A 72,089-nucleotide genomic window follows, 5' to 3' on the forward strand; every position below is an offset into this window, starting at 1 on the left:
TTTCTAACCTACAGCATTCCCAGACTTTTCCTAGATAGAGGACCAAAAATAATCCCTTTGTACTTTACCTTTTTTATGCTCATGGATGGGATCTCCACAAAAATATCTTGGTTAGAAATTGAATCCTGGAGTTGACGTTTAGGTTCTGGAATGAATTAAGGGGATATGGGGAATTTTAAGTGCACAGAAAAGGAAACTGTGGGATCAAGATGACCAAAAAAGAAAAAGTAAGCTAGGCACATGTAGGCTTTTTTTTTTTTAATACTTATCCTAAATATGAGAAGAAACTGAATAAGAGGAAGATATCAAAAAGTAAAAGAAAATTATAAGCTGTTTGGCTATGTGAGGAGTTACATAATCATAGGAACAAGGAATGGAAATAGATGATTTACTAAGAAAGAATTCTACAAAGACTGGGACTGGTGTTGAAAGAATTAGTACGAACCAACACAGTGGGGAGGAACTGGATGAAACATACACATGGAAATGCTAAACGTGAAAAGGAGGTAGGATAAATCTTCTATGAAGCCAGAATAAAACATTAGATATCAAAGAGAAGGGAAAGAGGAAAGAAAGTGGAATTTATGGAGGGCGTTCAAACCAACAGCCTTTCCCAACAAGGGCATTGAAAGTGTTTCCAAATCTAATACTCATCTTACCACTCAGGGCTGGTGGCCCCCAATCTGCCTGGTGCTCACCTAAGTGGGCTCCTAGGAAGATCCTTCTCTCAATGATGCACAGCTCTTCTAATTGCTCCACATGAGAAAACCTACTGGCTTTGCAGAGTTGATCTCCTGCTCATGGGAAAAGATGCAGCTTAAGAGCAGACTGCCCCTGCCATGCAATGGGGGCCGATATATTGAGGTCTTTAGGGGAACTGTAGATGAGAATAGCAAAGTGAGTGTGCCTACATTCTGATGGCATGTCAAGCGCTTTCACTAAGGAGCCAAAGGACAAGCTCCCTCACCAGGCCCTGGAGGACACTGGGACTCTCCAGTCTAGGGCCTGGCTCAGGGATGAACTTGAGAAGCCCAACAGCAGACAGATCTTCATTTCTGTGGGAACCCACTTGACCATAAGCACCATGAGTGAAGGGCCTGTCTCTCTTTTCACCTCTCAATTTCCCAAACCAGCACAGTTCTGGGAACCCATTGTGACAGTGAGAGTGTGTGGAGGAAGTGATAGGGCCAGACTTATGCACAAAGGCCAGGTTCCTATAGTTCACCAGCATCACATCTCTGAGCAGAGTCTAGAAACAGGCATTTCTCTGGTGTGAAGAGCACAGACACATCTGCGAAGGTGACTGGTTCCTAAAAGGCACAGCCACCCTTCCTGGTTCAGCAAGGGTCCACCCCCACCAATATTCGAGAGGATGGTGGGGGGCTTGCAGTTCTGAGGAAGTGAGACTCTCATGCAGAGGATTTCCAGACCTCAGCTCAGGCCTCAGAACTAGAACTCTTCTCCAACTGCTCTTTCCTCCCTAGATGACTACATCCCGAGGTATGGCTTCAAAGGACCTCAACTTCATGGCAGAGCTTAGCTATTATTGGCCATCCAGGAAGCCCATCCCCTCCAGCTCCAGGGTCCAGAAGATCTAAGCGTGTTTCAGGCAAGAGAAAACAATTTGGTCAACAACAACTGTCTGCTCTAGGGAGACCATAGAGATTATGACAGTTCATATCTCAGCCCTACTTTCCCTCCTGATGCTCAGCTGAGTACAGTCTGTTGTAGCCTGGGTAAGGTCTGAATGAGGGGGTGGGGTCACTTCCCACCCACTGCTAAAGGCTCATTGCCTATAAGCCTGACTATCATCCCTGTGGGGTCAAGAAGCTCCCAGACAGGGGATGAGGACAAGGAGACCAATCAAGAAGATCAAAGACTCCTTACTTACCTGTGGATAGGTTGTCACTCCCCCAGGTACCATGGATTCTTCCTTCGTGCTCTCCTCCTGGAGCCCAGTGGGGTCCTGAGTGGGCAGAGCTGAAGGAGAAGAGGGCTACAATGAGGGCCTGGGCCTAGCCAGATGAGCACAAGAGCTGCCCACCCTGACTGAGTGACCACACACACATGAATTTAACCAGGCCCCAAAAGAGGTCTAGCCTTCTGCCATAGTTGAGTGGGTGCTGATCTTTCCTCCTCTCCGAAAGATCTGAGACAAAATTCCTCTTCTATGCATTAATCCTATATCTATATGCTCAAATGCACAAAGACACACATATAAGGATGTTTGCCTTGTTTGAGACAAAAAAAAAATTTTGAATCAATTCATCAAGAGAGGATTGTTAAATAAATCATTTCCAAATTCAGTGCCATATAGCTCTTGAGAAGCATATAAAATAGATTTATACATACAATATGGGAAAATGTCCAAGATTTATCATTAAGGAAACAAAGCAAGTTGCAAGACAATATGAATAACAAATGCATTATACAAATAATGATGATATTTGCAGAAGCATGGAAAAAATGTTTGGACATGTGGACACTAAACTGTTAACAGTGATCATTTCTGGAGAATGGAATTACCCCTACTTTTCACTTTCTACTTTATAGATAGCTACAGTATTTAAAGTTTTATCTTTGTTGTACACCAGAAACTAACAGAAAGTTGTAAACTATACTTCAATTAAAAACAAATCTGGGGAGTTCCCATCATGGCTCAGTGCTTAAAGAACAATGAGGTTGTGGGTTCAACCCCTGGCCTTGCTCAGTGGGTTAAGGATCCAGCGTTGCCGTGAGCTGTGGTGTAGGTGGGAGATGTGGCTCAGATCCTGAGTTGCTGTGGCTCTGGTGTAGGCCAGCGGCTACAGCTCCGATTAGACCCCTAGCCTGGGAACCTCCATATGCCATGGGAGCAGCCCAAGAAAAGGCAAAAAGATAAAAAAAAATCTGGAAACTATATCTAGTCACTTAGATGGAGCATGATAATGTGAGAAAAAGAATTTGCATATGTATGTGTGACTGGGTAAACTTGCTGTACAGTAGAAATTGACATAACACTGTAAACCAGCTATTATGGAAAAAATAAAAATCATTAAAAAAACAAAAAATAAAAATGAATAAATAAATAAAAATAAAAACAAAAAAGAAAGACCTGAGACAAATATATATATATATATATATATACATCTATACCTCTATACCTCTATACAGCTATACATATATGATATATATATATATATCAGCCCACAATCCTTAGAAAGTGCCTTTCTCCTTGAATACATAAATAATGAGATGACTTTCTATGTTCTTTCTCCATGGTAATGACCACATTCAGAGGAAAAGAAGGCAGATGCAGATCCCCAAACACAACTACCAAGGGCCCAGACAGAATCAGCATGACTGTCCTTGCTTTGGGGAGCATACTGATAAAGGAGGGATAGGCCCTGTTGACCTCGCCCAGACTTGCAATTCTTCAATACAAGGCTAATCACTATCAGAACTTCAAGTTGCGACAGAGAGGGAGCCCAGGTAGGGGCAGCCTACTGTGAGCAGCCTCTGGTAGTGGGGGAAATGCTGGAGCAAAGGGGGATAGAGGATGGCCGGCAGATTGGGAGCAAGAGGGAGGACACAGAGGTGAATCCCTGCAAATGAGGGAACATTAGTAAATTATTCCCAAGGGGGAGTCCTGCTGTGGGAGAAAGGATCTGACTCTCTCCTATATCACTGGCCACTTGCTGGGAAGGTGTTTGACCTGACTTGCATTGTTTTTCTTTTTTTGGCCATGTCATGTGGATATTTCAGAAATGGGGATCAAACCCCCACCACTGAAGCAACCTGAGCCACTGCAGTGACAACACTGGATCCTTAACCTGCTTCATCACAAGGGAACCCCTGCTATGACTTGGATTTCTAAAGGATGCCTCTGGCATCTGGGTGATGCCCAGAGGCAGCAGGTGCCTGTCAGGAGCAGTTCCCAGGACTTCAGGAGAACTAACAGTGGCTCCTGGCAGGGTGGTGGCACTAGGGACAGGAGGAGCAGTCAGAGACAGGTTTGTATATTGAAAGAAAAATTCCAGATCTTGGTGGAAAGTGGGAAATAACAGTGTCAGGTCCCTCAGAGCAGCTAGTGGGTAGGGGCAGGTAGGAGGAGGTCCTTTCTCTTCAGAAGAAGAAATGCAAGACCCCAAGAGCTCAGTGACCAGTCTGGACACTCGTAGCCCAGCACTTAGGTCACAGGATCCACTCATTCCTATAGGTTTCTTGGCCATAGACAGGATGGGAATGAGGGTGGAAGGTCTGGAGGAAGAAAGGCTGGACAGGGAGAGGCAGGGCCAGGAGCCTGGGCGCTAGCCCCTCCCCTAGCAGTGTCCTAGGCCTGTCACCACACTGAGGATTTTTATATTCAGTACAGAAATGCCATGGCCTGTTCAGTAGTTCTTACTAAGCTAAGTCTGGGCTCCTAGCATGTTCCCAATTCCCCACAGTTGGCCTTAGATTCCTCCCTGCCTCCTGCCTCCTCACTTACAGAAATAACAAATCCTGGGCCCTCCTGGCAAACCACCTCAAAGGCTTACTGTGTAATCAGACCAAGGTGACTCCAACATAGGGCCTGATCTGCATCCTCAGGTTCAGTCCTGGCCCCTAGAAAAAGGCATAGAGGGTGCTAAGCAGGACAGAGGTAGTATCAAGGCTATTCTCATCCTCAGAGACCTTATGTTCTGGGGTAGCACCCTCAGAATTGGGGGAAATGGGTCTGTTTCAGACCTGGTGACTCCTACTCCACTGTGGCCACCAGCCACCATTGAGGTCCTCTAAGGAATGATTATGCCAGAGACTTGGAGACAGACCTGACCCCTCTCTGATTCTAAGGGTGTTGCAGCTGAAGGTTAGGCCACAAACCCTTAGTCGTACCACAAAGCATTTTACTAGAAAAGTTTTTATAAAAAGACTGGGAGGCCTTTGTTTTGAATATGAACATTCTTCTACGTTTTCTTAGATTCTGTACTTGTCTATTGCATCTGTTAATCATAAGGCCAAATTAGTGGCCATAGTTGTTTACACCTCCCCTGTGATCCACAGCCTGTACTCTAAACTATCTACCTCCTCTACCTAGTTCTCACACACCAAGCCAATATTCCCCCTGCCCTAAATGACCCAGACCAGGTACCAGACAACTGGGGACTGATCAATCCTGATGCTTCTTCCTGTGATCCTGTATGGTGTAGCAAGCACCCTCCTCTCAAGGAATGCAAGTCAGTGTCACTTTCCTCTCCCTGGCATCATTCAGTCACCTCCCTAAATTAAAATCCTGTGGGTACCATTTTGACAGAAGTGTTTTGACCAGAATAATTCTGACACAGATCATTCTTCTTTAAGGCTTTTAGGAGTTTGGCCTATCTGTTCAGCACATGCTTACTGAGCACCGCTGGTACAGGCACTGTGAAAAACAAAATATGTGAAACCACTGCATCAAGGAACTGGGTTCTAGGTATTGTCAAGGAGATGGGGTGTGGGGTAGTCCTGGGTCAGGAGGAAGGCTGAGTCTCGTAATGACTGCTTTTCAGTCTCCTTTGGGGCTATAAGGCCTTGGCCTGTCCCTGGCCACCAGAACTTATTTCCACAAGGCATGGAGGCCTCAGCGCTGTCACTTGCCTCCCTAGGGGTGCGGGACCCCTGACAACACTCCCGCATTATTTACAATCAGAGTGACCCTCTCTCCTATAGGATCTCTTGTTCAGATCCAAGTTACAGTTCCTTCAGGAGCATTTCCAGGTGCCTTCTCTCTGGGCAAGAGTTTGCTCCTGACAAGGGCTGGATGATGACGAAAAGCATATGCCCTGCCCAGAGATGCTCCCCATCAGGGGCACGTTTTTGGCATTTTCAGAGGTGTGCCATGATCTGACATGTTGAGTTCTTCAAGGTTCCATCACCAGGCTTTCTCCGTGATTGTCATGAGGTGTCTCTAACAGGCAGTGTGTTTCTGACCATTGTTGAAATGTAAATCATACTGCACACAATCAATGCCTGAATCTCAGTGATGGAAATGTTTATTTGGGGGAACCTTATAGAAAGGAAGAATCTTAAGGGATGGGGGTGTTGATCAAATTCAGGAGTCATGGATGCTCACTTCAGACACTTCACATCCTTTAGGAAACGCCCCGGTTCATATGTCTGCCTGGCCCTGCTGTGTGTTTCCAACACACATATTCCTCAACCTCTCTTATGAAAGGGAATGAAGAATCATCCCCCATGAATCTTACTATTTGCAAATCATGATGTGAAATTTCCTCCAAAATATCCTGCAGATGAGGATACACTTTGGGTTTAAGTTGAGATTCCTAGTCTAAAATGAATTGGAAAAAATAATTACCTTCTTTAAGAGAAAAGTAGTGGTGTGCAGTAGCCAAGTCATGGAAGCAACCTAAATGTCCACTGACAGATGAATGGATTAAGAATATGTGGTATAGGAGTTCCCGTCATGGCGCAGTGGTTAGTGAACCCGACTAGGAACCATGAGGTTGTGGGTTCGATCCCTGGCCTTGCTCAGTGGGTTAACGATCCGGTGTTGCCATGAGCTGTGGTGTAGGTTGCAGATGCGGCTCGGATCCAGTGTTGCTGTGGCTCTGGCGTAGGCTGGTGGCTACAGCTCCGATTCAACACCTAGCCTGGGAACCTCCATATGCCGCAGGAGTGGCCCAAGAAAATGGCAAAAAGACAAAAAAAAAAAAATAAGAATATGTGGTATATATATACAATAAAATGCCATTTGCAACAACATGGATGCAGCTAGAGACTCTCATACTAAGCAAAGTAAGTCAGAAAGAGAAAGACAAATATCATATGAATATCACTTATATGTAGAATCTAAAATATGGCACACATGAACCCATCTACAGAATAGAAAGAGACTCACAGATATAGCAAACAGACATGTGGTTGCCAAGGGGGAGGAGGAGGGAGTAGGATAGACTGGGATTTGGGGGTTAATAGATGCAAACTCTTACATTTATAGTGGATAAGCAATGAGGTCCTGCTGTACAGCACAGGGAACTATATCCAAACATGATGGAAGATAATATGAGACTAAGAGTGTGTACACAATTACTGTACAGCAGAAATTGACACAACACTATAAATCAACGAAAATTTTACTCGAAAAAAAGGTCAAAGTGATACAGCTATATATGTTACCTCCAAACAACAACAACAAAAAAGATGTGGTATATATATACACAATGGAATACTACTCAGCCATAAAAAACAACAAAATAATGCCATTTGCAGCAACATGGATGTAATCAGACATTCTCATATTAAGTGATGTCAGAAAGAGAAAGACAAAACCATATGCTATCAATTATATGTGAAATCTAAAATATGGTACACAGAATTCCTGTTGTGGCTCAGTGAGTTACTACCTTGACTAGTATCTATAAGGTTGTGGGTTCAATTCCTGGCCCCACTCAGTGAGTTGAGAATTTGGCCTTGCCTTGACTAACTTCCTCCTCAAGTTCTTGTCTTCTACTTTTCTATATTACCCTTGCCCTTATCAACTTAAAATCTGTCTTCCCAGCTAGAGCAAAACCACCACAGGGGCAAGCACTAATTCTACTTTGATCACACTGTTTCCCCTGTACAGGTTCAGGTTCACTGGGGGTACACTCAACGAAAATGTGCCAAACAATCAACACTCCTCAAGAATAATTCAGTATAGCTAGACTAAAAATGCTTGTTCCTGTGCACACTCACACACACACCACAAAAGTCAAAAATAAAAATGACTTAAAATGCCCATCTATATAACAAAAATCACATTAGATTACAGATGTCTCTAAGAAACATTTACTTTTTCTAAAAAGACAAAGTGGGACATGAATTCTCCTTGAAAACAAATATCTCACTCATTAAATTGAAATCTGATGCTTCACTTTCCTCCAGAATTAATTTTTTCCTCATTTCTCATTAGAAGTGAGTCTTAACAATTTTATTAAAAACAAACAAACAAACAAACAAACGAAAAAAACAAAAACACCAGGAGTTCCCGTCGTGGCACAGTGGTTAACAAATCCGACTAGGAACCATGAGCTTGGGGGTTTGATCCCTGGCCTTGCTCAGTGGGTTAAGGATCCGGTGTTGCTGTGAGCTGTGGTATAGGTCAAAGATGTGGCTCAGATCCGGTGTTGCTGTGGCTGTGGAGTAGGCTGGTGGCTTCAGCTCCAATTAGACCCCTACCCTGGGAACCTCCATATGCCACGGGAAGCAGCCCTAGAAAAGACAAAAAAAAAAAAAAACAAACAAACAAAAAAAAACACCATTTGCTACCAACCCAATTTCAATTCCCAGTACTAACAAAGCATATGTTATCTTTTTCCTGGAGTCACATGTTTTGAATCTTTATGATGATTTACAGGCTGTAGCCAACTTGAAAAGAAATGAATAGTCTTACCCTTCTTGTATGTTAGCCTTATGACATAAGTGAGAGCTTTTCTTCACACTCACTTGCTGTGAAGAAAACTGATACAAAGTAAAATTCACAAATTAAAACCTCCTTTAAAAGAAAGAAAACAAGGAAAAAAGAGAAAGGAAAAGGAAATGAAAGCTAACAGGTCCTAAGAAGCTGCAAAACGTCAGTCACCAAAACAAACACCCAAAAAACTCCAAAACACTCATCTGTTCATCCCTTGATAGAGGGTACACTGAATTTTTAAAATTCACATAAGTCACCCGAACCAATCTGCACATGTAGACTCAGACCTAGATTTCCATTTGCAAAGCTAAATAATCTGAAATACAATACGAAATAAAACGTGATTAATAAACAGTTATCTTTCATAAGGGAGGTAGGCTAGGCCTACAAATTGAGGACAGGTGAGTGCTGGGGCCGAGGTCAACACTCCTTTGCTACAGGACCTGGACTGTACTTCGCGATTGCTCTTTCAATAAGAGGATTGACCGTCCTGTCTGCCAGAATGAACAGTACCTGAGGGAGACAGACTGGGCAGGGGGAGCCTGGCAGCAGAGCCAAGCTGCGAGGGGCCCCATCCTGGCCCCCAGGTTACGACGGGAGAAAGCACGTCTGCCCTGGCGAACGTCCTAAGCCCTCCAGCTGCTCCCCACGACAGCCAAGCCCTCCCAGATTTGGGGAACTGCCAGGCACAACCTGCAGATCTGCCTTTGACATTCCCACAGCAGGACGTCGCGCGCCTCCACTCGGCCCCCACAGTCCGCTGCCTTGTGCACTTCCGCTTCTGGTCTCAGGGCCTCAGAGGTCGGAAGTGGCCCGCGCTCTGGCGTTCTGGGCCGGAGAAGTCTGCAGCGGTGGCGAAAGGTCGACTTCTTCTTCACCTATCCTTGGGAGAGAAATTCTAGTTTCCTTCCTGGGGAGAGGAGTAGGGTTAGGCTCTGGGGTAGGGTCACGCTGGACCCGGAAGGTGGGGTTAGCGACTAGGCTCAGGCTTGATGGAGTGAGTTTAGGGCCAGACTTAAGCTGGGAGTAGGGCTCGGTGGGCAGAGTGGGATGGGGTCCTCGCTGGCAGGTTGGGACGCTTAGTGTTTGACTTTTCGCTCTCCCTTCCTTTCCCCCTCCTCTGCCTTTCTCCTTTGGCTTCATCCATCCCCTGGCCACCCCACCCCCCGCCCCGATAAAAAAATTCCTATAGGTAAGATTTTTTTGTTGTTGAGAATATCTGATTTCTTCTAAACATAGGATTATATATTCTGTTTCTTCTACAACTTGCCTTTCTCAATAAAAATAAGATGTGAAAATCTATTCACAGGGAGCTATATCTAATCACTTGAGATAGAACATGATGAAAGGTAACATTAGAAAAAGAATGTATGTGTATGTGTGTATATATGTATGACTGTGTCATTTTGCTGTTAACTGCAGAAATTGACACGACATTGTAAATCAAGTATAATTTTAGTTTTTTTTTAAATCTACTCAAGACAGTGTAAGACCTGACTCTTCTTTATAAAATTATGTATTTGTTATGTAGTATAGATAATACATGCACGTAGGAAAAATGGGGGTGTCTCTCTCCATCCCTAAGTTTTCTTCCCCAGAAACAACCACTGTGACTGGTTCCCTGATATCCTTTATATTTCAAGCACTATGTGTGTTATTTCTCTCAAATAACCTATATTGGGCATTCCACGGTGGTCTAGTGGTTAGGACTTGACGCTGTCACGGCTGCAGCTCGGGTTCATTCCCAGGTCTGAGAACTGAGACAACACATCAAGCCACTGCATGCTGCAACCAAAAAATAATAATATAGAGCAATCAGTTGATTGCCACGTGCTAAGGTTACAAAGCCCTTTCCTGCACAGGCGCTACAAATGGAGTATTGAAGGGACGATATATATAGAGAGATGAAGTTGGTCCATTCCAATAAAATTAACTCAACACAATGTTCTATATGATATATTAGCAGAATATTTATTTAAAAAAAAACTGGTAAGGAGATATGGAAGATAAATCACAAAATTTGGCATAGTTGGTTGAAAGTAGAGCTTTAAAGGATGAGCTTTGATATTCATTAAAGGATGAATATCAAGTCATGGGGAATGGTTCGTGCAGTGTGTGAGAAATGTTGCAACTGAGCGGTATAGTGTGAGCAAAAACACCAAGGCAAGAAGGAGATACTTGTTCTGGGAACACTGAGTTATGAGTTATGCCTAAGTATTATGTGTAAGATAAAACTTTGAGGTTAGATTATTTCAGCCTGAGGATATGGGAAATAAGATATTCTTTTAGTAAAGTAACATAAAGTTTCTGGTTCCGTGACAAGTGACTTGAGCAAATATCTTGGGACTTTGAGCTTGTTATTCTTTTTTTTTCCTGTCTTTTTCTTTTTTTTTTAAATCTTTCTGTCATACGTAGAAGCAACCGACTGAGCTTGCAATTCTTGAATTCCTCACTTGCTCCTTGAACTTTTATGAGAGTGGCATAAGCCATTGATCCAAGGCACCTTCTGTTTGGGATCGCTTGCTCACACTTCAGCTATGTCTCCATCAGCAGCAGAGAAGCCTAACATGGCAGAGGGAAAGACACAAGACATACAAACATTGTGTACCCTAGCCCTGAGTGTGGTCTGCTCTCATGCCTAAGTGTTAATTTCCTCTCTATCTCTCCTCTTTTTTCTCACTGTGTCTTAAATTTATTTAGCAAACCATGTGATTTAAGCATTTCAGTTTGGCCTGTTGGCCTTTCTATTCTGTGACCTCCAGCATAGCTTGCCTGGTGATATAGTTGGAGGCTGTCATTGCATCGAGGTTATTTTGCATATGATAGGCAAAGACACCAAAATCCAGACACTGATGTGGCCAGCCCTGGGTCTAACTCTTGATCCTTTGGCAGTGATACACCCCCCAAAATCTTGTATAGCTACTACTACCCTCAACATGGGCCCCCTAAAATTCTTGCTTTATGCACTGCTAGATTAAGATTCAAGTGATGTTGCATCTGCTTCCAGGAACCTAGCCCTGTGCTACAAGGGATGCAAGAAAGGGTGGGATCTGACTTTTAGAATGAGAAGCATAAAAAGTGGTGAATTGAGTTGGCCAGTCAAAAAAGAATAACAAATATTCCCTACAGATGATCTGGCCTGCCATCCTTCTTTCTCCATATATGCAGACAGAGATAAATGGAAAGCTGGTAACAAATACTGATTCTCCAACTAATCTATGAAAAAGAAGGCGAGAATATACAATGGAGAAAGGACAGCTTGTTCAATAAGTGGTGCTGGGAAAACTGGACAGCCACATGGAAAAGAATGAAATTAGAACCCTCCCTAACACCAGACACAAAAATAAACTCAAAATGGATTAAAGACCTAGATATAAGACCAGACAATATAAAACTCTTAGAGGAAAACATAGGCCAAATACTCTCTGACATAAATGACAGCAACATCTTCTCAAATTCACCTATTAGAGTAATAACAGTAAAAAATAAACAAATGGGACTTAATTAAACTTAAAAATTTCTGCACAGCAAAGAAAACCCTAAACAAAATGAAAAGACAACACACAGAATGGGATAAAATCTTTGCAAATGAATCAACTGACAAGGGATTAATCTCCAAAATTTATAAATACCTTCCGCAGTGCAATACGAAAGGAAAAAAAAACAAACAACCTCATCAAAAAATGGGCAGAAGATCTAAACAGACAATTCTCCAAAGAAGATACACTGATGGCCAAAAAACACATGAAAAGATTATTAGAGAAATGCAAATCAGAGCCCCTATGAGGTACTACCTTACAAGAGCCAGAAAGGCCATCATCAAAAAGTCTACAAACAATAAGTCCTGCAGAGGGTGTGGAGAAAAAGGAACCCTATTACACTGTTGGTGGGATTGTAAATTGGTGCAACCGCTGTGGAAAACAGTATGGAGATTCCTCAGAAAACTAAAAATAGAATTACCATTTGATCCAGCAATCACTCCTGGGCATCTATGCGGAGAAAACCATGACTCGCAAAGACACATGTACTCCAATGTTCATCACAACACTATTTTCAATAGCCAAGACATTGAAACAACCTAAATGTCTATTGACAGAAGAGTGGATAAAGAAGAGGTAGTACATATACACAATGGAATATAACTCAGCCATTAAGTGGAATGAAATACCCACATTCTTAGTAACATGGATGGACCTAGAAATTAGCATGCTAAGTGAAGTCAGCCATACAATGAGACACCAACATCAAATGCTTTCACTGACATGTGGAATCTAAAAAAAGGACACAATAAACTTCTTTGCAGAACACAGACTTTGAAAAACTTATGGTCTCCAAAGGAGACTGTTTTGGGGGTGGGGGGATGCGCTGGGGTTGTAGGATGGAAATGCTATAAAATTGAATTGTAATGATCATTGTATAACTACAAATTTAATAAATTCATTGAGTAATTAAAAAAACAAAACAAAAAAGAAATACTGATTCTGGTTGTGCCTGGGAGGTGAGCTTTTGCATTGTTCATTTTTTTATCCTTTAGACTTGACTGTACTGTTTGGGAGGTGTAGGCCTAAAATTAAGGTCCAGGAATTCCCATTGTGGCTCAGCAAGTTAAGAACCTAACGTAGTCTCCATGAGGATTCTGGATTAGATCGCTGGCCTTGCTGTGTGGGTTAAGGATCCAGTGTTACCACAAACTGCACTGTAGTTTCAGATGTGGCTCAGATCCAGTGTTACCATGGCTGTGGCATAGGCCTGCAGCTGCAGCTCCAATTCAGCTCCTCGCTTGGGAACTTCCACATGCCACAGGTGTGGCCGTAAAAAGAAAAATAAAATTAAGGTCCACTGTGACGTGCTGCCTTGGCATCTGGGGAAAACTGGGATGGCCTCAAATGGTCTAACCATAAGTTCACCTTCTCAATTTACTCTTGCGGAAATGATCCCCTAGCCAAACAACCCTCCTTATCATGGGAACCTGGCAAAGTTCCTGCTGATCCCTGAGTGCCAGGCTTCAATGTCCTGCCAGCCTGCGAAATTATTCAAACAAACCACTCATATCCACCCATGGGAACCAGAGGGCACTTCATCCACTTGTTGCTACAAAGCCTGCCTCTGACAGTCCCTGGCTTTTCACTCTGTTGCTAAGTTTAGGTCCATGGGACCCTGCATTATGTGGTACCCTCCCATCCCCCAGGACTATGAGTATGTATAGCTAATAAAGCGCCATCAGCCCCTTCTGCCCAGTGTCAAATGTCATGTGTTGATTGATCTCCATGACCCTTGGGAAGATATTCTTTCTTTACCCAAGAGGTGAAGAGGAGACAATCAAACTGGAAGGATTATGATTCACAAATCTTTTTAAAGCATCATTTAGATGGAATAAATAAGAATTTCAAATGTGTTTACCCTTTAAGTCAGTTCCAGCAAATTACTCCATAGAAATATTTGCACAAAATCTTAGTGTTAAAACACATAAGCATGTTTGTTGCAGCCTTATTTGTTATAGGGTAAAAATGGAGGCAGCCTAAGTGTCTTGTCCATCAGTAGGGTATTGAATAAATAATTACATATAGTGCAATATGGTGAAGTCATAAATTTAAAGGGGTATCTATATTCAAAATATGTCAGTATTATGAATTAAGTACACAGCAGCATCTTTATTTTTCTCCCCTGGCATTTACCTATTCTCAAACTTGCTCTATGCTAACTATCTGGTTTTATTGCCTAGAAATGTTTGCATGGAAAATTATTTTTTTTAACAGATAAAGGAAAGAAAATCAAAGTTTGTTAGTGCCATGAACGTATTTCTTTCCCCCAAAGAGTAAATGGCTTGGCAAGATTAACCCCATTTGAAACATGAGAAAATTGAGATTGAATAAAATTAATCACCTTGACATAAAATCACAGAGCACAAAAAGGTATATCTTAAACAAGCAGATACATGATGGGTGGTTGGATGGTTGATGATGGATGGGTAGGTGGGGGGTATGAATTAATGTGAAGAACAAGTTCCTAACTCCCTTTGTATGCACTTGTTACAAAATATTAGCTTATGAACATAATGTGCATCTTTGGACCTGAATTTTCTAGTACAGTAAAAATATAGTATTAGATTTAAGGGGATACAGAAAGAAGCTGGTTATTATCTTTGTAGGATTTGCCTTAGTTCCCCATATCCCAAAGATTTAGATCTTTTATACCTTAGTCCTGCTTCATAAACCCAGAATTGGAAGGTACTTTGAATTTCTTATTTCTTAGCTTTCCCAGAAGGTGGTAGTGTTGTGTAAGGACTAAGTTCTGTAGGTCCAAATAAGAGTCAACCATCTTCATCAAGATAATATTGGAGTTTATGCTGTGTGCAGTGGGTTAAGAATCTGACTGCTTTGGAGGTGCAGGTTTGATCCCCAGCCAAGGGAAGTAGGTTAAACGGTCTGGTGCTGCCGCAGGTGCAGCATAGATTGAAGCTGAAGCTGGGATTCAATCCCTGGAGGATGAACTTCCATATGCCCTGGTAGCAGCCTTTAATAAAAAAGGTAATAATAGGGAGTTCCCATCATGGCTTAGTGATAACCAGCCAGATAAGTATCCATGAGGACCCAGGTTCCCATCCCTGGCTTACTAAGTGAGTTAAATGATCCCAGGTTGCCATGAGCTGTGATGTAGGTCAAAAATGCCCCTGGAATCTGGCATTGTGGTGGTTGTCCCATAGGCTGGCTTACAGCTCCCATTTGACCCCTAGCCTGGGAACTTCCATATGCTGCAGGTGTGGCCCTAAAAAGACAAAAAATAAAATAAAATAAAATAAAATAAAATAAAATAAAATAAAATAAAATAAAATAAAATAAAATAAAATAAAATAAAATAAAATATAAAATGAAATGAAATAAAATAAAAAATAAAATGATAAAGGGTTTTATTTCTGCTCTGCTATAATCCAAGTATTTCTCTTTTTTTACAGGCATAAATTTATATTTAAATTTTTACAGTAAATGAACAGTGGAATTTTCCCCTATTTCCAAATGAGATAATGTTGAACATATTTTACAATGAATTTTACATTTGATCTTATTCTTTTCTGTGTGTGTAAACACACTTGTGAAAATTGAGTCACAAACTTGTTCTTAAAAAAAATTATTGTATGTCTGGGTCATCTTGCTGTACAGCAGATATTGAAGGAATGTTGTAGATCAACTGCACATTAATTAAAAAAAATTTCCCCCATAACATCACCTTTTCTGAGGTTGGTCAAGACAATTAGGCCCTGTAAGGCAGCAACATCAAGAAGAAAACCACCTTCATTTTTTTCTTTAGTTTGAAGTTTTAATGTCAGAATAAGTTCTTAACCCTTTCACAACATAATGAAGCTTTATGCTGTATAAAACATTAGATCTTTGTCAAGGAGTTCCCATCATGGCACAGTGGTTAACGAATCCAACTATGAACCATGAGGTGGCGGGTTTGATCTCTGGCCTTGCTCAGTGGGTTAAGGATCCGGCATTGCTGTGAGCTGTGGTGTAGGTCACAGATGCAGCTCGGATCTGGCATTGCTGTGTCTGTGGCATAGGCCGGTGGCTACAGCTCTGATTCGACCCCTAGCCTGGGAACCTCCAGATGCCATGGGAAGTGGCCCTAGAAAAGGAAAAAAGACAAAAAAAAGGTCTTTGTCAAAGTTTATGTTCATCAGTCTTCTGCTTTCTCCACCTGTCAGCGTTTCTTTAAACATCAGTTTTTTTCAGAAATTCCCTTGTGACCCAGTGGGTTAAACATCCAGCATTGTCCCCACAGCCACCATGTTGCCCAGGAATTTTCACATGCCATAGAACAGCCAAAAAGAGTAAAATGAAAAATAAAGATCAGTTTTTTTCTTCCCAGCAACACCTACAGGCAGCTCGTTGACTGTCCAGGTATGATTTACAGGCTAAATGCATAACACTGTCAGACAAGAGCTCCACTGTGGTTTCAAGTGCCTGAATACATTGAGTTGGTTCTAGTGTTTTCTGCACATCTCAGCAAATCTTGGAGGGACAATACTGGAACTCCTCATTCCAGTCCTTGTTGCTTTTGCCACAGGTCTCATAGCACCCGTTGCTTGGTTGCAGCACTTTGTCAGGGATGGGATGCCAATATTCCAATGAACATCAAAGAGTAAAAAACCACATCCCTTAGGCAGGGAGGGTATATAATCCTAACGTGGGAAAGGCTTAGATCCATCACTGCATTGATACTAGCAGAGCCAATCCTGACCTGCCAAGACGTCTAAAATGGAGTTCAGGTATGTGTCTATATTCTGACTGCTGCTCTGGTTAGTCTGCAGGGTGGCCCTCCAGTCGATGGTCTGGGCTTGCTCCCAGCAACCAAAAGCTGTGGTTGAGGATGATGGCCAGCATGGGCTGTGGGGGCCCAGTCATCCACGAAGCACCAGACCCCACATGCCCGGAGAGCCCCTTGACAAACACATCTCCATGGAGGCATCTGGATGCCCTCGACAGTGGCATTGGTGCAACCCTGGGCTGAGAGGTTCTGACCAGCTCCATACCCATGTCTGCTTTGTGGTGGGCAGGCTGGTCCTCACAGCCTCCACTGGGCTCCCACCATGGAGGCAGTGCCATGTACAGGATTTATAAATCTTATCTCTAAAGAAAAACGTATTGCATTTGGAGTAGATATATGGAAAAATATATTGCAATTGGAGTGGATATACATTTGCTGTATAGCACAGGGAATTACATATAATCACTTGTGATGGAATCTGATAGAGGATAATATGAGAAAAAGAATGTATGTATATGTGTAATTGAGTCACTTTGTTGTACAGAAGAAATTGATAGAACATTGTAAATCAACTATAATAAAATGTTTTTTTAAAAAAAGAAAACCAAAAAGAGCTGGAAACCCTGAATTCTTTTTCTTTTTTCTTTTTCTGTTTTGGTGACATAATCAAAATAAGCAAGGCATTGTATTAAATCTGGTTCCATAGGTGGGGACTGGGTGCTGGCAGTTGTTGAGGCTACTATCAGGAGAGAGAGAGTAAAGAGAATGATGGAAAGTGGACGAAGGAGTTGAACAAAGAAGTAAGTTCAGCTGGAGTCAAGCATCACCCTGATTCCATAGGATGGCCTGCAGCATGAGTTGCTCCCACTTTGAGACAAAGGGCATCCCTTTAGTACCCCTGTTCTCACAAGGTCATTAGCTGTAAAAGACTCCCTAAGAAGGAGGGTCCTAGCCTCCCAAAGAAGCTCCTGTTTAGCTTAGACAATTCTTTGAAGGAAAGGGCAGATGTTCATGATAATGTAACTAATCAAGACCCTATATGGCATTCTGGGGACAGACACTCCCCCCATCCCTCCACCCCTCTCCCACACTCCCACCATGTCCTCTACATGCCTCTTATTTATAGAAAAGCTTTAGCCTGCTAGGCCTTCCCTGGGTTCCAAAGAATAAATATAATTAAAGAAGTGAGAAAATGCAGAAACAAAGAAAAACATTCAAGCAAAACCAAAGAATAATAGCTTAGCCATTAAACAATGTCAGGAACTTCCAGTTCCTCCTTAGGGGCTATAGATAGTATTCTCAGCCATACATTTCAAGCTGTTTTGCAGATGCAAAAACTGCCATAGGGTGGAAAGTGGTTAACTGAATGATGCCCATAAGCACGTAGAACCCCCAGACCAGTTGAAAACAGAAGGGTAATAATGTTAACTCCTGATTACCTCACCAGCAACCAATTTGAAGAATGTCCACAAGCTATGACAACCTGCAACAGCCTACCTTGTCCTATCTTTAAAAACTAAAATATACAAAGAACTTATGTAACTCAACAGCAAAAGAGTCAACAACCTAATTGAAAAATGGGCAAAAGACCTGAAGAGACATTTCTCTAAGGAAGATATACAGATGGCCAACAAGCACTTGAAAAAATGCTCCACATCCCTGATTATTAGAGAAATACTAATAAAAACTACCACAAGATACCATCTCACACCAGTCAGAATGGCCATCATTAATAAGTCCACAAATAACAAGTGCTGGAGGGGTATGGAGAAAAAGGAACACTCATACACTGTTGATGGGAGTGTAAGCTGGTACAACCATTATGGAGAACAGTATGGAGGTACCTTAGAAAACTACACATAGAACTACCATATGACCCAACAATCCCACTCTTGGGCATATATCCGGACAAAAATTTCCTTGAAAAAGACACAGGCACCCTCATGTTCATTGCAGCACTATTGAAGACAGCCAAGAAATGGACAAATTTCTAGAGACTTACAGCCTGCCAAAACTGAAAAAAGTATAAATAGATCAACTGAACAGACAGAACACTAGAAAGGAAGTTGAATGTCATAAAAGCACTTCCTACAAATAAAAGTCAGGACCAGATGGCTTCACAGATGAATTCTACCAAACATAAAAAGAAGAACTTATACCCATCCTCCTTAAACTTTTTCAAAAGGTTGAAGAATAAGGAACACTCCCAAAGACATTCTATCATGTCACAATCCCCTTAATTCCAATACCAGACAAAGATACCACCAAAAAAGAAAACTATCAGCCAATATCTTTGATGAATATGATGCAAAAATTCCTGAAAAAAACTTAGCCAACCGAATCCAACAACATACCAAAAAGCTCATACAACACAACCAGGTGGGATTAATCCCAGGTTCACAAGGATGGTTCGACATACGCAAATCCATCAACATCATACACCACATTAACAAAAGGAAAGTAAAAAACCACATGATCACCTCAATAGATGCAGAGAAAGCATTTGACAACATCCAACAGTCATTCATGATCAAGACCTTCGCCAAAGTGGGTATAGAGGGAACATTCCTTAACATAATAAAAGACATTTATGACAAACACACAGACAATATAATACTCAATGGAGAAAAACTGAAAGCCTTCTCACTCAAATATGGAACAAGACAGGGATGTCCACTCTCACCACTGTTATTCAACATAGTATTGGAAGTCCTAGCCACAGCAATTCGACAAACAAAAGAAATAAAAGGCATCCAAATATGAAGAGAAGAGGTAAAACTGTCACTGTATGCAGATGACATGATACTATATATAAAAAACCCTAAGGACTCAACTCAAAAACTACTTGAATTGGTCAGAAAATTCAGCAATGTATCAGGATAGAAGATTAACATTCAGAAGTCAGTCGCATTTCTGTATACTAACAGTGAAACTTTAGAAAAGGAATACAAAAATACAATACCCTTTAAAATTGCACCCACCCCCAAAATCAAATACCTGGTATACACTTGATCAAAGAGGTGAAAGACCGATATGGTGAGAACTAAAAAACCTTAATCAAAGAAATTAAAGAAGATGTAATGAAATGGAAAGATATTCCATTGATCCTGGGTTGGAAAAATTAATATTGTAAAAATGGCCATACTACCAAAGCAATCTACAGAGTCAATGCAATCCCTATGAAATTACCCATGACATTTTTCACAGAACTAGAACAAACAATCCAAAAATTTATATGGAACCACAAAAGACCTAGAATTGCCAAAGCAATCCTGAGAAACAAAAACCAAGCAGGAGGCATAACTCTCCCAGACCTCGAGCAATATTGCAAAGCCATGGTCATCATGACAGTGTGGTACTGGTACCAAAACAGACATACAGACCCATGGAAGAGAATAGAGAACCCGGAAATTAACCCAGACACCTATGATAAATTAATCTTTGACAAAGGAGGCAAGAACATCAAATGGGAAAAAGAAAGTCTATCCAGCAAAAATTGCTGGGAAACCTGGACAGCTACATGCAAGTCATTGAAACTAGGACACACCCTCATACCATGCACAAAAATAAACTCACAATGGCTGAAAGACTTGAATATAAGAGAAGACACCATCAAACTCCTGGAAGCAAACATAGGCAAAACTTTCTCTGACATCAACCTTACAAATGTTTTCTCAGGTCAGTCTCCCAAAGCAACAGAAAGAAAAGCAAAAATAAACCAATGGGACCTAATCAAACTGACAAGTTTTGCACAGCAAAGGAAACCAAAAAGAAAACAAAAAGACAGCTTACAGAATGGGAGAAAATAGTTACACATGATCCAACTGACAAGGGCTTAATCTCTAAAATAAGAAAACAAAAAGACAGTTTACAGAATGGGAGAAAATAGTTTCAAAAGATGTAACTGACAAGGGCTTAATTTCTAAAATATACAAACAATTTATACAACTCAACAGCAGAAAAGCCAACAACCCAATGCAAAAGTGGGCAAAAGACCTGAATAGACATTTCAGCAAGGAAGATTGACAGACTGCAAACAAGCACATGAAAAAATGCTCAACATCAGTGATTATTAGAGAAGTGCAAATCAAAACTAACCTGAAGAACCACCTCACACCAGTCAGAATGACCATCATTAACAAGCCAACAAATAACAAATGCTAGAGACGATATGCAGAAAAACGAACCCTCTTTCACAGTTGGTGGGAATGAAGTTGGTGTAAGCACTATGGAAAACTGTACTGAAGTTCCTTGGTAAAGTAAATATACAAGTACCATAAGATCCAGCAATTCCATCCCTGGGCATATATCCTGACACATCTATCATTCAGAAAGATACAGACACCCCTAGTTCATTGCAAAACTATTTACAATAGCCAAGACACTGAAACAGCCTAAATGTCCACCGATACATGAATGGATACAGAGGATGTGGATATACATACAGTGGAATGTTACTCAGCCATAAAGAAAATGAAATAATGACATTTGCAGCAACATGGATTCAAATAGAGAGTCCCATACTATTGAAGTGATGTCAGAAAAAGAAAGACAAATAACATATGCTATCATTTTATGTGAAATCTAAAATATGGAACAAATGAACATATCTATAAAACAGAAATGGAATCATAGACAGAGAATGACTTATGGTTTCCAAGAGGGAGGGAGGAGGGAATGTGATGGGCTGGGAGTTTGGAGTTGGTAGATGCAAAGTATTACATTTAGAATGGAAAATCAATGAGGTCCTACTGTACAACACAGTGAACTATAATCTCTTGAGATAGAACATAATGGAAGATATTATGAGAAAAATAATGTATGCATACAAAAGACTAGGTCACTATGCTGTACAGAAGTATCTGGCACAACATTGTAAATAAAATATATTTAGTTTAAAAAGTCTACAAACAGTAAAGACTGGAGATTATAGAGAAAAGGGAACACATTAATATTGTTGGTGGAAATGTAAGCTAGTGCAAACACTATGGAGAACAGTATGGCAGTTCCTTAACAAAACTCAACATAAAACCACCATATATTCCAACAATACAGCTCCTGGGCTATCCAGAGAAAAGCATAATTCTCTGATATACAGAAAAAAGCATAATTCAAAAAGATAATGCACCTCAGTATTCACCGCAGCACTATTTACAATAGCTAAGGGACATGGAAACAACCTAAATGTCCATTGACAGATGAATGGATAAAGTATGGTACATATGTACAATGGAATATTACTCAAGCATTAAAAAGAATGAAATAATGCCATTTGCAGCCACACCAATGGACAAGAGTTTATCATATTAATGAATTAATTCCCAGATAAAAAGACAAATAATGATATCAAAAGCTGTCACTTATATGTGTAATCTAATAAAATCATACAAAGCAACATACTTATAAAACAAATACAGACTCAAAATTTTAAAACTAAACTTAAGGTTACCAAAGAGAAAACTGTCAGCTGGAAGGATAAATTGGGAGGATGGGGTTTACACAAACATGCTATTATATGTAAAATAGATAACTAACTAGGAACTACTTACTGAAAACATAGGAAGGTTTACTCAATGTTCTGTAATAATTTATATGGGAAAAGGGATATATGTATATGTACAATTGATTCACTTTGATGTATACTCAAAGATAATACAAACTTTTTAATCATCTATACTCCAGTAAAATTAAAATCAAAAAAGAAAACTTTGTCCAAAAGCCACAGGGAGCTCAAGGCTTTTGAGCATTAGCTGCTCATTCTCCTTGCTTGAGGCCCTGCGAAGAAACATTGTGCTTTCCTTCACCACAACCTGGTTGTCAGTAAATTGCACTTGCTGCACATCAGGTGAGTAAACTTCGAGTTCAATCTAGGATATTTATATCACTCAGGCTCTCTGTGGTCTCCCAAGTCTTCTGGGGATATTAGAAGCTGTTGATCCGTTAAATAACAAACTACTTTGGAGGTCCACAGAAGTTAATCAAGACAGGTTCCTCTGCTGCAGACAGAAGAAAATATTAGCCCAAGATTAGGATAAACTGCAAAGAGGTTAGATCTCGGGAAGCCAGGCACGTTCATGTGAAGTGGTAAAAACAGGGGCCATCTTACTTCTAACCTGGTCTCCTGGCAACAGAGTATCAGCAGGAAATATTTTTTCTTTCCCATGTTCCACAGGGAAATTATGGGCTTAGAGGTGGATGTAACAATGGAAACAGTACCTAATTAACAGATAAGGAGATATATAAATGTATCCTCTACTGAAGTTCCTCAGACTATACAATCTTGAAATGGATGGGATGTTGTTTTTGCTTTTGGAGTCCTCTGTCTGGCTGGGGAACGAATGCTTCACCCCTTCCTTCTGACATGCCTGGGATCAGAGCTTCAGACTGCACCACAGAGGAAATCAGATATCCACACAGAGACTTTGTTCTCATAGACCCCATCCAGAGGGGTCTGAGAGTTCATTAGGAACTGCAGGAAAGATTCAGAGAGAATTGATTTGGCAAATCTTTATCCAAAGTCACCTGTGAGCCTGATCAGTCCACCCTAGAGTTGAGAACTGTCTGTTAAATTCAGCAACACAAGGGTCATTGTTGATAAGTAATGGTAATGGAAGTTCAGTTGGATGACAATGAGGAAAGAATTGGGAGTGTAAAGTGATTCCAGTAATATTAGAGCATATTAGAGTAATTTTGCAGTTAAGGGGAATAAGAAAATTATATGTTGATTCATATGCAGTGAAATAAACATATTTTTTCAACTTTTAAAAATGGGAAGGGTATTACTTTTGTATCCTGCAACTTCAATGAATTCATTGATGAACTCTAATAGTTTTCTGGTAGCACATTTAGGATTTTCTATGTACAGTATCATAACATCTGGAAACAGTGACAATTTTATGTTTTCTCTTTCAATTTGGGTAGATTTTATTTCTTTTTCTTCTCTGATTGCCATGACTGGGACTTCCAGAACTATGTTGAATAAAAGTGGTAAGAGTGGATGTTCTTATCTTGTTATTGATCTTAGCAGAAATACTTTCAGCCTTTCACTGTTCAGAATGATGTTAGTGTGGGTTTGTCATATATGGCCTTTATAAGATTAGAAAGATATATTATATTAAGGAAACCATCACATTTATCATCACATCAAGGAGAATAAAATACCTATGAATAAACCGGCCTAAAGAGGAAGAAGAGCTATACTCTAAAAACTGTAAGATGTTGATTAAAGAAATCAAAGATGACAGACACAGAGGGAAAGATATAGCATATTTTTGGCTAGAAGAATAAATATTGTCAAAATGGCTATACTAATCAAGGCAATCTATAGAGTCAATGCAATCCCTATCAAATTACGAATAGTATTTTTCACAGAACTATATATTTTTTAATTTGTAAGGAGACATAAAATAATCAATTAGACTTGTCAGACATGAATAGTCAAAGCAATCGTGAAAAAGATAAATGGAACTGGAGGAATCAGTTCCCTTACTTTTGAAAATACTACAAAGCTATGTCATCAAAACAGTATGGGACTGGCACAGAAAGAGAAATGGAATAGCATGGAAAGTCCAGAAATAAATCCATGCACATATGGTCAATAAATCTATGGCAAAGGAGGCAAGAACATACAATGGAGTAAAGACAATCCCTTCAATAAGCAATGCTGGGAAAATTGGATAGCCACATGTAAAAGAATGAAATTAGAGCATTATCAGGAGTTCCCATCATGGAGCAGCAGCAATGAATCTGACTAGGAACCATGAGGTTGCAGGTTCAACCCCTGGCCTCGCTTAGTGGGTTAAAGAGCTGGCCTTGCCATGAGCTGTGGTGTAGGTCACAGACATGGCTTGGATCTGGCATTTCTGTGGCTGTGATGTAGGTCGACAGCAACAGCTCTGATTAGACCTCTAGCCCAGGAACCTCCATATTCCGCAGATGCAGCCCTAAAAAGAGAAAAAAGACAAAAAAAAAAAAAGAAATTAGTGCATTCTGTAACACCATACACAAATATAAACTCAAAGTGAATAAAATAGCTAAATGTTAGACCAGATACTATAAAATTTCTAAAATAAAACTTAGAATACCTTTTGACATTAATCAAAGCAATGTATTTTGGATGCACCACTTAGAGTATTAAAAATAAACAAACAAGGGGTACCTAATTAAACTTAATAAATTTTGCACAAAAAAGTAAACAATTAACAAAATTAAAAGAAAACCCACAAATGGGACAAAATCTTTGCAAATAAAGCAAATAACAACAGATTAATCCCCAAAGTATGCAAACTTTTAATAGGGATTTTTATTAAAAATTCTAACTAAAAATGGTCAGAAGATCTAAACAGACATTTCTATGAAGAAGACAGATGACCAAAAAGCACACAAAAAGATGCTCAAAATAACTAATTATTAGAAAAATGTAAATCACAACTATAATGAGGTATCACCTCATGCCAGTCAGAATGGCTCTCATAAAAAAAATCTACAAATAATATATTCTGGGGAGGGTGTGGAGAAAAAGGAAACCTCCTATGATGTTGGTGGGAATGTAATCACTATGGAGAACAGAATGAAATTTCCTTAAAAAACTGAATATGGAAGTACTATATGACTCAGCAATTCCATTCCTGGGCATCTATCTGTAGAATACCATAATTTGAAAAGATACATGCACCCTCAATATTTGTCACAGCACTATTTACGATAGCTAAGACATAGAAGCAACAAAAATTTCCATGAACAGAAGATTGAATAAAGAATATGTGGTAAATATACCCAATAGAATAGTACTCAGTCACAAAGAGCATGAAATAATGCTATTTGCAGCATCATGGATGGGCATAGAAATTATCACACTAAGTAAAGTAAGTCAGATAAAGACAGACAAATATTATATTTGATCATTAATATGTGAAATCTAATAGAAATGACACAATGGAACTTATAGAGGGAAACAGACAAAAATTTCAAAACCAAACTTATGTTGGTCAAATGGGAAACATGGGGAAGAGGATAAATTATGGGGTTGGGATGGATATATATGCATATGTTTTGCTTTATATGGTATAGATATGTAATGGGGACATTCTGTATAGCACAGGGAATTTATTCAGTATTGTGTGGTAGTTTGTATGGGAAAATAATCTGAAAAAAATGGGTACACGTACATGTAAAACTGATTTACCTTGTTGTATGCCTGAAATTAACACAATTTTGTGAGAAGATTGTATTTCAATACAAATAAAAAATAAATATTGTTTAAAAATATATAAAGCAAAGAAATCATTAAAACTATTAAAATTAGAACTTGTATTTCAACTACAAAACTTGATTTATATGCATAATGAAGTTGGAGAAGTGCTGGTCTAGAATAGATTTTTCTTACCTTCTCAATGTTGAAATTTGGGGCAGAATAATTATGTTGGGTATGTCCTGTGGTTTATATGAAATCAGTAGCATCTCTTCAGGCATGGACAAATATTCCGGGGGAAACATCATCTCCATTTGAGAGAATCATTGCTCTAGATTCAAGCACTGGGAGCATCCTGATAGACTCCAATCAAGATCCCACCCTTACTGGATTAATACCTTACCACATTAAATACCTCTAAGTCTCATTTCTATAATAGAGAATGGAGTTCATAGAAGTACTACCTCCCTAAAAGAATTCTAAAGGAATGAATTCCTTTAAAAAATTAAATTTGTCAATCCCTTCCATATACTAATCTAGTTCATAGTGTATAACAATATATAATATGCCTCTTATAATTACAGACATTTTAAAAATAGAGACCAAATTACAGTCAACTTCTCTGTAAGGATGAAATCCCTAATTGGCTCAGAGAGAATATCATAAAACCAAGTAGTAAAGAACACAAAAATTTACATTAATGTAAGAGCAAATTATAAGAGAAAAGTTACCCTGCTTTTTGAAGAGGGGAGTATATTTTTTTAAAAAAAGAAATTTCAGGGGTTATGTCCCCCACAAACCAGAGTTTGAAGACCAAAAGGACCTATCCAAGATAAATACGCAATACACTTTTGAGAAAATTTGGACTCAAGGATGTGATAATGTGCTGGGAGGTAAAGCTTTGGGAACAGGAAGGTTTGTGGAGAAGGGGCAATAAAAGCTGAATTCACCTAGTTTATAATATAGTCTCCTAGGAATAGAGAAACAGCAGAAAAATTCCATTCTGTCCAGACCAGTGTCTCCAAGGGAAATCATATAGTTAGAGGTTGGAGTAATAAGATGAAAATAGGCCTAATGAGCAGACATAGGTTGTTGTAAATATTTCTGTAACTTCAGTCCCTCAGCCTTTGCAACTTTCGCTTGGACAGGACATGGCCCTGGCTGTTGCAATCAAAGTCTGAACAGGAACACCAATGCTTGATCTCCTCCTATTGTCTTGTTTTGAGATAAAACTTTGGTCTGCATCATCAGACCAAATTCCTCCAATTTTGACTTCTGCAAGAAAGGCTTCCTCTCAATGTCTACACATAGGTGAGTCCAATAGCTGAACAGACACTTTTGGAGAGGATCAGAGAGAATGGAAGCCAAGAATATGTACCTGAGGTCAACTAAACACCAATCTAGCACAGCTCAGATGGTGGAGATCACTCTAGTTGTTTTATGGCTTTCCTAAAAATGTATTTATTTGTGATGCTGAAAAAGTGAACACTGCACTTGGCTTTCCTAATAATGTATTTATTTGTGATGCTGAAAAAGTGAACAATGCAAGTGTCAACATTGACACTTAAATAGTATTTTTGGAAGCTAAATTTGAAAAAGGACTAGGAGAAAAACTGCTTCCAGTAAAAGTGGATCCTAATCCAAGGATCATATTAATTAACAGGAATAGAATAATAGGGAAATGCTGAGGAAGAAAGAAGACTTCAAACACATCAGCACATCTCTGAGTTCAAATTTTCTCAAAAGTATATTAAGAAAATATGCTTAATATTATTTTGTTGCATATTTTCATTATTGTACATTTCCATTTTGAGTTGTTAGTTTATGCCTTTGATTATTTTTCTCTTGGGATATTCAATCTGTAAAATCTTTTTTCTTCATTTTTTTAAAATCTGGGTGCCAAGAAGGTGTCGCTAGAGTTGGAATGTTGTCAGACTAAGGAAGCTTTTCTTCATCATACTGTGTCAGGGCTTATTGACTTTATTTAGATTATTATCTTTTCTCCCCTAAAGTCCATATATCCATTTTCTTTCTATCTCTCTCTCTCACACACAAACACACATAAATTTTTTTCTTTCTATCCTGAAAGTGGCCCTACCAAAAAGTAACTTCAAGCTTATTGCAAAATGTGAACATTGTGAACTAGAACTTTTAGATACCATTTATATATTTTTTAGTATAAAGGTATTCTGATATGACCAGCTTGAGCTCTAACCTCTCAAGACCTAAGGAGAATGTTTATGGATGAGAAATGAGTGGTAGTAACACAGCCCAGGGTGCATGGTGTGTGTTTATGTGCCTTGTGGATTTGGTGGCATAATACAGAGGCCAGAATTCAATCAACAGAGTGTACTAAAGGAAGGATATGCTTTAACTCATATGATGCCTTTGCATCAGAATTTATAAATTACAGGGGACAGAATATGAACAAAGAATTCTCTGTATACTGAAGTTGTAGCTGTAGCAGGGAGGTCACATTACCTCATCCTCTGACAGCATCTCTCATCATTCCTCCTCTTGCTCATTCCTCTGCTCCACTGACTTCCTTGCTTAGATTTGAACATATGAAATAAGAACCTTCCTCATGTCCTTCGCAGTGACCATTCCCTCTGTTAGGCACGCACTTCACCTGACATAACACTATCTTTTTCTCTTTCTTTATTGAAGTCTTTGCTCAAATAGAACCTTGTTTGTTAGCCTTACCTGAACAATCAGTACAAATCACATCTCCTACCACTCTCTCCTTTACACCTGGTTTTGTATTCTTCATAGTATATGTTACCTCTGACATAGTGCCTAATAGTTTTGTTTTTATTTATTTATTTATTTTTGCGTATTTCACCATCCTTGGATTGTGGGAGTTTGTTTTTCAGTACACTCTATTTAATACCTATATGTGCTCGGAACATGGTTTGTACTAAATATACATTTCTCAAGTGCATGAAAGAACTTCTCATTAAAGTTATAAACACATCAACCATTTGGGTATATGTTGAGAATGGGACAATACTTCAAGGAGAACTCCAAAATGGGGGATACTTCAAGGAGAACTTATCTGCATACAAAATATTAAAATCAAATTATTGATGGCAATGGGGAAATTGCTCTATTCAGCTATGTGGGTTATGCCAATTTGTGAAAAAATAAGTCATGTTATTTTCCTTTCTCCTGGTAGTCACCTGTACCCTTTGGAAGCACAGAATAATACACAAATTTCAGAATTTATTCTTCTGGGATTTTCAGAGGAACCAAAAGCACAGCCCCTAATATTTGGGTTTTTTCTCTCCATGTACTTAATTACTGTGTTTGGGAACCTGATCATCATCCAGGCTGTCAGCTCAGACTCCCACCTCCACACACCCATGTACTTCTTCCTCTCCAACTTGTCCTTTACAGACATCTGTTTCACCTCCACCACCATCCCAAAGATGCTGTGGAATATTCAGAACAAGAGCAAAGTCATAACCTTTGATGGTTGCATCACCCAGATATATTTTTACATATTGTTTGCAGGCTTAGATGATATACTCCTGAGTGTAATGGCCTATGACAGATTTGTGGCTATCTGCCACCCCCTGCACTATTCAGTCATCATGAACCCCCGACTCTGTGGACTGCTGGTTCTGATATCCTGGACACTGAGTGCCATGTATTCATTATTACACAGCTTAATGGTGTTGGGATTGTCCTTCTGTCCAGATTTGGAAATCCCACACTTTTTCTGTGAACTCAATCAGGTGGTGCAACTTGCCAGTTCTGACACATTTGTCAATAACATGGTGATGTATTTTTCAACCGTCCTGCTAGCTGGTGGTCCTTTTGCTGGCATTCTTTACTCCTACTCTAAAATAGTTTCCTGCATACGTAGAATCTCATCAGCTCAGGGTAAGTTCAAAGCCTTTTCTACATGTATGTCTCACCTCTCGGTTGTCTCCTTATTTTATTGTACAAGCCTAGGAGTATACCTCAGCTCTTCTGCTACTCACAGCTCACACTCAAGTGTAATTGCCTCAGTGATGTACACTGTGGTCATGCCCATGCTGAACCCCTTCATCTACAGTCTGAGGAATAAAGACATAAAGAGGGCTCTGAAGAGATTCTATTTGATGCCAGATTCAAAGGCCCAGTTATCCTGGGGATGATATAGTGCTCTTGTTGCATGGCTTAAGCCTTGGAACAAGTAATTGTGATTCTTTGATCACTGTGGAATAAAATTTGCTCCTTTTATTTATTTTTTGGACTATTCAGTTTTTTATTCAACTTGTCTATACAATTTCAATAACTCCCATATTAATTTTTTGCTGTTTGATATTTTAGACAGTTTGTAGTTTTTTCCATCTCAAAGTTTTCCTAAATTGGGTTAGAAGTGTTTCCAAATTCAATTTATTTGATAGGGCATCCTAGTTTATGTAGACTAATTACTTCTCAAATAAAATACAATCATCCCAAATAATGTTCTCTTATTTCTCTAAAAGAACAGGCATGTGTTTCATTACTCATATGAACAACTTACAGATGAAAACCATGATGATTTATATTATTTTTAATAGGGTTAGTTGTATCAGTGGATATGGAGAAGTGAGTATAAAGGTATGTGAGGATTTTTGATTATGCAGTGGGTTGATGTCCCAGTCCCTTGCGTTGTTTAAGGGTCAAGTTTTTATGTATGTATAATTGCATGTGTCATCATCATTCAAGAAATGCTCATGAGAGAGCATGAATGCCTGTCCCTTCATGTGGTTCAGGGTCACAGTTTATGCCAACAAACAGGTCTTCCAATCTCCTGCTTGCCTTGAAGGGAATCTCAGCAGAGCCACTTTTTAATTCAATTATCTAAAATAAACCATGCTGTACAGTAGAAAATTGACAGAACACTGTAAACCAACTATAATGAAGAAAATAATTATAAAAAATAAAATAAACTGGTTGGGGTTAATAGTTGAAAACTATTGAATTTGGAGTGTGTAAGCAATGAGATCCTACTGTATAGCACAGGGGATTATACCTAGCCACTTGTGATGGACCATGATGGAGGATGATATGAGAAAATATATGTGTGTATGTGTGTGTGTGTGTATGTGTGTATGGATAGGTCACTTTGTTGTACATCAGAAATTGACAGAACATTGTAACTCAATTATAATAAAAATTAAATGTTATGTAAACCCAGAGTAACTATGAATGCTTACTTTAAATATGAGCATAAATGCCTAGAATGAGTAGATTCTTGTAATTGCTTTCAGTTCTGTTAACTTTTATTTTGTAATAGTCAGCTATTGCTGCATTAGAACTCATCCTAATAATAAATATTTTAATATAATGCCTCTACTATCAAATAAGACTTTTCTGAGAGGAGTTGTTCTGATCTTGTTGGGTTGGGTGCCTCATTTATCTACATGCACCTGTAATTCTCTATGCTGTAATTCTAAAATTAATCTCTGATGTTGAATACAACTGTATTGTATTTCTTTCTTCACCACAATATGATAGTTGACCCCTCATATATGTTTGTTAACTTAGAGTTTATGGGAAAAAAAACCAGTTTGTAATTCCCGATGTCAGCTTCGTGGTTAATTAAAACCTCCCTTTGTCTCAGCCCTTCAATATACTATTAGTAAAACATACATGGCTAAGTAAAGGCTTCTCTACCCCATATCTAAGGACACCAGAAATTCATACAGTTATACATCTGAATGTAGATAGATTGTAAGACATAGAGGAAGTGGAATCAGGTGAACAACAGAAACAGTGTCCCTGATTCCAGCTTCATGGCTGAGGAAGTTGAGACTATAGCACCAGAGAACTTGGTAGCACCAATAGAAGTGGCACACATGACTCTGGCCTCTTGGATATAGCAATATTTCCCACCATCTTGGAGTCCCCTTCCCACCCCCAGAAGAGATGCCAGTAAAAGCATGGATTCTGACAGTGAGACAGCCTGAGACTTTGGACCTGGCACCCTTTTCTGCTGTGCATAAGTTTCCTCCAACAACAAAATACAAAGAAACAATAAGGGGGCTAAAAATAACTGAGCCCATGCACAGGTGGGATAAATTTGTAACAAGGTAGAAAAAGACCAAAAAACACACTGCCACTTCTGAACAGCTGAGAGTTAAAGCAGGGCACTGTGCCTGAACTTTGAATATCTACTACCAATGGGAATGTGAAGAATACCTAAGCCACCCTACGGGCCCAACCCCTTGATCTGTCGCTACCTTCACCCTTTATAAAGAACCAGTTCGTGTCCCCAAGTCAAACAGAAAGTGTGGAAGGGAACCTGTTACTTTATTTTCTCCCTCTTGATGTTGCAGGAACCCTAATAATTACTTGCCTGAATTTATTGTCTGTCCACTTCTCAGTTTCTATTTATTAAGGAGGCCAAGAACTCTGGTTGGTAACAGCAGTAGCAAGTGTCCAGTGAGCCTGGAGTCACAAACCATGATGAAAAAAGGTCATCGGCAACACATCTGGCAGAGGCCATGAAAAGCAAAAAAACATAGTTTCTCAAATAGAGCCAGCTGCAGCTCAGGTAAAAGGAAAACTAAACCTTGTGCTACAGAGTCATCTAACTGAATCCTAGAAAGGCCTCTAGTTATCAATATGTTGAATTGCTAGACTTAAAATAAACAAGGCTTTAAATAGAAAAGGTTGTTTTCTATTTCGAGTGTATTGGGAGAGGAACAACCCACTGATCTTTATGAAAAATATCAAAGTAACATGGAAGAACAAAAAGAAAAGGCCAATTATCCAGAAACACAATTTAAAGTCATGGAAACTTTTGATCAATTGTGTAGATAATTCAAAATAGTGTCACAATGAATCTCAGTGAGATGGAAGAGACATCGCAAAGGCAATTAAATAAGCTCAGGAATAAAAATAAAGAATGTAAGAAAAAATATTGAAAGAGATAAAAATCTCATTAAAGCAAAGAAACAGAAATTCTGGAGATGAATAACTCAATAAATTAGATGAAGAGTGCATTTAAAATCTCTGGACAGAATTCCCTTTGTGGCTTGGAGGGTTTAGAACCCAACTTATATTCAGGAGGATGCAGGTTCAATTTCTGGCTGTGCTCAGGGTGTTAAGGATCATAGGTTGTGGATCTGGCTTGGATCTGGCTTTGCTGTGGCTGTGGTGTAGGCCTGCAGCTATGGCTCCAGTTTGACCCCTAGCTTAGGAAAATACATATTCTGTGGGTGCAGCCCCTCACCCCCCAAAAAAGGAAAAAAAATATATGGAAGATAGAAATAATGAGATCATAGGATGAATTATTCAGCTAGAAATGAAGACAGAAGTAATTTTTTTTTTTAGTGGAGAGAATATACAAGAAATGTAAGACTCCATTAGAAAAGGTAACAAGGATAATGGGTATCCCAGAAGGAGAAAAGAGGGAGAAAGAACATAAAAGTTATTTGAAGAAATAATATCTGGGAGATTCCTAAACTGGGGAAAGAACTGGATCTATAAGTCTATGAGTTGTTTGTACATTTTGGACATTAAGCCCTTGTCTGTTGCATCATTGGCAGATTTTCTCCCATTCTGTGGGTTGTCTTTTTGTGTTTTTTAATGGTTTACTTTACAAAAGATTTGAGTTTGATTTGGTCCCATTTGTTTCTGTCTTTATTTTCATTATTCTAGGAGGTGGATCAAACGAGATGTTGTTTTGATTTATGTCAAAGAATGTTCTGCCTCTGTTATCCTCTAGGAGCCACACCTGAAGAATATGGAAGTTCCCAGGCTATGGGTCGATTCAGAGTGTAGCTACCAGCCTACATCGCAGTCACAGCACCACAGGATCCAAGCCACGTCTGCAACATACACAAGAGCTCACAGCTACACTGGATCCTTAACCAGCTGAACAAGGCTAGGGATCTAACCTGCATCCTCATGGATCCTAGTAAGATTTGTTTCCACTGAGCCATGATGGGAACTCCCTCCTCTAGGGGTTTTCTAGTGTCTGGTCTTATATTTAGGCCATTAATCCATTTTGAGTTTATTTTTGTGTATGATGTTAGACAGTGTTCTTCTTTCATTCTTTTAAATGTAGCTTTCCAGCTTTCCTAGCACCATTTATTGAAGAGGCTATCTTTCGTCCACTGTATGTTCTGTCCTCCTTTGCCACAGATTAGTTGATCATAGGTGTTTGGACTTATATCTGAATTTTCTATCTTGTTCCATTGATCTACATGTCTGTTTTTGTGCCAGGAACATGTCATTTTAAAAACTGTGGCTTTGCTTTTCAATTTGTATTCCTTTTACTTATTTTACTTCTCTAATTGCAATGGCTTGGACTTCCAAAACTATGTTGAATAGTAGTGGTGAGAGTAGACAACCTTGTCTTGTTCCTGATCTAACGGGAATTCTTTTAGCTTTTCACCATTGAGAATGATGTTAGCTCTGGGTTTGTCATATATTGCCTTTATTGTGTTGAGGTCTGTTCCCTCTATGCTGACTCTCTGAAGGGTTTTTATCAGAAATGGGTGTTGGATTTTGTCAAAGGCTTTCTCTGCATCTATCAAGGGGATCGTATGGTTTTTATTCTTCAGTTTGTCAATGTGGTGTATCACACTGATTGATTTGCAGATACTGAAGAATACATGCATGCCTGTGGTAAATACCACTTGATCATCATGTACAATCCTATTGATGTACTGCTGGATGCAGTTTGCTAGTATTTTGTTGAGGTTTTTTTCATCAATGTTCATCAGTGAAATTGGCCTGTGGTTTTCTTTTTTTGTGGTATCTTTGCCTGGTTTTGGTATCAGGGTGATGGTGGCCTCATACAATGAGTTTCGAGTGCTTCTTCCTCTGCAATTTTTTGGAGTAATTTCAGAAGGATTGGAGTTAGCTCTTCTCCAAATATTTGATAGAATTCACCTGTGATGCCATCTGGTCCTGGACTTTTGTTTGTTGGAAGCTTTTTAATCACAGTTTCAATTTCACTACTCGTGATTGGTTCATTCATCTTTTCTGATTCATCTTGGTTTAGTTTTGGAAGATTGTACTTTTCTAAGAATTTGTTCTTTTCCTCTAGGTTTTCCATTTTATTGGTGTATAGTTGCATGTAGTAGTCGCTTATGATCTTTTGTATTTCTGTGATGTCTGTTGTAACTTCTCCTTTTTCATTTCTGATTTTATTGATTTGGGTCCTCCCTCTTTTTTTTTCTTGATAAGTCTGGCTAAGGGTTTATCAATTTTGTTGGTCTTTTCAAACACCTAGCTTTTTTGTTTCATTGACCTTTTCTATGGTTTTCATTGCCTCTACTTCATTGATTTCTGCTCTGATCTTTATGATTTTTTTCCTCCTACTAAACTATCACTATTTGTAGATGACATGATACTATACCTAGAGAATCCTAAAGACTCTACCAGAAAACAGTTAGAGCTCATCAATGAATTTGGCGAAGTCTCAGGATACAAAATTAATACACAGAAATTGACTGCATTTCTATATACTAACAACAAAAGATCAGAAAGAGAAATTAGGGAAGCCATCCCATTTACCATTGAATCAAAAATAATAAGATACTTAGGAATAAGCTATCTTTAAGCTACCTAAAGATAAAAGAGTGTACTCTGTAAACTATAAGATGCTGCTGAAAGAAATCAAAGATGACACAAACAGATGGAAAGACATACCATGCTCTGGATTAGAAGGGTCAATATTATCAAAATGACTATACTCCCCAAGGCAATCTACAGATTCAATGCAATCCCTATCAAATTACCCAGGACATTTTTCACAGAACTCAAACAAAATATTTTAAGGTTTGTTTGGAAGCACAAAAGACACAGTATAGCCAAAGACACCCTGAAAAAGAAAAATGGAGCTGAAGGAATAAGACTCCCTGACTTATACTAGGAGATGGATCAAACAAGGTGTTGCTCTGATTTCTGCCAAAAAAGGATTTTACCTATTTTTTATCTAGGAGTTTTATAGTATCTTACCCTATATTTAGGTCATTCATTCACTTTGAATTTACTTTTGTGTATGGTGTTAGGAATGTACTAATTCCATTCTTTTACATGTAGCTGTCCAGTTTTTCCAGCAGCACTTATTGATGAGACTGTCCTTCCTCCACTGTATATTCTGGCCTCCTTTGTCATAGACTAGTTGACCATAGATTCTTGTGTTTCTTTCTGGGTTTTCTACCCTGTTCCATTGATCTATATTTCTGTTTTTGTTCAAGTACCATACCATTTTCACGACTTTAACTTTGTAGTATAGTCTGAAGCTAGGAATCCTGATTCTTCCATTTCCATTTTTTTTTTCTTTGCAATATTGCTTTGGCTATTTGGGGTCTTTGGTTTTTCCATACAAATTTTAAAATGTTTTATTCTAGTTCTGTCAAGTATGTCATTTGCAGTTTGATATAGATTGCATTAAAGTTTAGATTGGCTTGGGTAGTATAATCATTTTGTCAATATTGATTCTTCCAATGAAAAAGCCTGGTATATCTTGCCATCTATTTGTGCCATATTTGACTTCTTTAATTGGGGTTTTTTATTTTTCAGAGTACCATTCTTTGATCTATTTAGATAGGTTTATTCCCAGGGTGTTTTTTTTTTTTATGAGATGGTAAATGGGATTATTTTTTCTATAACTTCTCTTTCTGATCTTTCATTTTTATCTTATAGAAATGCAATCAAGCTGTTCAAAGAGAACAGCACAAAAGACCCATTGTTTATAACAATACCATCTTATCTTATGAAAGAAGACTGAATTTTCTCAAGCAACCTAACTTTACACCTATAATAACTAGAGAAAGAAAAACAGACAAAGGCCAAAACAAGTAGAAGAAAAGAAATCACAAGGTTTAGACCAGAAATTAATGGCATAGAGACAAAAACAAAATAGAGATCAATCAAAGCAGAAGTTGATTTGTTGAAAAGATCAACAAAATTAGTAAAGCTTCAGCCACACTCTTCTAGAAAAAAGGGAGAATGTTCAAATCAATAAAATTATAAATTAAAATGATAAATTACAACTGACACTACAGAAATACAAAGGATCATAAGGGACTACTATTATCAACTATATGCCAATATAGGACAACCTAGAAGAAACTGACAGATTCTTACAAAGGAACAGCTTACCAATACTGAACCAGGAAGAGACAGAAAATATGAATAGACAAATCACGAGCACTAAAACTGAAAACGTGATTTAAAAACGTCCAAAAAACAAAAGTCCAGGAATTGTTTCCTTCACAGGTGAAATCTACTAAACATTCCGAGAAGAGTTATCACTTATTCTTCTGAAACTCTTCCAAAAATTCACAGAGGAAGAGATACTCCCAAGCTCATTTATTAGGCCATCATCACCCTAATACCAAACAAATTTACCACTAAAAAAGAAAATTACAGGTCAATAACACTGATGAATATAGATGCAAAATTCTCAACAAAATACTTGCAAACATAATCCAAATATGTATTAAAGGGCTCATACACCATGATCAAGTGGGATTTCTCAAGGATGCAAGCATTCTTCAATATCCACAAATCAATCAACGTGGCACACCACATCAACAAACTGAAAAATAAAAACCATATGATCATCACAATAGATTCTGAAATGCTTTTGACAAAATTCAATACATAATTCTGATAAAAACTCTCCAGAAACTGGGCATAGAAGGGACCTACTTCAACATAGTAAAAGCCATATATGAAAACACACAATGAATATCATTCTCAGTGGTGAAAACCTGAAAGCATTTCCACTAAGATCAGGAACAAAACAAGGATGTCCACTCTAATGACTGTTATGCAACAGAGTTTTTGAAGTCCTAGCCATGGCAATCATTGAAGAAAAAGAAATAAAAGTAATCTAATGTGGAAAGAAGTAAATCTATCACCCTTCACTGATGATAAAATATTATACCGAGAAAATCCTTAAGACACTATCAGAAAACTGTTAGAGCTCATCAATGATTTTAGTAAAATTGCAGGATACAAATTAGTCCACAGAAATTGAATTTCCAATTTCTTATTCTGGGATTACCAGAGAAACCAGAACCGTATCCCCCATGTTTTTTTCTTTTCCTCCCCCCATACATAATTGCATGTGTTTGAAAACCTGCTTATTAATCAGCCACCATCTCTTACTCTGATCTCCATAAATTCATGTAATTCTGTTCCAATCTGTTCCTTTTAGATACGTTTTTTCTTCCACCACCTTGCCAAAGAAAGCAAAGTCATGACCTATGAGAGATTCATCAACCAGATATACATTTACCCATACTTTTCAGATTTAGACAACTTTTTCCTGATGGGAATGGCCTATAGTGGATTCATGGTCATACCCTCCATACTCCATCACCATATACTGCCAGCTCTTTGACCGAATACCCTGCATTCTGTGTTCCAAAATATTAAACACTTTGCTTTTGTCCTTCTGTACAGACTTGGAAATCATCCACTTTTTCTGTGAAATCAATAAGGTGGTTCAACTTACCTATTGTGACAACTTTCTTAATGACATGGGGATGTATTTGAAGCTGAGGTACTCCTGGATGGTGATCTTTTACTCTTTTTTTTTTCCACTGTACAGCATGGGGATCAAGTTACACATGTATGTATACATACTTTTTTCTCCCATTGTTGTGTTGTGATATAAGTATCTAGACATAGTCCTCAATGCCACACAGCAGGATCTCATTCCAAGGGCAAGAGTTTACATCTGTTAACCCCAAGCTCCCCATCCCTCCCACTCCCTCCCTCCCACACCTCTGGGGGCAGCTACAAGTTTATTCTCCATGTCCATGATCTTTTATTCTTAACTCTAAGATAGTTTCCTCCATCTGTGGAATTACATTAGCTCAGGGTCTCTTTATTTTTCTGTACTTTGTCTAGGAGTGTACCTTAGCTCTGCAGCTAGACATAGCTCACACTCAAGTGCAAAAAACTTGGTGATGCACACTGTGTTCTCACCAATGCTGAATCCTTCATTGACAGCTTAAAGTAGAAGGACATGAAGAGGGCTCTGAAAAGCTGCTAGAAGAGTAGATCATAAAAGTTCTCATCATAAAAATATGAAATACATTTTTCTTTAACTTTCATATCTATATGAGATAATGGCTATTAACTAAACTTATGGTAATCATTTCACCAAACATGTAAGTCAAGTCATTATGCAGTAAAACTTAAACTTATAGAGTGATTAATGTCAATTATATTTTTATAAAACTGAAAGAAGAAAAGTGGTGTCTTAAAACATTCTTAAGGATGGCAGCTAAAAGAGTCCATTTGGTTCCTTGTCATAGGACTGAAGATGTGCCCATTTTTGCAGCACACAAAGCATTAGAGCCAACATTTGATAGTCTTTGTTCAAAGCATGAAAGTAGAATTTGCCCCCTCTCTCTATTACCTAAAATTTTCATTTTTTGATTCAACTTTTCTGTATCATTGATGTGACTCACATTATGAAGTTTTTCCTTCCTCTGATATATAGACGGTTTTCTGCTTTGTCCATTTCCTACTTTGTCAGTTTTTTTCCTAAACTCGATTCAAAATTACATTGATTTCTTAAGAATAATTTCTTCACAAATTACATATATTTTCCCAAGAAATTTTTCTCTTGTGCTACTGTTAAGAACTGACATGAGCTCTAGTGTTGCTGTGGGGGAAAAAAATCCTTAAAGATAGTTTATGTAATTTTATAATAGTGGAAACTGAGACTAATGTTGTGTGTGTGTGTGTGTGTGTGTGTGTGTGTGTGTGTGTGTATGCAGTTCGCTTGTAAATCACTAAGTTTACTGCTCTTCTTGAAAATGGAAACTTTAAATAATTGCTTGTTTTATAGGTGGTTATTCAATTATTCTCATAAGAATCATATTTTCTTACTCACCACCATCCACAGCACTTGGCATATTCACTGACAAATTATTAAAAAAAAACTACGAGTTTCCAAGAGGAGTCTACACAGAAACACAAATTTGAATCCATTCACTTTATATGACATTTGAGTCTAGGAAAGTATTACAGATAATAAAATATTTAAAACAATGTTTTGTATTACTAAGCACAATAATTCATTTTCATGAACTATATTGATTCACTGAAGTGTAGATTTTGTTGTCCATGTGGAACAGTCCTATTTTCATGAGGATGAAGGATTAGTTAGTGTGTTTATGATGATAAATTTATACGTGTAACCATGTATAAAGTGAGTTAAAATTTTTCTTTTAAAATTACATACATAACAGTTTTTTAGTTCTTTTTTTGTTTTGTTTTTTTTTTTTTGTCTTTTTTTTGTCTTTTGTCTTTTGTCTTTTGTTGTTGTTGGGCCGCTATTTCTTGGGCCGCTCCCGCGGCATATGAAGGTTCCCAGGCTAGGGGTCCAATCAGAGCTGTAGCCACCGGCCTACGCCAGAGGCATAGCAATGTGGGATCCGAGCCACGTCTGCAACCTACACCACAGCTCACGGCAACGCCAGATCGTTAACCCACGGAGCAAGGGCAGGGACCGAACCCGCAACCTCATGGTTCCTAGTCGGATTCGTTAACCACTGCGCCACGACGGGAACTCCTTATTTCTTTATTTATTTTTAAAATTGTTATTTCCCTAATACAATTTTTTTTTTCTGCTGTACAGCATGGTGACCCAGTTACACATACATGTATACATTCTTTTTTCTCACATTATCATGCTCCATCATAAGTGACTAGACATAGTTCCCAGGGCTACGCAGCAGGATCTCATTGATTATCCTTTCTAAAGGCAATAGTTTGCATCTATTAACCCCAAGCTCCCAAGCCACTCCACTCCCTCCCCCTCCTCCTTGGCAACCACAAGTCTGTTCTCCAAGTCTATGATTTTCTTTTCTGTGGAAAGGTTCATTTGTGCCATATATTAGATTCCAGATATAAGTGAAATCGTATGGTATTTGTCTTTTTCTGACTTACTTCACTCAGGATGAGAGTCTCTAATTCCATCCATATTGCTGCAAATGGCATCATTTTGTTCTTTTTTATGGCTGGGTTGTATTGCATTGTGTGTATATACACCACATCTTCCTAATCTAATCACCTGACAGTGGACATTTGGGTTGATTCCATGTCTTGGCTATTGTGAGTAGTGCTGCAATGAATATGCAGGTGCATGCATATTTTTTATCATTTATTTATATATATATATATATATATATATATATATATATATATATATTTTTCTACTGTAAGCATGGTGACCCAGTTATATTACATGTATACATTCTTTTTTCTCACATTACTTGTTCCATCATAAGTGACTAGACAGAGTTCCCAGTGCTACACAGCAGGATCTCATTGCTAATCCCTCCTGAAGGCAACATTCTACATCTATATACCCCAAGCTCCCAGTCCCTCCCACTTCCTCTCCTTCCCGTTTGGCAACCTAAAGACTATTCTCCAAGTCCATGATTTTCATTTTTAAGGAGAGTTTTGTCTGAATATATGCCCAAGAGTGGGGTTGCTTGGTCATATTGTAGTTCTATGTATAGTTTTCTAAGGTACCTCGAAACTGTTCTCCAGAGTGGTTGTACCAGCTTACATTCCCACGAACAGTGCAGGAGGTTTCTCTTTTCTCCACACCGCCTCCAGCATTTGTTATTTGTGGCCTTACTTTTGATGGCCATTCTGGCTGGTGTGAAGTGGCATCTTGTGGTAGTTTTGATTTGGATTTCTCTAATAATCAATGACACTGAGCATTTTTTCCATGTGTTTGTTGTCTATCTTTATATCTTCCTTGGAAAGATGTCTATTCAGGTCCTTTGCCAATTTTTCAATTGGGTTTTGGCTTGTTTCTCTTGAGTTGTTTAAGTTACATTTGTCCACTTTTGTATCTTTCTTAGGAATACCTCAAGGGCTTGCTGAGGTAGATATACTATACTATTCTATTCACCTAGTACAATTCCGGTTCATTATTTCAATGTCTTTGTAATGTTTCATGCTATTTAGTAGTAGTAGTCTATCAAATTATTTATCAACCAATTCCAGATATGCCACTGCTACCAATATATTGGGGGACTGTTAATTTAAAACTATTCTTCTCCAACAAAGACGGTTTTGTCTCCAAGGGGACACTGAACAATATACATAGACATATTTTGCTGGGAAAGGCAGCTATGGTAAGTGATGGGCAAGGAGGCTGCTAAGCAACCTACAATGCAAAGGACAGAGGTCAGCAGAGAGAACCATTTGGCCCAGAATATCCAACAGTGCAGAGACTGAGGTGCCATAAATTAACAAATATTCATGTTTCTAATATTTATAGTGTTTCTCAGGTTGTTTCCCCAATCTTCCTAACTTCACATTTCTTCCAGCAAAATTAGAGTGTACCCCTTATGCCTGGACTACCTGTTAATAAATTTCAACCCCAGTCAATGTAACAACTCTGTAAGTGTTCTTGCAGACTGATGATTGTGAAGGATATTTCTTCCTTTTTTTTGTCTTTTTGCCATTTCTTGGGCCCCTCCCACAGCATATGGAAGTTCCCAGGCTAGGGGTCTAATTAGAGCTGTAGCTGCCAGCCTACACCAGAGCCACAGCAACACGGGATCTGAGCCGCGTTTGCGAACTACACCACAGCTCACAGCAATGCCGGATTGTTTTTTTTTTTTTTTAACTTTCCCACTGCACAGCAAGGGGATCAAGTTATCTTTACATGTATACATTAAAATTACATTTTTTCCCACCCTTTGTTCTGTTGCAGCATGAGTATTTAAACATAGTTGTCAATGCTACTCAGCAGGATCTCCTTGTAAATCTATTCGAAGTTGTGTCTGATAAGCCCAAGCTCCCAATCCCTCCCACTCCCTCCCCCTCCCATCAGGCAGTCACAAGTCTTTTCTCCAAGTCCATGATTTTCTTTTCTGAGGAGATGTTCATTTGTGCTGGATATTTGATTCCAGTTATAAGTGATATCATATGGTATTTGCCTTTGTCTTTCTGGCTCATTTCACTCAGTATGAGATTCTCTAGTTCCATCCATGTTGCTGCAAATGGCATTATGTCATCCTTTTTTATGGCTGAGTAGTATTCCATTGTGTATATATAACATCTTCCAAATCCAGTCATCTGTCGATGGACATTTAGGTTGTTTCCATGTCCTGGCTATTGTGAATAGTGCTGCAATGAAAATGCGGGTGCATGTGTCTCTTTTAAGTGGAGTTTTGTCCGGATAGATGCCCAAGAGTGGGATTGCAGGGTCATATGGAAGTTCTATGTATAGATTTCTAAGGTATCTCCAAACTGTTCTCCATAGTGGCTATACCAGTTTACATTGCCACCAACAGTGCAGGAGGCTTCCCTTTTCTCCACAGCCCCTCCAGCATTTGTTATTTGTGGATTTATGAATGATGGCCATTCTGACTGGTGTGAGGTGGTATCTCATGGTAGTTTTGATTTGCATTTCTCTTATAATCAGCGAGGTTGAGCATTTTTTCATGTGTTTGCTGCCCATCTGTATATCTTCTTTGGAGAAATGTCTATTCAGGTCTTTTGCCCATTTTTCCATTGATTGATTTCTTTTTTTACTGTTGAGTTGTATAAGTTGTTTATATATTCTAGAGATTAAGCCCTTGTCGGTTGCCACATTTGAAACTATTTTCTCCCATTCTGTAAGTTGTCTTTTTGTTTTCTTTTGGGTTTCCTTTGCTGTGCAAAAGCTTTTCAGTTTGATGAGGTCCCATGGGTTTATTTTTGCTCTAATTTCTATTGCTTTGGGAGACTGACCTGAGAAAATATTCATGATGTTGAGGTCAGAGAGTGTTTTGCCTATGTTTCCTTCTAGGAGTTTGATGGTGTCCTGTCGTATATTGGAGTCTTTCAGCCATTTGGAGTTAATTTTTGCGCATGGTGTGAGGGTGTGTTCTAGTTTCATTGCTTTGCATGTTGCTGTCCAGGTTTCCCAGCAATGCTTGCTGAATAGACTTTCTTTTTCCCATTTGATGTTCTTGCCTCCCTTGTCAAAGATTAATTGACCATAGGTGTCAGGGTTTATTTCCGGATTCTCTATTCTGTTCCATTGGTCTGTCTGTCTGTTTTGATACGAGTACCACACTGTTTTGAAGACTGCGGCTTTGTAGTATTTCTTGAAGTCTGGGAGAGTTATGCCTCCTGCTGGGTTTTTGCTTCTCAGGATTGCTTTCGCAATTCTGGGTCTTTTGTTGTTCCATATAAATGTTTGGAGTGTTTGTTCCAGTTTGGTGAAAAATGTCATGGGTAATTTGATAGGGATTGCATTGAATCTGTAGATTGCTTTGGGTAGTATGGCCATTTTTACAATATTGATTTTCCCAATCCAGGAACATGGAATATCTTTCCATTTCTTTACATCTTCTTTGACTTCTTTGATTAAAGTTTTATAGTTCTCGGCATAGAGGTCCTTTACCTCCTTGGTCAGGTGTATTCCAAAGTATTTGATTTTGTGAGGTGCAATTTTAAAAGGTATCGTATTTTTGTATTCCTTTTCTAATGTTTCATTGCTGGTATACAGAAATGCCACTGACTTCTGAATGTTAATCTTATATCCTGCTAATTTGCTGAATTTATTCATCAGTTCAAGGAGTTTTGGGGTTGAGTCCTTCGGGTTTTCTATGTATAGTATTATGTCATCTGCATACAGTGACAGTTTGATCTCTTCTCTTCCTATATGGATGCCTTTTATTTCTTTTGTTTGTCTGATTGCTGTGGCTAGGACTTCCAAAACTATGTGGAAGAGCAGTGGTGAGAGTGGGCATCCCTGTCTTGTTCCAGATTTGAGTGAGAAGGCTTTCAGTTGTTCCCCATTGAGGATTATATTGTCTGTGGGTTTATCATAAATGGCTTTGATTCTATTCAGGAATGTTCCCTCTATACCCACTTTGGCGAGGGTCTCGATCATGAATGGATGTTGAACTTTGTCAAATGCTTTGTCTGCGTCTATTGAGATGATCATGTGATTTTTTACTTTTTTCTTGTTAATGTGATGTATGATGCTGATTGATTTGCGTATGTTGAACCATCCTTGTGAACCTGGGATGAACCCAACCTGGTCATGGTGTATAATTTTTTTGGTATGTTGTTGGATTCTGTTGGCTAAGATTTTGTTGAGAATTTTTGCATCTATATTCATCAATGATATTGGCCGATAGTTTTCTTTTTTGGTGGTATCTCTGTCTGGTTTTGGAATGAGGGTGATGGTGGCATCATAGAATGTCTTTGGGAGTATCCCTTCTTCTTCAACCTTTTGAAAGAGTTTAAGGAGGATGGGCACCAATTCCTCTTTATATGTTTGATAAAATTCACCTGTGAAGCCATCTGGTCCTGGACTTTTATTTGTGGGGAGCGATTTTATGACCTCTTCAATTTCATTTCTAGTGATGGTTCTGTTCAGTTGGTCTGTTTCTGCTTGATTGAGTTTTGGCAGGCTGTAAGATTCTAGAAAATTGTCCATTTCTTCCAGATTGTCAAACTTGTTGCCATATAGTTGTTCATAGTATTCTCTTATGGCTTTTTTGTATTTCTGCTGTATCCGTTGTGATTTCTCCTTTTTCCTTTCTAATTTTGGTGATTTGGGTTCTTTCTCTCCTCTTTTGAGTGAGTCTGGCCAGGGGTTTGTCAATTTTGTTCACCTTTTCAAAGAACCAGCTCTTGGTTTTATTCATTTTCTCTCTTGTTTTTTGAGTCTCTATTTTATTGATTTCTTCTTTGATCTTGATAATTTCCTTCCTTCTGCTGACTTTAGCTCTTTTTTGTTCTTCTTTTTCTAATTCGTTTAGGGGGAGGGTTAAGTTGTCCATTTGGGATCTTTCTTCTTTTTTGAGAAAGGCCTGTATCGCTGTAAATTTCCCTCTGAGCACTGCTTTCGCAGCATCCCATAGATTTTGAGAGGTTGTGTCTTCATTATCATTTGTTTCAAGGTAGTTTTTAATTTCCTTCTTGATTTCCTCAATGACCTATTGGTTTTTTAGTAGCATGTTGTTTAGTCTCCATGTAGTAGGTTTTCTCTCTTTCCTTTTCCCATGGTTGTTTTCTAATTTCATGGCATTGTGGTCAGAGATGATACTCGAGATATATTCTATGCTCCTAAATTTATTGAGATTCACTTTGTGTCCCAATATGTGGTCAATTCTTGAGAATGTTCCATGAGCATTTGAGAAGAATGTGTATTCTGATTTTTTTGGATGTGGTGTCCTGAAGATATCAATGAAGTCTACCTTTTCTATTGTTTCCTTTAGGATCTCTGTTGCTTTATTGGTTTTCTGTCTAGAGGGTCTGTCCATTGATGTGAGGGGGGTATTAAGGTCTCCTACTATGCTTGTATTCTCATCAATATCTCCCTTTATGTCTGTTAATATTTGTTGTATGTATCTTCTGCTGCTTTGGAATGTAATGTTCTCTAAATATTTCTTCATGCAATCTGGTCCTATGCTTCTTTTAAGGTTTGTGTTTTCTTGGTGATGTTCTGTCTGGATGATCTGTCCATTTATGTAAGTGGGGAGTTCAAGTCCCCAGTATTGTGTTATTGTTAATTCATCTTTTTTGGATGTGAGATAATGCCATATAGATTGAAGTGCACCTGTATTTAGGGCATATATGTTTACAACTGTTATATCTTCTTGGATTGATCCTTTGATTATTATGCAATCTCCTTCTTTGTCTCTTGTAACCATCTTTATTTTAAAGATTATTTTGTCTGATATGAGTATTGCTAGTCCAGCTTTGTTTTGATTTCCATTTGTATAGAATAGCTTCTGCCATCCTCTCACTTTCAGTTTGTGTCCCTAGAGCTGAAATGGTTCAGCATATATATGGGTCTTATTTTTTTTATCCGCTCAGCAAAACTATATACTTTGGTTGAAGTATTTAGTCCATTTACACTTAAGGTAATTTTTTTTGTCTTTTTGCCTTTTCTTGAGCAGCTCTCATGGCATATGGAGGGTCCCAGGCTAGGGGTCTAAGTGGAGCTATAGCCGCTGGCCTACACCACAACCACTGAAACTCAGGATCCAAGCCACGTCTTTGACCCACATCACAGTTCACAGCAACGCTGGATCCTTAACCCACTGAGCAAGGCCAGGGATCAAACCCACAATCTCATGGTTCCTAGTAGAATTCATTAACCACTACACCACGATGGGAAATCCATTTAAGGTAATTATTGATATGAATGTTCTAATGACCATACTTTTCATTGCTTGGGATTTATTTTTGTTGGTTTTTTCTTCCCTTCTTCTTTTGTTCTATTCTTTGATGGTTTGATTTATTACTATCTTTACTGATGTGTTTGGATTGCTTTTTCTTATTTGTGTGTGTGTGTGTATGTCTTATAGATTTTTGCTTTCCAATTACCATGAGGTTTTGATAAAGGAATCTCTATATATACAAGATTGTTTTAAGGTGATGGTATCCTATTAGCAAATGTATCTCCAGTTTCCTGCACTCCTGTCCTGTGCTTCTCAGGATTGCTGGCTTTGGTAACCCATTTGGGTGTGGATGATTTCCTATCTTTTCTATATGTTGGTCTTTACCAGGGAGCTTCTAATTAATAATTTTCCTCGTTCTAGTTTTATCCTTTTCTTTTCCACCTAGAGAAGTTTTTTTAGTATTTATTGTTAAGTTGGTTTATTGGTGCTAATTTCTCTTAATGTTTGATGGTCTGTAAACCTTTTGATATCCTCTTAAAATCAGAATTAAAGCCTTGCTTGGTTAGAGTATTCTTGGTTTCAGTTTTTTTTTCTTTCATCACTTAGTATTTTATCTTAATTTTTCAACAGTTTGTAATTCTTTACCATCCTTAATGATTCATTTAGTGTTGATAGTTGTTCAGCAGTTAGTTTTAGTTTTGGTGTTTTTGTGAGAGAGGGTGAAGTAAGTCCTTCTACTTTCCATTTTCTGGAGTTAATTTTTTAATGCAATTATCTGAAGTAAATTCTAAAAACAGAGTAATTATGAATGTTATATTTAAATATCAGAATAGGCGTTTCCATCATGGCTCAGTGGTTAATAAATCCAACTAGGAACCATGAGGTTGTGGGTTCAATCCCTGGCCTTGCTCAGTGGGTTAAGGATCCGGCATTGCTGAGAGCTGTGGTGTAGGTCGCAGACATGGCTTGGATCCTGCATTGCTGTGGCTCTGTCATAAGCCAGCGGTTATAGCTCCAACTGGACCCCTAGCCTGGGAACCTCCATGTGCCATGGGTGCAGCTCTAGAAAAGACAAAAAGACAAATAAATAAGTAAATAATAAATAGTAAATATCAGATTAAATGCCTAGTATGAGAAGGAGTAGGTTATTATAATTGATTTCAGTTCCTCTAACTTTTATTTTGTAGTAGTTAGCTATTGCTGCATTAGACCTCATCCTAATAATAAACTCTAATGCCTCCACTATCAAATGAGACTGTGTAGCAAGGAGTTGTTCTGATATGTCGTGGCCTCTTCATCAGTCTATATTCACTTGTGATTCACTATGTGCACCAGAATCAAACTTTGTTTTTAGTTGACTCAGCCACACTCTCACAGATTATTTTTTTCTCTCTTGCTTTATTGCAGTGAGAAATGATTACACTCTAGTTAGAATTGTACAATATACCTGGTGTTTACTTCTCCGATAAAGCACTACCAAACACATCCATCCTTTGTGAGGATTATTCACTCTAGAAAAAAGGGCACAATGCAGTAATGCTAAAAACTACTGAAGTCAGTCCCAGGACCACCTGATTCCAACTTTAATGACTTTGAAGATTTTCTCTAAATAAAGAAGAATGAAGCATTTCATCCTTACCTATGGCCCTATTTTCCACTCCTGCATTACAAGAACCCTTTCTGTTCTCTCTCAAGGGAGGACACAGTCTTGAGCTCATTAATCTGTTGTGGCTTCCTTGGTCTGGAAGAGCAATAAATCCGCTCTTTTCTACTTGACCACAGAGTTTTTATCCATGTTTATATTCAGCACTGGTGGACAGAGACTAACTTTCAGTAGCATTTGTAATTCTAAACTCATATCTGATGTTTAAGACCACTCCATTATACTTCTTTCTTCACCAATATATAATAGTTGACTATACCTACACATGTTGATTAACTTATATTTTTATGGAAAAAATAGTTTATCATTCATGACATCAGCATCTCTCCCCTTGTCTTGACCTTTCATTATGCTATTACTAAAACATTCATAACTAAACAAAGGCTTCTTTTCCCAATACATCAGGACAGTAGAAATTCATATAGTTCTACATGTGAAGGTGAGTGGATTTTAACATGTAAATGGGATGGAACCATGAGAAGATCAGAGACAGTGCCCTTGTTTCCAGCTTCTTGGTTGAGGCAACTGAGCCCATAGCCTCAGAGTATGTGATGGCATCAGTGGATTACAGGGTTGGCATTGCCCTTGACCTAAGTCAGCCTGGATGTGGCATTAGTACCCAACACATTGGGGCCTTCCAGCAGAGATGCCAATCGCAGCAGGGATTCTAGCAGCAACAAGGCACTGGTGATCGGTGATGCTAGAGGCACAAAAATAGATGATAAGGGCACCAGTGACACATCTTTCAAAGGCCATGAAAGGAAAAAAAACACCTGTAATGTCTCAAATATAGCCAGCTGAAACTCAGGTAAGGGAAAACAAAAACTTGTGCTACACGGTCACCTAACTGAAAATCCTATAATGGCCTATAGTTATCAGTCCGTTGAATGGTTAGAACCAAAATAAACAAGTCTAACTTAAAAAAGATGTTTGCTATTTCAAATTCATTGGGGGAAAAAGAAATCCATTTAGAATAATGAAACTCCACAGTAACATGGAATCACAAAAAAAGAAAAGGACAATTTTCCTGAAATCTATCTTAAAGTCATGGAATATTGCAATCATACAAATAGGGAATGCAAAATAGTGCCAGAATAAAATTCAATAAGCTACAAGAAAACCCACAAAGGCACTTAATTAAGCTTAGGGATAAAAATAATGAACTTAGGGAAAATTTTCCAAAGAGATGAAAATTCTTAAACATAATTAAACAGAAATTCTGGAGCCAAAGCACTCAATAAATGAGATGAAGAATGCATTAGAAACCACTGGAATTACTGTAGACCATATGGAAGAGAGAAATAGTGAGATTATAGAATACATTTTTCAGGTAGAAATGAAGAAAGAACTAGATTTTACAAAGAAAATCTATAAGAATTGTAAGAATCCACTAGAAAATGTACAAGGGCAATAGGTATTCCAGAAGGAGAAGGGATGGAAAAAGGAACAGAGAAATTATTGAAATAATAGGGATTGCATGGAAACACCAATGACATTTTTCACAGAAATAGAATGAAATAATTCATTTTATTTTATTCTTATTTTTGGGGCTGCATCTGAGGCATATGGACGTTCCCAGGCTAGAGGTCAACTTAGTGCTGCATCTGTCAGCCTATGCCACAGCCACAGCAATGCCAGATATGAGCCCTGTCTTCAAGCTACACCACAGCTCCTGGCAACACTATATCCTTAAGCACTGAGTGGGGCCAGGGATCAAGCCTGCTAAGCCACAACAGGAACTCCTAGAAGAAAATATTTTAAAATTTGTATGGAAATACAAAATGCTCAAATAGCCTACTCATATTGAAAAGGAAAAACAGAACTGAGGGAATCAGGCTCCCTGAATTCAGACTATATCATAAGGCTACAATCATCAAAGAAGTATCTTACTGGTCCCAAAATAGAAATATATATCCATGGAACAGTATAGAGAGCCCATAAATGAACCCAAGTACCTATACTAAACTAATCTATGACAAAAGATCCAAGAACATATAGCAGATAAAAGACAATCTCTTCAATAAGTAATGCTGGGGAAAATGGACAGCTACTTGCGAAGGAATAAAATTAGAACATTCGTTAACACCATATACAAAATTGCACTCAAAATGGATTAAGGACCTCAATGTAAGGCCAGAAAACTCCTAGAGCAAAATATAGGCAGAACACTCTTTGACCTAAATCACAGCAACATCTATTTGCTCCACTTCCTAAAATAATGACAATAAAAACAAAAATAATACATAGGACATAATTAAATTCAAAAGTTTTTGAATAGCAAAAAAACCATTAAAAAATAAAAAACAAGCCACAGAATCAGAGAGTATCTTTGCATACTGATGCAACCCACAAGGGTTTAATCTCCAAAATATACACACAACTCATGAACTTAACAACAACAACAACAAAAACAAATAATCCAATAAAAATGGGCAGAAGACCTAAACAGACATTTCTCAAAAGGGTACATACAGATGGCCAATATGCATGTGAAAAGATGCTAAACATTACTAATTATTAGAAAACTGGAAAACAAAATTACAATGAGGTACCACCTCATACCACTCAGAGTACATGTCATTAAAAAGTCTAAAATTAGAAATTTTGGAGAGAGTGTGGAGAAAATGGGGCCTTCTTACACTTTTGGTGGTTATGTAAATTGGTATAACCACTGAGTAAAAAGCATGAAGTTTACTTAGAAAATTAAATATAAAACAACTGTATAATCAAGCCATCCTACTCCTGGGCAAAAATCTGAACAAAACTATAATTCAAAAAGATACATGCACCACTGTGTTCATTGCAACACAATCTGCAATAGCCAAGACATGGAAACAGCCCAGATGTCCATTGACAGGTGAACTGATTAAGATGTGGTACAGGGAGTTCCCTTTGTGGCTCTGTGATAACAAACCCAACTAGGAACCATGAGGATGTGGGTGTGATCCCTGCCCTCGCTCAATGTGTGAGCTGCTGTGAGCTGTGGCATAGGTGGCAGATGTGGCTCAGATCCTACATTGCTCTAACTGTGGCTGTTTCCAGTGGTGTAGCTCTGATTCAACCTCCTAGCCTGGGAACTTCCCACATGCCTTGGGAACTTCCACATGTGTGGCCTTAAAAAAATGATATGATATCACTTACACATAGAATATAAAATATGGCACATATGAAGATATCTACAAAGCAGAAACAGACTTACAGACTTGGAGAACACACTTGTGGTTGCCTGGCGAGGGGAAGAGAAAATGGGATAGGCAGTGAGTTTGGGGATGTCAGATACAAACTATTACACTTAGAATGGAAAGAAAATGAGATACTAACATACAGCACAAGAAACTATATCCAATCTCTGGAAATGCAAATGATGGAAGATAATATGAGAAAAATAATGTATATCTTTTCCCAAGTCATTTTACTGTACAGCATTAATTGGCACAACATTGTAAATCAACTATATTTTAACAAAAAATAAAGAAAGAAATAATAGCTGATAACTTCCCAAACCTGGAGAAGGAACTGGATATACAAGTCCATGAAGCACTCCTACTAAATATTTCAATGAAGAAGACCTTCTCCAGTACACACTATATTAAAACTGCCAAAGGCAATGACAAGAAAGAAAATTAAAGGCAGCCAGAAAAAAAAGAGAGTAACCTACAAATTACTGTTATTAAACTGTTAGCTTATTTCCCAGAAGTAGTGACACAGGCCAACAGAAAATGGAATGAAATACTCAAAATATTGAAATATAAAACTTTTCATCCAAGAATACTCTATCCAGCAAAGTTATCCTTCAGATATGAGGAATAAATGAAGCCTTTCCCAAACAAAAGCTGTAGTTCAGCACCTCTAGACCTGTCTCACAAGATATGTTAAAATGTGCTCTTCTACCTGAAATGAAAAGGACAAAGGACACAAAACATTGGGTAAGGTGATAGATGGAATCAAAAAATTTTAGTATATATCAGAATAGATTTTTAAACTATTATATTATAACCGTTATGGGGAAAAAGTGTTCTAAAAAGTACATCTATTTCACTTGGCAAAAAAAAAAAATCAGAAGAAAAGGAATATTTTCTGAATTGTCCAACTGCAGGCCAAAAACGGAAACTGTCAGAACTTTACACTTTCTACAAAAACATACTCAAAATAGATTAACAACTTAAATTTGAGACCAGAAACATTAAAAATCATAGAATAAAACATAAGTAGTACCTCTTTGACATTGGTCTTAGAAATATTTTGGTGTATATATCCCCTCAGGCAAGGGAAATAAATGCAACAATAAACAAATAGAACTACATCAAACTAGAAATATTTGTACAGTGAAGGAAACTAGCAACAACACAATAACGCAACCTACTAATGGGGGATCATGCTTACAAATTATATATCTTATAAGAGGTTGCTATAAAAATGTAAAGAATTTTGTCAAATCAATGGAAAAATATGAAAAAAAATGGGCATAGGGCCCTCAATAGACATGTTCCCAAGGAAAGCATAGAGATGGCCAAGAGGTACATGAAGAGAAGCTCAAATTCTTTAATCCATTTTGAGTTTATTTTTGAGTAAGAGTGTCCTAATTTCATTATTTTACATGTAGTTGTCCAGCAGCACTTATTTAAGAGACTATCTTTTCCTCTGCTGTATGTTCTTGCCTCTTTGTCATAGTTGATCATACGTGCTTGGGTTTATTACTGGGCTTTCTACCCTGTTCAATTAATCTATATTTCTGCTTTTGTGCCAGTACCATACTGTTTTGATGACTGCAGCTTTGTACTATAGTCTTACATAAGGAAGCCTGGTTCCCCCAGCTCCACTTATCTTTATCAGGATTGCTTTATCTCTTAGAGGTGTTTTGTATATCCATGTAAATTTTAAAATACTTTATTATAACTCTGTGAAAATTGCCATCAGTAATTTAATAAGGATTGCATTGACTGTAGATTGTCTTGGGTAGTATAGTCATTTTGACAATATCGATACTTCCAATCAAAGATCATGGTATATCTTTCTATTTGTTTGTGTCATCTTTAATTTATTTCATCAGCATCTTAGGGAACTAAATGTAATGCTAAACACTATCAAAATCCAGGAGACCATAGCAAAATACCTCTGGTATAAACAGCAGCAATGTCATCTCACATACACCTCCTAGAGTGGTGAAAATAAAAAAATAAATAAATAAACAAATGGGACCTAATTAAACTTAAAAGTTTTTTGCACAGAAAAAAAACATGAACAAGACAAAAAGACAACCCACAGAATTGGAGAAAATATTTGCCTATGAATCAGCTGAGAAGGGACTAAACTCCAAAATATCCAAAAAAATCTCATACAGCTAAATATCAAAAATAAAAACCCAGATAAAAAGAGGCAGAAGATCTAAATAGGCATTTCTCCAAAGAAAACATACAGATGGCCAAAATCCACATGAAAAGAAGTTCAACATTGCTAATTATAAGAGAAATATAAATCAAACCTATTATGAGGTACCACATTACACCAGCCAGAATGGCTATCATCAAAATTTATACAAACAATAAATGTTGGAGAGGTTGCAGGCAAAAGGGAAACCTTCTACACTGTTGGTGTTAATGTAAATCGGTACAACCACTAAGGAAAACAGTATAGAGGTTCTTCAAAAAATTAAAAATAGAATTAACATGTTATGCAGCAATTCTACTCCTGGGCATCTATCCAGAGAATGCCATGATTCAAAAAGTTACATTCACCATGGTGTTTACTGCAGCACTATTTACAGTATCTAAAACATGGAATTAACCTAAATGTCCATCCACAGAGGAATGGATAAAGAAGATGTGGTACATATACAATGGAATGTTACTCAGCTGTAAGAAAGAATGAAATAATTCCATTTGCAGCAACATGCATAGACCTAGAGATTATCATCCTAATTGAACTTTGACAATGAAAGAAAAACATCATTTGATATTGCTTATGTGTTCAATCTTAAAAAGGATACAAATGAACTTATTTGCAGAACAGAAACAGACTCACAGACTTTGAAAACAAACTTATGGTTACCAAAAGGAACAGGTATTGGGGAAGCCTGGGATATAAGCTGTGGTATATGGAATGACTGGCTCATGGGGACCTGCTGTATAGCACAGGGAACTCTACTCAATATTCTGTGATGGTCTATATGGGAAAATAATCTGAAAGAGAATGGATGGGTAAACATGTACAACTAAATCACTTTGTTGTACAGCAAAAATTACCACAATATTGTAACTCAACTGTCCTTCACTAAAATGTTCATAAATTAAAAAAAAGAGGCTCAAAACGATTACTCATAAGATAAATGTAAATAAAAGTCAAGAGGTGTACTTCCTGGCTGCCAGTATGGCTATTACAATAAACATAAATAAACAGATTTTGGTGAAAACCACATGGGTACAGGCAATGCTACTTAAATTTCCAACTTCTTATTCTGGGATCAACAGAAGGACCAGAACTATAGCCCCTCATATTTGAGCTTTTATGCTTCCTGTACCTGATCACTCTATTGGGAACCTGCTTATCGGTAGACCACCATCTCTGACTCTAATCTGCACACATTCATGTAATTATTCTCCAATTTGTTCTTTTTGGATATGTTTCTCCTTCATCACAATGCCAAAGAAAGCAGTCATGACCTGTGAATGCTTCATCAATCAGATATAAATTTTTCTACACTTTTCAGACTTGGACAACTTTTTTCCTAATGGAAATGGGCTATGGTTGCATCCATTTTTATACCCTGTCTACTGTCAACTCTGCGGATGATTGGTTCTGATGAATTGACATATGAGTGCCCTGCATTCCTTGTTCCAAAGATTAATGGTGTCACAGTTGTCCTTCTGTACAGACTTGGAAATCATCCACTTTTTGTGTGAAATCAATCAGGTTGTCCAATTGGCCTATTGCAATACCTTTCTTAATGACATGGTGCTGTATTGAAGCTGAAGTACTCTTGGGTGGCGATCTATTACCTGGGATCTTTTACTCTTATTTCTAAGATAGTTCCCTCCATCTTGGAATCACATCAACTCAGAGAAAGTATAAAGCATTTCCCCCTTGTGGATTTTAACTCTCAGTGTCTCTTTATTTTATTGTATAATCCTAGCAGTGTACCTTAGCTCTGTTGCTATGCAATTCTCACACTCAAGTGCAAAAGCCTCAGTGATGTACATGGTGGTCACACCCATGCTGAATCCTTCAGCAGTAGTTTAAGGTACAAAGCCATGAAGAAGGCTCTGAAAAGCTGCTGAAAATATAGGTTCTAAAATTTCTCATCATAAAAGGTAATAAAGACATTTCTCTTTATTTTTTGTATCTATGCAAGATAATGGATATTAACTATACTTCTGATAATAATTTCACCAAATATGTAAGTCAAGTCATTATGTTGTATACCTTTAACTTATACAATGCTGAATGTCAATTATAGCTTGGTACCTCTGAAAGAAAAAAAAAGATGTGGGGTCTTAAAAGAATGCAACTATAAAAGGACCAGTTTCTTCCTTGCGATGTGGCTGAGGATGTGCCAATCTTTTCAGGGCACAAAGCATTGGAGACAGAATTTGATAGTCTTTGATCAGAATGTGGAAGTAGAACTTGCTCCTTCTCTTTATTACTTGATATTTTCATTTATTTGATTCAGCTTTTCCATATCATTCAGGCAACTCACATTATTAAGTTCCCTTCTTCCTCTAATTTATAGACAGTTTTCTGCTTTGTCCATTTCCTTCTTTTCAGAGTTTTTCCTTAAGTTTAACTCAAAATATTTAAAATTCTCATTTTTCATGGATTAACATGAATGCCTTAAGAATAATGTCTTCTCAAATGACATCAGTTGTCCAAATTATTTTCTCTCTTGTGCCTTGGAAAGAATTGACAGGAGTTCTAGTACTCCTATGGGGAAAAAAAAAACTACATTTAGTTGGTAAGACAAATTATGAATTTTATAATAGTGGAGACTGAGACTGCAGCTTTTTTTCAGTTTTATGTATATGATTCATTTATAAATAATGACTTTAACGGCTCTTCCTAAAAATGGAGGTTTTAACTTACAGCTTGTTTCAACTCTTATGATTAGAATAATATTCTCATAGTCAGCTCCATCGATAGCACCTACCATAGTCACTGACAAATGATAAACAACTACAGTTTTCCAAGTGGAGTCTACATAGAAACACACATTTGAATCCATTCACTTTATTTTATTTATTTTTTTAAAAAACATACAATTAAAATGAATTTATTGCTTTTGGCTTTGATTTTTTTTCTTATCAATTGTTAAATCATTATGGAGATCCCTTGAGTTCAATTGTAATTACACACATACACATTATGTTTCACATATACATAGTACATAAATAGTCTTTAGAGCTGAAATAATACATACACAAATTTAAATTTGTAAAAATCAGGTAATTAAAAATTATTATTCCTTAAGCAGCATTAACATACAGATAATTATGAATTACTGAATGGCATGTTGAATTTTTATCAGTATACATCTTTGTGGCAAGTAAGATTTATGGTACATGTGGTGAATTCTTTAAATTTCATAACTAACATTCTTAAAATATTAGGCATAGCTTTCTATGATAATTCTGATAATTCTGTTCTAGGAGTTCCCATCATGACTCAGTGGTTAACAAACCCAACTAGTATCCATGACAACTCGAGTAAAATCCCTGGCTTCACTCAGTGGGTTAAGGATCCAGCATTGCCATGAGCTATGGTGTTTGTAACAGATGTGGCTCAGATTGGCCAGCAACTAGAGCTCCAATTTGACCCCTACCCTGGGAAATTCCATATGCCACGGGTGCAGCCCTAAAAAGACAAAAAAAAAAAAAGCCTGTTCAATATTAAGGGCTTCTTTGTGTCCTGGACAGTCAATTATTCCCTGCAGAGTCCCCTGTTAAGCAAAGAATCCCTAGATGATTGCATAGTGTTTACAGTGACATCTTGTGATCCTGTTCTCCTGGTCATAGGTGGGTGGGCACCCTACACAGCTTCCTACACTGGATGGACTTGTCAACGGCCTGAGTGATGATAAGAGTTGAGGGTTTTGCACAGAAGAGCAGGAAACACATTAGAATAATCATATTCTCCTATTGATCCAGAATGTGAGATTGAGAGAAAGTTGAGCAGTTGGTAGCTGGAACAAAACGATTTAAAAAATGAAAATAAAGAAGCTGAAACATGTCAATAGTGCAATACTGTGGCAAGGATCCATAAAATCTTGTTCCCCAAGGTGGCAGCAAGGTAAACTAGTTGCTAGTACTGGTCCTACACAATTTTCTAGGTCACACTCAGTTAAGATTTGAATTGTGTCCTCCCCAAAATATACATTGATGTCTTAATACCTGGGACCTGTGATCATGACATTATTTGGGAAAAGGTCTTTGCAGATGTAATCAATTTAAAATGAGGTTGTTAGGATGGGCCCTAATCTATTATCACTGTGTCCTAATAGGAAGGGAAAAATGCCAAGTGATGGAGATTGAAGGAGGTGGAGATTGAAGTGCTGCAGCTGCAAGCCAAGAAATGCCAGGAATAGCCAAAGAGAAGTTGGGAAGAGGCAAAGGAGGGTTTTTTGCTTACCGGAATCAAACACCTTGATTTCTGACTTCTAGCTTCCAAAATCATGAGATTATACATTTATGTTGCTTTAAGCATTCACTTTATATGGCATTTGATTCTAGGAAAAATTTAAAGATTGATTAAAAAGTTAAACTACCCTTTGTTGTGCAATATTTCATTTTCATGCTCTACTTCTATTCATTTATGGATGGATTTTAGTGTCCATGTTTTTAATTTTATTAAGATGAAGGATTTTTATTAAGATGAAGTATTGGTTTTTGAAGGATTTTTATTTGGATGAAGGATTGGTTGGTCTGCTTATGATGATAAACTCTGTGTAATCACCCACAAAGTAAGTAAAAGCCTTTTTTTAAAATTATATACATAAATGTACCTTGGTGGAGGACACTAAACCTATATACACATGATTCTAACAGAGTTTGCCTCCCAAACTATAATACCCAGACCAGGATATGAAGCATCAAATACACTTGGGGGTTTGTTAGAAATGTAGTCCCTGGACACACTAGAGACCTGGTGAATCAGAATTTGCATTTAAATGACAGAATTTGCTGACTTGTATGCACAGGATTTTATAAGTGTTCTGGTCTAGAATAGGTTTTCTCACCATATTAATCTTGACTTTTGGGCAGGACAAATATCTGTATTTGGTGCAGTTATGTGGTTTATAGGAGATTAGTAGCATCCCTTCAGATATTGCCAAATATCCCCAGGGGTAAAATCATCTCTGATTGAGAATCACTGCCCTGGAGTTCAAGAACTGAGAATACTCTGACAGATTACAATCAGGATTCCATTCCTTACTTCTTTTTACACCTTTCAGCAGAACATTAAATACATCTGAGCCCCATTTCTCCAAAGACAATGGAGTTCATAAAAGTACTACCCTATAGTACACACTGTTGTAAAAATGAAATTTGACAGTCTCTATAATATGCTAAGCTAGTGATGCATAACAGCGTCCATATCTTTTAAAGTTAAAAAATTGAATAATGAGGGGTGAAGTGACAGTTCTCAACTTTAGACATAGATGGGAAATTCCTAGTTGGCGTATAAACACTATTATAAATCTAAGGAGTAAAATAAGCAAGTTTTTATGTTAATGGAACAAACTTATCCCCTTTTTTGAAATGGTGAATTGTAATTTTTAGGGATTTCATTGGTTGTATCCCCACCCAACTCTCATCAAAGATTTTTTTTAACGTGGAAATTAATTTTTTTTAAATTGAAGTATAGTTGATTTACAATGTTGTGTTAATTCCTACTGTACAAAAACGTTGTCGGTTATATATATATATATATTTATATATGCGTGTGTATTTTATATGTGTGTGTGTATATATATATATATATATACTCTTTTTATATGTGTGTGTGTATATATATATATATATATATATATATATATATATATATACTCTTTTTTTTCTTTGTATATTCTTTTCCATTATGGTTTATCATAGGACATTGGATATACTTATCTGTGCTATAAAGTAGGATATTGTTGTTTTTGTTTTATAATTATAGTTGATTTACAGTGTTGTGCCAATTTCTCCTGTACAATATAGTGACCTAGTCATATATATATATATAGTCATGTATCTACATATTTACACATTATATGTATATATGTGTGTATATAAATACGTATATATGAATTATACCCACTCCCTTGGTATAGAATATGATGAAAGATAGAACATCAAAGTTTTGATAACCCAAGGGACCTAGTGAAGACAAACCCTTAATATTTACTTTTGAGAAATCTTTAACTCAGGGATGTGATGAGGTGTTGGGATGCTTAGAGCTTTGGTAGCAGGAGAGTTAAATGAGAAGGAGCAATAAAAATGCATTACCCAACTTGTAGTGCAGTCTCCTAGGAAGAGAGAGTTAGCAGAAAAAAAAATCTATTCTGTGCAGAAGAGTGTCTCCAAAGGAAATCACGTGTTTAGAGGTGGGAGTAATAAGAGGAAAATAGGCCTAATAGGCAGATTTAGGAAGCTGTAAATATCTCCTCTGCTGCAGTCCCTCAGCTGCTGCTACTCTTGATTGGACAGGGCATGGTATCTGCTACTGCAGTCCTAAGTCTGGATGGGAGATCAGTGCCTGAGCTCCTCCTATTGTCTTTTTTTTGAGAAAAAACTTTGGCCTGTATCATCAATCATTTAGGGAGGAATTTTCACTTCCACAAAGAACAGCTTCCTCTCAAAGTTCCCAAGCAGGTGAGTTTGAGGGCTCCACAGACACTGCAGGAGAGGATCAGAGATGATGGAAGCCAATAATTTCTACCTGAGGTCACCAGAGAAGCAATGTAGAATATCCCAGATACCGGAGATCACTGCAGTTGTTTGCTGGCTTTCCTAACAGCATATTTATTTACGATGCTGAAAAAGTGAACACGCACTTGGAAATGTAAGTGTCAGTGTTGCCAATTGAATGCTATTAGTGGAAGCTCAATTAGATAAAGAAAGAGGAGGCATAAACACATTCTAATGAAAGTCGAACATTAGGCCAAGGATTTTATTATTTAACAGGAGGAAGTCAGCACGGTATGATGTAACTATAGAGTGGCATACTGTGAAGTGAAGGCTTTTCTCTTTATATTTGGAAGGGTCCTCTCAGACTATGTTTCCACATGCATAAGAAAGATCTAGACCAAGCATTCTTTGCAAATACATCCTTGCAATTGCTGTGTATGAAACACACATGTCATAGTCTCTTATCTCATGCTGGGTATGCTCATTAAAAATAATACTTACATAGGTGAAAACGTGTATGATAGCAAGATTTACTTTTGCCCTTATTTTATTACCTGTAAGGCAAAAATATATTTGTGGATTTTTATCCATTCAGAGTTTCTCTATTGAAAAATGTCTCTATAACTTTTTTGTCTTATAGAGTGGTGACAGACTATCACTATTCCTTTTTAAAATTGAATTCTTTAAAAAAATGAACTGGCTTTTTACAAAAACCGAGTATTTGTCACTTAGTTCATATGTGTGCGTGGGTATTTGTGGGGATTATATAAGAATTTATAAATTTGATGGTCAAGTCTATCAGTCAGTCATACAGCATTGCTTTTAAAAAAGAATTTGATGTATAATTGACATAACAATATATGTGTCATAAGTATACAACATAATGATTCAATATTTGCTTATATTGCTAAATAATCACCACAATAAACTTAGTTAATATCAGTCACCATTCATAGTTATAATTTATTTCTTGTGATGAAAACTTTAGGAACTACTGTGTTCTAGCATATTTCAAATATGTGATAATGTGCTATGAACTGTAGTCATCATGCAGTATATTACATCCCATTCATTGGTTTTTTTATTGCTGTTTTTCTTACTGAAAAAAATTTGGTTGTCACTTTCATTTTCTTACTATGTAAATTTTTGCTGTAAACAACCAGAAAATGAAAGTTCTTTAACATTTTTATTGGTAATAAATTATGCATGTTTATTTCTAATTTCACATCTGTTATTGTTTAATATTTCTTTGGGCCTTCATATTAAATCTATTTTTATTTTTTTGTTTTAATTTTAATTATGATTGACTTACAACGTTCTTTCAAAAAAAAAAAAAAAGGAGTTGCAGTGGAAATGAATCCAACTAGGAAACATGAGGTTGTGGTTTTGATTCCTGGCCTTGCTCAGTGGGTTAAAGATCTAGCGTTGCCCTGAGCTGTGGTATAGGTTGCAGACATGGCTCAGATCCTGCATTGCTGTGGTGGGCCAGCAGGTGTATTTCCAATTTGACCCCTAGCCTGGGAAGCTCCATATGCCATGGGTGCAGCCCTAAAAAGCAAAAAAAAAAAAAAAACCAAGAATGTAACATTATATCAATTTCTGCTGTACAGCAAAGTGACCCAGTCATATATATGTATACATTCTTATTATCACATTATCCTCCATCATTTTCCATGACAAGTGATTAGATTATATATTTCTCCGTGCTATACAACAGAATCCCATTGTCCATCAACTCCAAATTAAAGCTTTCATTTACTAACACCAGACTCCACATCCATTCCACCCCCTTCCCCTCCCCCTTCTCCAGCAAACAGGAGTCTGTCTTACATGTCTACGATTTTTTCTGTTTTGTAGATAGATAATTTGTGCCATATTTTAGACTCCACATATAGCTGATCTCATATGGTGTCTGTATTTCTCTTTCTGATTTACCTCACTCAGTATGAGAGTCTCTAGTTCCATCCACGCTGCTTCAAATGGCATTATTTGTCCGAGTGGTATTCCACTGTGTATATGTACCACTTATTCCTAATCCATTCATCTACTGATGGACATTTAGGTTGTGTTAACGTCTTGGCTATTGTAAATAGTGCTGCAGTGAATATAGGGGTGCAGGTACCTTTTTCAATGAAATTTTTGTCTGGATATATGCCAAGGAATGGGATTGTTGGGTCATATGTTAGTTCTATATTTAGTTTTCTGAGGTGTTTTCATACTGTTTTCCATAGTGGTTCTACCAGTTTACAGTCCCACCAACAGTGTAGGTGGGTTCCTTTTCCCCACATCCTCTCCAGCATTTTTTATTTGTTGACTTGTTAGTGATGGCTGTTCTAACTGGTGTGAGGTGGTTCCTCACCATAATTTTGATTTGCGTTTCTCTAATAGTTAGTGATGGTGAGCATTTTTTTGTGTATCTGTTGGCCATCTGTATGTCTTTTTTGGAGGAATGTCTGCTTAGGTTTTCTGCCCATTTTTTGGCTGAATTGTTTGGGTTTTTTCATATTGAATTGTATGAGTCGTTTGTATGTTTTGGAGATAAAACCTTTGCCAGCTGAATCTTTTGCAAAAGTTTTCTCCCATTCTGTGGGTTGTCTTTTTGTATTTTTAATGGTTTCCTTTGCTGTGCAGAAACTTTTGAGTTTAATCAGGACCCATTGGTTTATTTGTGTCTTTTTTTTTCTTTTTTAGGGCTTCGTTCACAGCATATGGAAATTCCCAGGCTAGGAATCAAATTGGAGCTACAGCTGCTAGCCTATGCCACAGCCACAGCAACAGCCAGATCCAAGCCACATCTGCAAACTACACCACAGCTCATGGGAATGCCAATTCCCTGACCCACTGAGTGAGGCCAGGCATTGAATGTGCATCCTCATGGATTCTAGTCAGATTCATTTCTGCTGTGTCACAAAGGGAACTCCCTATTTGTGTCTTTATTGACTCTATTCTAGGAGGTGGTTCAAATAAGATGTTGCTGTGATATATGTCAGAGAGTGTTCTACCTATGTTTTCCCATAGGTGTTTTATAGTTTCTGGCCTTCATTTAGGTCTTTAATCCATTTTGAGTTTATTTCTGTGTATGTCGTTAGACAATGTTCTAATTTCATTCTCTTACAGTTGTCCAGTTTTCCTTGTACAATTCCTTTTTTTTTTCCTTTTGAAAGCCACACCCGTGGCGTGTGGAGGTTGCCAGGCTAGGGGTCTAATCAGAGCTAAAGCTGCTGGCCTATGCCATAGCCACAGCAATGCCAGATCCGAACCGTGTCTGCGACCTACACCACAGCCCATGGCAATGCCAGATCCTTAACCCACTGAGAGAGGCCAGGGATTGAACCTGTAACCTCATAGTTCCTAGTCGGATTCTTTTCTGCTGCACCATGATGGGAGCTCCTCCTTGTACCATTCTTGAAGAGACTCTCTTTCCTCTACTGTATCCTTGCGTCCTTTGTCATAGATTAGTTAACCATAGGTGCTTGGATTTATTTCTAGGTTTTCTATCCTATTCCATTTATCTATATTTCTGTTGTTGTGCAGGTACCATACTGTTTTGATGACTATAACTTTGTAGTAGAGTCTAAGTCAGCAAGGTTGATTCATTGCTTTGGCTGTTCAAGTTCTTTCCTGTTTCCATACAAATTTTCAAATATTCTGTTCTAGTTTTATAAGAATGTCATTGGTATATTGAAAGGGATTGCATTGAATCTGTAGATTGCCTTAGGTAGCATTGTCATTTTGACTACATTGATTCTTCCAAACCAAAGCATGGCAATTGTTCCACCTATTTGTGTCTTTAATTTCCTTCATCAGCATCTTATAGTTTTCAGAGTACAAGTCTTTTTTTTTGTCTTTTTGTCTTTTTTAGGGTCATACCTGTGGCATTTGGAGGTTCCCAGGCTTGGGGTCCAATTGTAGCTGTAGCCATCGGCCTGTGCCAGAGCCACAGCAATGCTGCATCTGAGCCATGTCTGTGACCTGCACCATAGCTCACAGCAATGCTGGATCCTTAACCCACTGAGCAAGTCCAGGAATCGAACCTGCAACCTCATGTTTCCTAGTTGGATCCATTAACAACTGAGCCACGATGGGAATGCCCAAGTCTTTTGTCTCTTTAGGTAGCTTTATTCCTAGGAATTTTATTCTTTTTGATGCAGTGGTAAATGGGGTGGTTTCCCTAATTTCTCTTTCTGATCTGTCATTGTTAGTTTATAGGAGTGCAATCAACTTCTGCATATTAATTTTATATCCTTTGAGTTTACCAAAGTCATCAATGAGCTCTAATAGTTTTCTGGTAGTGTCTTTAGGATTTTCTAGGTATAGAATCATTTCATCTGCAAACAGTGATAGTTTTATTTATTCTTTTCCAATTTGGATTCCATTTATTTCTTTTTCTTCTCTAATTGCCATGGCTAGAACTTCCAAGACTATGCTGAAGAACATTGGTGAAAAAGGACATCCTTGTCTTGTTCCTGATCTTAGTGAAAATGCTTTCAGTTTTTCACCATTGAAAATGATGTTAGGTGTGGGTTTATCATAAATGACTTTTGTTATATCGAGATAGTTTCCCTCTACGCCCACTCTCTGGAATTTTTTTTCTCTTTGAGGAATGGGGGTTGAATTTTGTCAAAATATTTTTCTACATATATTGATATGATCATTTTTTTTCAGTTTGTTGATGTGGTGCATCACAATGATAGATTTGCAGATACTGAATAATCCTCGCATCCCTGTGATAAATCCTACTTGATCATGGTGTATGGTCTTTTTAATGCATATTTGAATGTGGTTTTCTAATATTTTGTTGAGGACTTTCGAATTTATATTCGTCAGTGATATTGCCTTCTAATTTTCTTTTTTTCTTTCTTTTTTTTTTTTTTTTTTTTTTTTTTGATGGTGGTATCTATGTCTGGTTTGGGTATCAGGGTAATGGCAGCTTCATAGAATGAGCTTGGGAGTGTTCCTTCCTCTGCAATTTTCTGGAAAAGTTTCAGAAGAATATGTTCTAACTCATATCTGAAAGTTTGGTAGAACTCAGCTGTGAAGCCATCAGTTCCTGGACTTTAGATTTTTAGAAGTTTTTTAATAATATTTTCAATTTCAGTGCTCATTTTGGTCTATTCACATTTTCTATTTCTTCCTGGTTCAGTATTGTTAAGTTGTATATTTATAAGAATCTGTCCATTTCTTCTAGGTTATCCATTTTGTTGGCATACAGTTGCCCATAGTAAGTTCTCATGATCCTTTGTATTTCTGCAATGTCAGTTGCAACTTCTCTTTTATCATTTCTAACAGTATTAATTTGAAATTTCTCCCTTTTTTTCTTGATGAGTCTGGCTAATGGTTTATCAATTTTGTTGATCTTTTCAAAGAACCAACTTTTGTTTTCATTGATCTTCTCAATTGTTTCTTTGTCTCTATGTTATTAATTTCTGCTCTGATCTTTGATTTCTTTCCTTCTACTAATTTTTGGCATTTTCTGTTCTTCCTTTGCTAGATGTTTAAGGTGTAAGTTTAGGTTGTTTATTTGGGTTTTTTCTTCTTTCCTGAGAGAAGATAACATTGCTATAAACTTCCTTCTCAGCATTGCTTTTTCTGTGTCCCATAGGTTTTGGATTGTCATATCCTCATTGTCATTTGTCTCGATGTATCTTTTAATTTCCTCTTTGATTTCATTAATTATCCATTGGCTGTTTCGTAGTATATTGTTTAGCTTCCAAGAGTTTGTGTTTTTTGCTGTTTTTTTTTTCTTGTAGCTGATCTCCAGTCTTACAGTATTTTGATCAGAGAAAATGAAATTTTTCAATTTTTTTTAAATTTAATGAGGCTTGATCTGTGGCCCAAGATGTGACCTATGCTGGAGAATGTTCCATGTGCACTTGAGAAGAAAGTATATTCTGCTGCTGTGGGGTGAAAAGTTTTGTATATATTTTTAAAGAGAGAGAAAGAGAGAGAAATAGAGAGAAAGAGAGTCTATTTGTTCTAGCGCATGTTTAAGCCCTGTGTTTCCTTCTTGGTTTCCTGTCTGGATGATCTGTCCATTGCTGTAAGTGGGGTGTTAAAATCCCCTGGTATTATTGTGTTACTCTCATTTTCCTCTTTTTATGGCTGTCAGTAGTTGCCTTATATATTGTGCTGCTCTTACGTTGAATGCATAAATACTTAAAATTGTTATTTCTTCTTGTATTTATCCTTTGATGATCATGTAATGTCCTATTTTGTCTCTTGTGACCTTCTCTATTTTTAAATCTATTTTGTCTGATATGAGTAATGCTACTTCTGGTTTTCTATACTTCCCATTTGCATGCAACATTTTCTTCCATCCCCTCACTTTAAGTCTGTATGTGTCCTTAGATCTGAAATGGGTCTCCCATAGACAATATATATGTAGGTCTTGCTTTTGAATCCATTCAGTTATTATTTTTCTTTTAGTTAGAGCATTTTGTACTTTTACATTCAATGTAATTATGGATAAATATGTACTTATTGTCATTTACTTAAATTTTGTGGGGTGGATTGCCATTTTGGGTCTTTTGTCTTCCATTCCTCTTTTCATTGTCTTCTCTAGCAATTTGCTGACCATGTTTAGTGCTTTGTTTGGCTTGTATTTTATTTTTATGTGTGTGACCATTATAATTATTTGATTTGTGGTTCCCCTTATATTTTGACATATCCATCTATATGTGTGCCAAATTGTTTCTGCTTGCTAGTCTCTTAATTTCAAATGTATTTTCAATGTTTTGCATCTGTCCTCCCCTCTTCTCATGCTTGCTAGTTTAGATATCATATTTGTCAAAGGGCAATTTCCTAGTTTTAAGTTATCTTTGCCTTAACCAATGAGATTTTTCATTTTTAACATTCTTGTTTCTAATTTTGGCTTTCCCTTTTCTTCTTAGATAATTTCCTTTAGTAGTTGTTGTGGAAATGGTTTGGAGGTGATGAATTTTTTTAGCTTTGGTTTGTCTGTGAATCTTTTGATCTCTCCATCGAATCTGATCAAGAGCTTTGCTGAATAGAGTATTCTTGGTTATAGGTTCCTTCTCATCATCACCTCAAAAATATTTTGCCACTCCCATCCAGCTTGTAGAGTTTCTGCTGAAAGATCAGCTGTTATCCTTATGGAAATTTGCTTATATGTGATTTGTTGCTTTTCCATGTGGCTCTTAATATTTTCTCTTTGAACTTAATTTTTGTCAGTTTAATCAGTACGTGTCTTACTGTATTTCTTCTGGAATTTTCTGTGCTTCTTCCGCGTGAGTGAGTGTTTTCTCTCCCATATTTGATTAATTTTAGGTTATAATGTCTTTAAATATTTTCTCTGGACCTTACTCTGTCTCTTCTCCTTCTGGGACCCCTATGATGCAAATGTTGCTACTTTTAATGTTATTCCAGAGGTTTTTAGATGCTCCTCAGTTTTTTCATTCTTTTTCCTTTATTCTTTTCTGTAGCAGTGATTTCCACCACTCTGTCTTCCTCCTCACTTATTCATTTTTCTCCCTTCACTAACCTGCTATTGGTTCCTTCTAGATTGTTTTTTTCATTTCAGCTACTGCACTATTAATTTTGCTCTTTAAATCCTCAACCTCTTTGTTAAACATTTCTTTTAAGTTTTCCTTCTTTGTCTCCATTTTTTCCCCAAGATATTGGATCATGTTCACAATCATCGCTCTGAGTTCCTTTTCAGGTAAATTGCCCATCTCATCATCATTTCGTGTGTGTGTGTGTGTGTGTGTGTGTGTGTATGTCTTCTTCCTTTGTCTGAAAACTGCTTTTTTGATGTTTCAGAGTGCCTACTTTTCTGGTTATTGTACCCTTGACATTTGGTATGTAGATGTTGAAGCAGGTGCCCATTCCTGGAGTTCTCAGAGATGGAAGTGGTTCACTTTTACTCAGAGCATGTTTTGGGTGTAATGGTATCACACTTCTTCACCTGTAGCTGGGTTGCTTCTAGGAATAGAGATAGGGTATGTGAGGCAGATGACAGTATTTTACCATTCACAGGATTGATTTTGTAGCTCTCAGTTGTAGCAGTGTCTCTTACAGGACTTTGCTGCTAGCAGGTAGATTTGAGGGCTATTATTCATAGCTTGCAATGTCAGCAGTTTCCCCTGTTGCCTCTCTCTTTGCTGAGTAGTTTCTAGGGACTGCTTTCTGCAGATATAGGTACAGGTGTTGCTGTTCTGCTAGCACTCCCCTTGCTTGGCCCATTCTAGAGATCTCTTTCTAAAGCCTCAGGGGCAGGGGGCTTCTCCGTAATTGTTTCTCACAGGCTTTCTCTGTTGCTGCAGGATGTGTGTTTCTGATAGTCCCTCCCTCTGTCTTGCTGCTGGTAGTTCTCTCTGTAGCTCTGCATATGGGAATGTGGGTTGATGGACCTCCCCTGGCTCCCTTGGTGTGGAATGAGTGCCACTGATGAGAAGAGCCTTCACAGAGCCTCTGGCAAGGGCCCTGTATCTTGTACTTTTCTCCAGTTGGGTAGCCCACAGCTCCAGCAGGGAGCAGGCACCAAGTTCCCTCTTGAGGGCATGGTGCTGATCAGGCACTACTAGTGTGAGGCTCTGCAGATTCTATGGGTAGAGCCAAAGTGTCTGTGTTTTCCCTGATCTACAGGTAGTGGTACCCATGGACCTTTCATGGGAATGGGTCTGCTGCCAGCATCTCTCTGGTGCTGCTCCACCACCCTGAGCATCTACAGATTCTCTGGTTGGAGCCAAGTGCCTGTGTTTTCCCTGAACTCTCAGAGGATGGGCACCACCTGAAGCTCTTCAGACACAGATTTTGTGCAACTAGTGTGAGGCTCCCACCAGAAGGAGTTGTGTTGTTCCCCCAGGCAGTTACTCCCCCTACTCTAAGAAGCCCCCTACAGGTGGGGCTGCTTCCCAGCCATTGCTAGGCAGCCTCTATTGTCAAGTGGTTCCCTGTGCTGAGGCAGGCAGAGTCCTGCAGCTTAAGAAAATGGGCATAGGGAACAATATTGTAGGGATGGATCCTGTCCCTTCCTTCCAGCAACCCCAAACAATGGCATCTAGTGTCTAAGCCCAACTTGGTTGCCTCCACTTAAGATTCTCTCCATTGTGACCTCCTTATAACTCTAGTCACTCCAGGCTGTTTCCCCATGGCCAACCCTGTTTTTTTCCCCCATATAGACAACCCCAGCTCTCTCTTTGGGTCTGATATATAAGGCCAAAGTTTTACTTCCCAGCACCTGCTTGCACCTGGCTATGGTTTCCCATTGCCCATTGCACTGACTGTTTGTGGAGAGCTGTCCCTTTTTAACTCCTTCACACCGTTTGTCTGGAGTTCTCCCTCTGTTTCTGGCTGATCTCATCATCGCTGATGGGGGAGCTTCCTGGGGTGCAGGAGCTATTCCTCTTTCCAGCCCCCACCTGGGACAAGAGGTCCTATCTCATTTCATTTCAATTTTTTCTCTTCTTCTTTCTTATTTCTCATGTACTATCTGGTTTTGTAATGTTTTTCTTCTTTTTTAAGTAAACTACTGCTTTATTTTTTTATTTTTTTTTCCTTTTTTTATTATTATTTCCCCAATATAGTTTTTTTTCCTACTGTACAGCATAGTGATCCAGCTACATATGCAGGAATTCATTTTTTTTCTCCTATTATCATGCTCTGTCATAAGTGATTAGACATAGTTCTCAGAGCTACACAGCAGGATCTCATTGCTAATCCATTCTAAATGCAATCATTTGCATCAATTAACCCCAAGGTCCCCATCCATCCCACTCCGTCCCCCTCACCCTTGGCAACCATAAGTCTGTTCTCCAAGTCCATGATTTTCTATTGTGTGGAAAGGTTAATTTGTGCTCTATATTACATTCCATATATAAGTGATATAATATGGTATTTGTCTTTCTCTTTCTTACACTTCACTGAGTATGAGAGTCACTAGTTCCATCCATGTTGCAGCAAATGGCATTATTTTGTTCTTGTTTATGGCTGAGAGGATTCCATTGTGTGTATATGTGTATATATATATATATACCACATCTTCCTAATCCAATCATCTGTCGATGGACGTTTGGGTTGTTTCAATGTCTTGGCTATTATGAATAGTGCTGCAATGAACACGAGGGTGCATGTGTCTTTTTTTTAAGCAAAGTCTTGTCCAGATATATGCCCAAGAGTGGGATTGCTGGGTCATATATTCAATGTGTAGTTCAATGTGTAGTTTTCTAAGGTGCCTCCAGAGTGTTCTCCATAGTGGCTGTATGAGCTTACATTCCCACCAATAGTGCAAGAGGGTTCCCTTTTCTCCACAACCCTCCAGCAATTATTATTTGTGGACTTATTAATGATGGACATTCTGACTGGTGTGAGGTGGTATCTCATGGTAGTTTTTATTTGCATTTCTATAACAATAAGTAATGTTGAGCATTGTTTCAAGTGCTTGTTGGCCATCTGTCCATCTTCCTTGGAGAAATGTCTATTCAGGTCTTTTGCCCATTTTTCCATTGAAATGTTGGCTTTTTTTCTGTTGAGTTGCATAAGTTGCTTATATATTTTAGAGATTCAGCCCTTGTAAGTTGCATCATTTGACAACTTCTGTAAGTTGTCTTTTTGTTTTCTTTTTTGTTTCCTTTGCTGTGCCAAAGCTTGTCAGTTTGATTAGGTCCTGTTGGTTTATTTTTGCTTTTATTTCTGTTGCTTTGAGAGACAGACCTGAGAAAATATTTGTAAGGTTGATGTCAGAGAATGTTTTGCCTATATTCTCTTCCAAGAGTTTGATGGTGCCTTGTCTTATAGTTAAGTCTTTCAGCCATTTTGAGTTTGTTTTTGTGCATGGTGTGAGGGTGTGTTCTAGTTTCATTGATTTGCATGTAGCTGTCCAGGTTTCCCAGCAATACTTGCTGAAAAGACTGTCTTTTTCCCACTTATGTTCTTGCCTCCTTCGTCAAAGATTAATTGACTGTAGGTTCCTGGTTTATTTCCGCATTCTCTCTTCTGTTCCATGGGTGTGTATGTATGTTTTGGTACCAGTACCACATTGTCTTGATGACTGTAGCTTTGTAATATTGCTTGAGGTCTTGGAGAGTTATGCTTCCTGCTTGGTTTTTGTTTCTCAGGATTGCTTTGGCAATTCTGGTTCTTTTGTGGTTCCATATAAATTTTTGGATTGTTTGTTCTAGTTCTGTGAAAAATGTCATGGGTACTTTGATAGGGATTGCCTTGAATCTGTAGATCACTTTGGGTAGTTTGGCCATTTTCACAATATTAATTTTTTCAACCCAGGAGTATGGAATGTCTTTCCATTTCTTTACATCTTCTTTCATTTCCTTGATTAATGTTTTATAATTCTCAGCATGTAAGTCTTTCACATCCTTGGTCAGGTGTATACTCAGGTATTTGAATTTTTAGGGTGCAATTTTCCAGGGTATTTTATTTTTGCATTCCTTTTCTAATATTTCATTGTTAGTATACAGAAATGTGACTAACTTCTGAATGTTAATCTTCTTTTTTTTTTCCTTTTGCCATTTCTTGGACCACTTCCACAGCATATGGAGGTTCCCAGGCTAGGAGTTGAATCAGAGCTGTTGCCACTGGCCTAGGCCATAGCCACAGC

At 37.9% G+C, this 72,089-nt stretch overlaps 3 pseudogenes; 1 reads left to right on the forward strand and 2 right to left on the reverse strand.

Annotated features, from left to right (window-relative positions):
* The window catches only part of LOC100621595 (uncharacterized), a 12,515-nt pseudogene extending 8,304 nt beyond the window's left edge, over positions 1–4,211 (reverse strand).
* Positions 4,212–16,257: 12,046 nt separating this feature from the next.
* On the reverse strand, positions 16,258–28,656 carry LOC100525210 (group XIIA secretory phospholipase A2 pseudogene; annotated as a pseudogene).
* A 403-nt stretch (positions 28,657–29,059) lies between these two features.
* Positions 29,060–30,012, forward strand: LOC100525034 (olfactory receptor 7A17-like; annotated as a pseudogene).
* The last annotated feature ends 42,077 nt before the right edge of the window (positions 30,013–72,089 follow it).

This window comes from Sus scrofa, chromosome 2 (assembly GCF_054392235.1).
Source record: "Sus scrofa isolate SSC_HxYL_T2T_F1_AM1 chromosome 2, Sscrofa_HxYL_maternal_Yorkshire_Landrace_v2.0, whole genome shotgun sequence".
NCBI lineage: Eukaryota > Metazoa > Chordata > Mammalia > Artiodactyla > Suidae > Sus > Sus scrofa.